Source organism: Scardinius erythrophthalmus (genome assembly GCF_964197995.2).
Source record: "Scardinius erythrophthalmus genome assembly, chromosome: 4".
NCBI classification, from domain to species: Eukaryota; Metazoa; Chordata; class Actinopteri; order Cypriniformes; family Leuciscidae; genus Scardinius; species Scardinius erythrophthalmus.
In genome coordinates this window covers 58,024,434-58,096,522 of record NC_138224.1, presented here as the reverse complement: position 1 = coordinate 58,096,522, position 72,089 = coordinate 58,024,434, and the positions used below count along the sequence as shown (strand labels likewise).

The following is a 72,089-nucleotide window of genomic DNA, read 5'->3' as shown; positions in this document are numbered from 1 at the left end:
GGGGCATAGAACATCATTTTATTTTAATATTATGGTTTTGGGACGTAAAATGTATTTGGTGTTGTTCATATTTCAAGGTGAATAGCAAAATGTCCTGCGGTGTGACTGTAACATTGATGACTCATCAAATGTAAATATCAGTAAAATAAAGCAGATATGTTTGGAGCAGCTAATAAATGCCTTGGCATTATTTTGTATGTATTTACTTAACGAATTGTTCGAATTGTTTAATTTTTTTGCTTCATCGGATGGGGGTGAAACTTGGTGACTTTTCTTTTATTACCTATATGAACACACAAAAAAATCAAGGAGATGATTCTGATATGTTAAAGGGTCGTAAAAAAAAAAGTCACACTTAGCTTCCTCCCGCCCGAAAACGGGCGACATAGGAAATGAATGGGAAATACGAAAAAATAGGAAAACTCAGAGAAACTTTTGGTGGTACAAGCTACAGATCAGCCACTGTGCTGAAAAAAAGTGTACAGCAATGAAGGGGTGACACTCTAGAACATCAAGAGTGCAAATAAGACACCCTCCCCCCCACACACACACACCCACATACACAAACACACACACACACAGAGAGAAATGAACTGGTAAGACTGAAACAGCACATTTTGCCCCAAACTATATAAAAATGATATAATCATAATAACTCCAAAACTATAGCAAGGAGAGTCAAAAGGTCGGTATCGTTTGAAAGAACTCTTTTAAAAAATTTTGAAAATATAAATTACATTACATTTGGACATTGTCCCGCCAGGAAACGGTGGATAAAAGACAATATATATATATAATTTTTATTATGATTTTGCATATCTTTCATATTTGTCATGGAATAACTCAGGAAGGAAATAAGGTAGGAGGAAAATTCTTTTTTAGTTAAGTCCCCCTACATGTCAGCTGCATCTGGATAAAAAAATAATAATTTTTGGATAAAGGAATCAAAAATTACAGCATTTTGAAAAGAGATAGCCTTTTTGTACAGTCTTTCACACCCCCTCATGGGCAATTTTTTCTCCATGAAGAATATCTTGTCATAAAAGCAATAGATTATGTTAATTTTGGGCTCATTTTAATTGTAATAATATGCTGTAAAAAATGAAGTGCCATTTTCAATTATCTGAGAATGTTTCATGAGCTGTATGATGTTTTTGACACATTGCAGTACATTATTTTATAGATTATGAAAAAAAGAGAAATTCTATGTATCAGCAAATAACTCAGCAATACTTAAGAGTTTTTCAAAGTGGATACATTCACTGTAAAGTTCAGACTCTAAGCTTTCAAATGACATCAACTTTGTGTTTATCAAGGCAAGATTTTTGAAAAATATGGTAATAAATATTTTCGCAGCTAGGTGGCGCCTGCTGGCGGTACACTTGGTTTTAGAGGGATTACTCAGCACTCGTTAGGAATTAATACATTTAATTAGATGCATTAAAAAGCTGAGATTCTAAGCTTTAAAATGATATATAATGTGTGTTGTTCCATTCAGTGGTTGATTAGTAATAAATTGTTTTCTTTCCGAATGGGAATAAATCAAATAAATAAATAAAAAAGCTATAGGCCGCCTATGGGCGGTTATAGGACATGACACAAATTAATACATTTTGAAGCCACTAGGTGGCGCTCTTCTCACTTGAAATTTTTTTTTTTTAGGCCTGCACTCTATTTTGATGTGAAATGTTGCATTTATTGAAAAATAAAATAAAATAAAAAAAATAAAAATATATATATTAATTCTAATGGAAAAAATAGCTCATAAAAATTACATAATTAATGCAAAGTATCATAAAAAATTCTAAAAATTCTATATAATAATCAGAAAACATTATAGAACAAAACAATATTTGATTGGTTATCCTAGGACAAAGTTAAGTACAATTTTAAGGCTTCGCCCGTTTTCGGGCGGGAGGAAGCTAAGTGTGACCCAATTATGAAGAAGCCCAGAGGGTTAATTAACTTAAGTTTTCAAAATGCTAAAAAGAACTAAAATAATATTTACAGTACATTTAGTTTTGAAACACAAATGCTGTCCTGCAGTGTGACATAGGATATTAGATTTTTGTACTGGCAGTCCTTTAGTCAAGACCCCTACCAGGAAGTCCCCCAGATGTTTGGATGTGCTAAGGAGTTTAAAAGATGAGTGTTAATCGCTTATTAATTTGATATATTTCATCATTTCTGTCAGACCATGAACGTGTCCATTTTTGATAGTCCTGTGGTGTGACTGATCTAGTTCGAGAAAAAATTCAAATATCTTTAAAAAAGAATCATATTCAGGTTTAAAACAATGGACTTATTCAGTTCCTGTAATGCCCAAGGTCAATCTTATATAGCAATTACTCAAAATGGCTGCAAAAGTGAAAAAGTCCTGTGGTGTGACATAATTAAGTCAGATGTCTAGCTAGGTTCTAGACTGTTATCTTTGCAATATTAAACATAAATATAAATATATCTCTGTCTCACTCTATATATATTAAACAAATATTGCAAATATATGTATAATATAGGTATATTATATATAATATTAAACATAAATATATATCTGTCTTCATTATACATAATATACCTATATTATACATATATTAAACTTAAATATATATCTGTCTTTATTTGTTTGTTGTATGTGTATGTTAACAGTCACTGATCATTGTTTTTAAAGTCAGTTTTAGGCATGAGCAAAGAAAGGACAAGGAGGTACAGGGAAAGGTTAGCACAGGATGAAGTCAAATTTCTCTTGTTCACTGGAATCTTTGTTCAAAGAGCTGAACTGATGATTTTTACATGCTTTTAATTATTTTAGCATGATTTTAATGACTTTCTCCTGAAAAACAAGATATTTGTTTAGTCTTTTAAGTTAAAAATAGGAATGAATGGTCTTTATGACTGGGTCAGATTTGACGCCTCCAAAATGTTAATTATTCAGTATGTCTTGTTTACTATGTTTTTAGTTCAAATTCATACACTAAGTAATAAGATTGTACTGATATGTTGCATTTTCATTAATGTTCAAATAGAGATGCAAATTAATTTGTTTGTTACAAAAATATTCAATACATTTCACCATAAATGTTCATACAGTGTTTCATTTCGTCCTGTGGTGTGACGGGATGTCCTGTGGTGTGACGTCACTTCAAACACAATTAAATGACTTTTACTATGTTAACTAGCTTAAATGATTATATGCATTTGAAAACATTTCATAATATAACTATATAAAAAAATAATAAACATTTTCAAATATTTTTTCTCATTTTACACAATATTTCCACAGGAGAGAGTGGTAAAAGATGGCACAAGCAAAGAATATAATCAAAAAACAGCGGTGAAAAAAAATATATGCAGAATTTTAATGATCATTCTTTAAGAATGCTTGTTAAACTTGAAACATACCTGATTTGTTTTTGAAATTAATCATATTTCAATATTTGAATTTTATAGTAATGTCATGTCACACCGCAGGACATATTTTGCCTGGAGCTGTGAGAAAAGCTTAATAAATTACATAATTAGAAAAAAAAATCTGCTAACCTCTAACAATTTCAAAAACAACAGTATTTGAACTTTACAAATTCATACAATTCTCAAGCAATTTAGAACTTTGTTTTCAAAAATGCTGTTTCACCCTTATTTGTCATCTGCCCACATAAGAATGAAATGTTAAATGTTTGTTAACAGTCGCGGTGTGCGTAACTAGGCAACCACGTTCAAGTTCACGTTGCATGACGTCATCGAAGTATGTCCCAGAATGTGCATACTCTTTTGCTACACACTCAAAAGTATGTACTTTTTCATCACAAAAAAGGTACATACTTTAAGGTCGTAGTATAAGTAGGCGAATTGGGACTCAGCCATGCTTTGTGTGCCACATGGAATAAAGACGCCAGTACCATCTATTCTTTTTATCTTTATTTGTTGTCTCTGGAACAATACACCTACTTCCAAATAAACTGACAAGCAATTAATGTGAACTAAAATATACTTTAATGTAATATACATGTACACTATTATATAATTAAATACATTTGTAATCAAAAAAATTATAAAGTTGCAATTTATTTCAAATTTGACTTAAAAAAAATCTTAACCTAGTTAATCAACACATTCAATTTAAAACCCTCTACATTTACTGAGAAAATCTCTAAAATAAATATAAAAAACCTTTGATGCACAAGAAAACCCCAAGAAACACTATACATAATAAACAGTTACAACACTTTAAAGGTTTAGTTCACTTTAAAATGAAATTCTGTTGTTTCAAACCTGTATGAATTTATTTCTTCTGATATTTCGAATAATGTCAGTATAACCAGCCAGTTAACTGGAACCATTGACTTGCATAGTAGGAAAAAATAAATAAACATACTGACATTTTTCAAAATATCTTCCTTTACAACACTAAGATTCAACGGGTAATGCTTTGCAAAAAGGTATTATTAATTAACTACTTCAGTTAACATGAACTAATGAATAATACTTTAAGCATTTAGTCTTAATGTTAATTTCAACATTTAATAATGCATTATTACATTCAAAAGTTGTGTATTAAAATTAGTAAACCTGTTAAGCTGCAACCTCACTTTTGAAAAATCCCCAGAAATGACATACCCAAACTGAAACAGATACAGTTCATGAACCCTTTGTACTAAAAGCACAAGTATGGTCTCATTTGAAAGCTGACACCTGGCAGTTTATTGTAAATGCAGAATTAATTATTGTCATAATGAAAAAAATTGTTATAAATAGCTTCAAAGTTTTGTAAAGTTATTAGAAATTAATTTTAATGAAACATCCTCATGAAAATAAAATTGAAGTTGGCCCTGTAGCAATCTAGAAATGCACTACAGCTAAAGCCACATGTCTAAACATTTTATGTTTAAAATCTGAAGATAATAAGTCCAAAACTCTGTATTTAGTGAAATGTTTTTCAAGACCATGTCAGTTGACTTTATTTTGATTTGAGGCTAAAATGCTACTGATGTTTAGTCATCTTTTAAGTCATCCATTCAGTCTTATTGTCTCTATTGTTTTGTGGTGGAGACGAGCCCCATTCAGTCTCAGTCTCCCCCTGCACACATTCACACCTCTCCAGCCTGGTTATGGCTCTAAATATGCATTTCTTTTGTCTGCATTATAGTTACTAACGACTGGCTATTCACAGGCTATTCATTGGGTTTCAATCCCTAAATTATTTTCTCAAAGTTCACCTCACATTTTAAATAAAGAATAAAGAACATTCTTGAATAAAGAAACTTTCAGTAAGCATTCAAAAAATCATAAAAGTATAACTTCTAGGTGGCAGGTGCACCTAGGGCTAGCTAGCATGTTAGCTTAGCACACCATCAATACACGACAATTTATGAGATTAAAACCATGTTTGTGCTCCAAACTTACTTTATAACGCAAGTGGAGTATTTTAAATAATCTTCTGTGATCTAATTTGGCTTCAGATAAAAAAATCAGACAGAAAATATACTATTGTATACTGTTCTGCATAATGATAGTCTATATAGATTAGCATTACATTATAAATATAATCTATTATTATGAAAATACCTGGCATGGCTTGGAAAACACAGGTAACTCAAATATCATTGCAATCATGTTTATTATCTTCAAAACATCCGTATCTGCATGATACAGCGCGATCTCTTGCTAGCTTTGTGTGTATCTCTGGTATCAGTGACGTCCTGGAATGTCACATGATCATGGCTCTTCTTCATGTTCCATATATGGACAATTATTGTGCATATAGCGCCCTCAGGCTATTGGTATGAATTGAAAACACAGTATCAGAGTATGCAAGCGCTCATAATGATTACATCGACACATTTGGGTATAAATTCAATAAATATTATTCCTGTCTATAGAAATATGATGTGAATCTATGAGAATATATCAATATTTCTCCAAATCTGCACATTTTTGAGCTAAAGCCCTGAGGGACGTTGTTTTGTGTATCGCTGTCATGACGACAACACGGAGTTTTTTATGAATGAAAGCGGCTGACGCGCATAATTCATATTAAAGGTATCGACTCATTTTTTCGTTTCATAACTCCTGACACAAATTAAGACATAACTGTCGCTATAAGTTTCTCAGAATACAATAGTGGTCAAATACTGAAACTTGAGTCTTATATCTTTTTAATGATGTATAGTTTGTCGAAGTATAACATTAAATCTGATAGTAACTTTGAGCTATATATAAAAAAAACCGCTTCAGTGCGCCGACGCACTGGTGCAGCTTAACAGGTTAATACACTGTGAACTCACGTGAACAATGACTATAAATTGTATTATACCATGGTCTGGGTGGATACTCGATTCTGATTGGCTGCAGGGTGTCCGTTAAAAAGGGATAATGTACACCTAGGAAAGGCGTCCCGTCAGTTTGCCTGATGACAGTTCTGAATGACTGCGCTGGCTCAAACTCACTGGTCGACTGCTGCGGTCGGGTCGCTGTGGCCACGCCTGTATACGGGAGATATTAAATAGTGCGCTCGACTTAAGTAAAAACCCTCACGATTTTTACTCTAAAACACATTAAAGTATTATTAATTGATTAAATATTTCTTACTTTCGTAAGTAACCATGGTATAAGCGGGTTAATGCCCTTCGAGGTGTCCATTATCAGGTTTTAATGGACTTCGGCGGAGGCTTACGCTGCGCGTCGGACGGTTCACGCCTCGCCGTCGTCCATTAAAACCTGATAATGGACACCTCGTCGGGCATTAACCCTTACTTAACTAACTTTAACAAACTATATTTTAATTAACTAATATTAACAAAGATTATTACATGGCTTGGCTGAATTCCAATGTAGAATGCGGTCTGTTATTTCTCGATAACAGACCGCTGCGGAGTATAACAGACCGTTGCCATGAAAAACAGAGCGTTGCTATGGACGCGGAACGGACTATTTTCTTTGGCGGAAGCAATACAATCGTTTTTAAATCAATAAACTCCTTTTTAAATCAATAATTCGTGTCAAATTATTTATTTATTTTGTAGGTAGCCATGTAATAAGCGGGATAATGTATAGAGAGGCGGTCGTTATAGCGAATAACAAGCCCGACAGGCTGAACGAGACCCCGACGCGAAGCGGAGGTATAACAACCGCCTCTCTATACATTATCCCTTACTTAATAAATACTGTTTAAAAAAAAGCTCATTGTTAGAACTTGTTGGCCAATACATATTAAAGTGTTAGTGATCCTTGTTAATTTTAGCTCTTAACCCTTTACATAGCACCAACATTAAACAGGACAAAATGCTCCAGCCTTACAGTGAATATAAGTGTCTAAAAACAAAAACTGAAGAAATCCAAAGGCACAAAAACAAGAAAACCAAAATCATTTGTCACCAAATGTTCTGAAGTTGTTGGAAAGTGCTGTTTGTCAATGTCCCAGAAGCTCTCCGGAGTAATTTGTGGCTGTGGCTAAATAATATATTACTGTCAGATATAGACTAATACAGATACTCTAGTTCACCCGTTTGTCTTAATGTGAAGAGGTTATCAGGGTTCCCACTCTTTTCTTGAAATGATTTTCCAGGACATTTTCAAGACATTTTCAGCTGCTACAGTGCAAGTCAAGTTATCACAACTAAGGCTGGGCGATATACCGAAATTATCATATCGAGATATATTTTGAAACAGATGTGATATTGTACCTATACCGTTATATCTGTATTATAGTTGTGCAAAGATTGCTGTAAAACAGAAGTTATTCTCTACTTTAGTTCATACACTGGTATTTTACTTGCTGATATCAGTGCACATTTGCCACAGAACTCAAATGTCCGTAGTTTAGAAGTCCTTCCAGCGTACTGAGATGTCAAATTGCATACTTGCTACGCAAAATGCGTACATATTGGCAGGTTTGTGTCACGTGGGGCGCTGTGCTGGCTACATGCAGAAATTAAAGTAGACAGCTCCAGCCCAATATTACCAGAGCCCGTCTACGGAGAGCCTTGGCACTTCCTATTAGCCCCATTGTATCGATCTTGGTTGCAGTTCCACCAGAATTCCACTGGAGGTGATCGCGGGCGAGTGCAGACTGAATGGAAGTCAATGGAGCTAGACGGCTAAATTTGTCTCCCTCACCCGATTCCCGTTGAGAAATCTCAGATTTTATTGTAGGTTTTGCAAGTTCAACATGGGTTATAGGTCGAAAAATTGAATGAACGAGTACTCATGTCCTTTCGATTTCTTACAGGTTGAGTTGTTGTTGCCCATAACACGCTAGCATTCTGCTAATGAACACTGATTCGTCAGTGAAGGACTGATTACGACCAGAGATACCGCCTGATGGCATCGTGGCATCCGAAGCGGGACCAAGGAAGTCGATTCCTTGAGAAAAAAGAAAGTGCAGAGCGCGAACGCACCAAAGTGACTGAAGGATTGCCGTAAAGCAGTATCTCTGGTCGTACGATGTGTATGATGTCATTGACATTTTAAAAGACTTTTTAAACCAAATAAGTGACTCTAAAAAATCTAACACCCAGCAATGTGTAATAAACATTAAAATTACTAGACAAAAAATGATATCCTGAGAAAAGTGGATTTTGAGGGGTATAGAGCTGGTAAGTCCCGCCCCTTCCGCTAACCCCGCTGGACCTCTAGGTTGAAAAACCGTCAATGCAAGTGAATGGGAGAAAATAATTATTTTCTGGTCCCGTTTGAATTTTGCCATGAATGTGAACATATGTTGTCTGTGAATTAGGGCTGCACAATTAATCGAATTTCTAATCGCAATCACGATTATGGATGCCACGATTACGTAATCGTCCAAAGCTGCGATTACAAAAAAAAAAAAAAAAAAAAATTCTGCGTGCTTAAGAGGCGTGTTTAGATCATGTCACGTTGTGACAAACAGGCGAATCAACACTTTTAATAATAGTCTGTAGGCGTGTCCTTATCAACGATCTTGACTGTCCACTGTCACGTCTGTATCTCGTGTCATGTTAATTTCATGAACATGTCTACTGATAAAGAAACATCTGATTCCGATAACATGCAAAGTGTTGCTCAGAATCCACCATTAGAACCAAAAAGAAAAGCTACATCAGTGGTCTGGAATTATTTCGGATTCACTAGAGATGACGTCGAGCAGCGCGTTATACTGTGTAAGTTGTGTCGAACAACTGTTTCTGCACCATCAAGCAACACCACAAATTTATTCAACCATTTAAAATTCAACCACAGAGTGCAATATGAGGAGTGTGTCATCGTAAAAAAAAAAAAACACCAAGTGATGCGAGAACTGCAACACAGACACCCATCACGAAATCGTTGTACTGTGCTTCTCCTTACCCGGCAGGTTCCCAAAAGCAGATCGAGGTAACTGAAGCGATCGCGCATTTTATTGCAAAAGACATGGTACCGATTAATACTGTTTGCAGCGCGGGGTTAAAAAAACTCATAAGCACACTGGACAAGAGATATGTCATCCCCTCCCGCAATTATTTTTCTCAAGTTGCGCTACCTTCACTTTATGCAAAATGCCGCGAAAGCGTTGAATCAGATCTGCAGAAAATTGAGTTCTATTCCACCACGACTGATTTATGGTCCAGTAGAACTATGGAACCATATATGAGCTTAACAGTTCATTACATTGACGACGAGTTTCAACTCAAAAGCAGATGCTTGCAAACGTCCTATTTTCCGCAAGATCATACCGGGGATGCGATTGCTCAAGGATTGAAAGAGATGCTGGATGCCTGGAATTTAAAGGAGGAGCAACAAGTCTGTGTCACAACAGACAACGCCGCAAATATAGTGAACGCTGTTGCTATTAATAAGTGGAGCAGACTTCAGTGTTTTGGACACAGGCTGCACCTAGCAATTGGTGAGTAGCCTGCTATTACTTAATATTTTTTCATTTAGCTAAAAATGTAAACATAATATCATTATTATTTCATTGCAATATCATATGTCCTTGGCTAATAATATGTAGACCAGGGTTTTTAAAATCCATTCCTGGATTATAATGCATTGGTTCAGTGATTAAACAGTTTAGCATACAACTTCAGTGTTTTATATATATATATGTAAGGGATAATGTATAGAGAGGCGGTCGTTATAGCGAATAACAAGCCCGACAGGCTGAACGAGACCCCGACGCGAAGCGGAGGGGTCTTGACAGCCTGAAGGGGTTGTTATTCGCTATAACGACCGCCTCTCTATACATTATCCCGCTTATTACATGGCTACCTACAAAATAAATAATTAATTTGACACAAATTATTGATTTAAAAAGGAGTTTATAGTTTTAAAAACGATTGTATTGCTTCCGCCAAAGAAAATAGTCCGTTCCGCGTCCATAGCAACGCGCTGTTTTTCATGGCAACGGTCTGTTATAGCTCGCAGCGGTCTGTTATCGAGAAATAACAGACCGCATTCTACATTGGAATTCAGCCAAGCCATGTAATAAATAAATAAATAAATATATATATATATATATATATATATATATATCTACTGTAGTATTAATATAATGTTATAAATATAGATAAGTGAACTATATAGATAAGTTAACTATATAAACTATTACTATAAATGTGTTTACAACTATACTAATATAAATTGTAATATGTATGTTATTATATAATAATGTAATATGTAATTATACTGTAATTTTAAAATTTTGTCTGTTTAATTTGTAATTAAAAACTGTTTGTGTGTGTGTGTTTAGAACATTCTTTGAAAGATGGACGGATTGACCGTGCACTAGGTGTGTGCAAAAAGGTGGTAGGGTGCTTCTCCTACAGCTGGAGACGAAGGAGGGAGTTGTCCGAGGCCCGGAAAGAGCTCAAGTTACCTCAACACAAGCTCAAGACTGAGTGTCCGACAAGATGGGGCTCAAAACAAGCAATGATTGCCAGGGTATTGGAACAACAGAGTGCCATTTCTTTTGTTCTCTCTGCGGACAGAAAAGCTAGACACCTTGTCCCCACGTGGCAGGATGTAGAAGTCCTTGAGGCGGTCAACAACTCCCTTTCTCCACTTGCTGAATTCACGGATGCTCTTTCAGGAGAGCAATATGTAAGTGTGTCATATGTGAAGCCTGTTCTTCATTTGTTCAACAACAAAATCTTGGCAGAGAAAGACGGAGAAACAGAACTGTCAAAATGCATCAAGAAAAAGATCCTGGACTACTTGAATGAAAAATTTGATGATCCACTGACTCAAGAGTTGCTTGATATGGCTTCTGCAGTTGATCCCAGATTCAAGCTCAAGTATGTCAATGAAAACAGAGTTGAAGCTGTCAAGATTCGTTTGAGAACTGAAATGGCATCAGTATCTACAGTAAAGGTAATAATCTTGTTTCATTCTCAGTATTAATTTAAAATTAATAAATAGTCCTAACTATAACTAATAAAATATAATGTTGTATTCTAGTAAACTAAATTTTTGCCTTTGTTTAATTAAAAGCCTCCACCATCTGCAACTGTTAGAGAGGAAGTAGATGACCAAAATGCACCCATTGCACCAGCACTAAAGAAGACCAAAAAAACACTGGGCAGCTTCTTTAAAGTGGATGAGGACCAGAGGCCAGCATCGCCATCTCTCTCCAATGTCCAAGACATGACCATTACTGCTGAGCTACAGTCTTATTTTCTCTCTGCTGCTGTTGATAGTGAGGAGGATCGATTTATGGCTTCGTTCTAGGCCAAAATACTTGATAAGGCAATCTCAGTTTTTTTTCTTTCTATGGGTTATCTTGAGTTTTTCCATTGTTTTAATTTAAGTTTTAGTATAACAATTATACCATGCATATTTGTACTTTTTTTTATTTAAAGAAACCAAACCAATGTATCATTTACATTTGTGGCAATGAGAAAAGCAATAAAAGTTTTTCAGGAAGAGTATTTTCAGCTTGTTTTTTTTATTTTTATATAAAAATATGGCATGAAGTTGCTTTAAACATGGTATAAAGCTATTTAAAACATCAGTCAATGTAAATTATGATAATCGCAATTAATAATCGCAATTACAATTTCAAAGGAATAATCGACAATTATGATTTTTGTCATAATCGTGCAGCCCTACTGTGAATTTTTTATATAACTTTTCGTGTAAAGAATGCTAGAATTTAGCGGGTAGAAGTTTGATACGGTTAGACTTTGTGTGAGAGCACTTTGTGGACTACAACTCTTCGCTGCTTTCGACGCGTTTGAAACGTCAACACCACTAGCACACGGACACTAGGTCACGGATCCCGCTAAACATGGCTGTGTCTTTGGTGCACTTCATCGCCTTCTTTCAGGGAGAGAACAAAATCGTTGAGGTTGGTGAAAACCACGGGTAAGTCAACTTTATGGGGTGACGTCACATAGGCGACATGTAGTCTTTCTCGTTATGTCTTTTCCACAACTGCTAGCCGAAGAATCATACCATATACTGTCAAACTCGTAACATGAAAAATTATATAAAAAATTCACAGACAACATATGTTCAATTCATGGCACAATTCAAACGGGATCAGAAAATAATTATTTTCTCCCATTCACTTGCATTGACGGTTTTTTAACTTTGAGGTCCAGAGGGGTTTTACGGAAGGGGCGGGACTTACCAGCTCTATAGCTCCATAGACCTTTAGGTTTTCAATCCGATAAAGTGTTTACATGTTCTCTCGATCGGATTACAAAAGGGATAAACCACCCCTTTCAATCCAATCGAAATTTCATTCGGATCGAGCTCAATCGGATCGATTAAGGTGTTTACATGAAGGTTTTTTAGTCCGATTGAGCCGTCAATCCGATTATAAGTGTCCATGTAAACGCAGCTAGTGAGTCCTGCTGCGTGACAAGATCAAATTCCCCATGGATGTCCTTTTTTTTAATGTTTACATTTTTTTTTTTTTTTATCAGTGAGCAGAAACATTTTGACAGGAGGATAGAAAACAGTTAAAGACGAGTGGCAAGCCATAGGGGAGTCATCTACTGGAGTCATCATCATAATTCATAAATGGTGTTGATAAATAATGTTTTTGTGAACAACAATATAGTCTATTTCTTCTAAATGGCCTTTGGAATTTTAGAAAAGGGATACATTGTGTTTGTCTTCATAAAATGCTGTGTAGGACACTGTTTTGTAGCTGTGTGATGACCAATAGTGAACATACCTGTCAACCCTCCCGTTTTTCCCGGGATTCTCCCGTATTTTACATTGCTATCCCGCTATCATCCCGTTTAAATATTTTCCCGTATTTCTCTTTCTCTCTTAGGGATCAGTGTTTGGTGTAGGCAATCAGTACTGTGATTCACATGACCAATAAAATCTTTAGAATCGGCTGCAGGGCGGGATTTCCACTGAAGTAGTTGGGGGGAAAAATCGCGCGAAGAAGAGCAGCATCCGAGGAGAGATGGCATTAATACACGCAATTATGTCAAAATGTCCGTTTTGTCGAGTTTCCGAATAAGAGCAGTCTGAGCAGACTTAAATTAGCTTTTTAAAAAGTCGTAAATGAAAGCAAAGAGTTGTAAGAGAATGAGACGCGTGTGAGATCCGTCAGCGGCTGTTTTTAAAGAGACAGTATATAGCCAATAAAGCTTTCTGTCAGTAAAGTTAGTCAAAGAACAAAGGTAACAGAGAAAAGCACTCACTGCTCTTGACTAAAGATCTTTTTTTACTTTAATAAGGATTAATCTATGTACAATTTAAATTGTATGCAGTGCAAACTGTTTGAACTTCAATTTCAGTATATTTTTCCTACCTGTTAGACAAATATTTAAAATATACTGTTTTATGTTTTTCTACATTAATTTGGAGATTAATTGTGAAATTATTACATTATAAAATATGTTAAAAAGTAAGTTTTTTTAATGGCAATTAATCGTGATTAATGTAGTTAATTATTGCAATTGATAAAAATAAAGAAACCTGGTTAAGTCTTATTTATGTTTATTTCAATTGAATAGTATGCATTAATTATGTTAATATCTGCGCAATTAATGTCTATTTAGCCTGCCTCTTTTTGAAAACATTTGACTGAGAAAGTGCATCCGATCTTTATATTCATAACCTAATAAACCAAACACAATAACAATAACACTATAACCTTGTAACTGATTCAATTTGAATCGAATTAAACGCATTTCACAATCACCTCGTGTTACAGCGTTCACGAAATGGCGGACAGTCAGCATGAACGCTGTAACACGAGGTGATTGTGAAATGCGTTTAATTCGATTCAAATTGAATCAGTTACAAGGTTATAGTGTTCATTATGAGTTTACTTTAAAATTGTAACTGGAGTCAAATTGAATAGAATTAAACGCATTTCACAATCACCTCGTGTTACAGCGTTCACGAAATGGCGGACAGTCTGCATATCAACATATTCACAACCCCGACCGTCATTACTCAAAATATCTGCGGCATATACATTTGCATTACAGATCTCGTGTGCGTATTATCAAGTTGTTGTAACAATAATACCTGCAAAATAACAGGATAAATGTATGAGACAGGAGCCACTGTATCGCGTCGCAGCAAATCCTCCGCAGAGAGCAGATGTGAGGGCGCAGGCGCACACAGCTCCTGTATAAGAGTCCTCCTTCCAGCTTTCATAATAAGAGTCCCGCTTTCTCATAACAACAGACTATATTCTTACACTAATCCTGTAATGATTTACTTTAAAATCCCACACCTCTTACAATTCACATCAATAAAAATAAATTTCTGCTTAGTGTATAGGCTAATAACTTTACACAAAATCTGCACATTTAGGTATCATAAAAATATCAAGATATTTACTTGACTGATTATTTGCAGTATAAGGTCTCATCTGCAAACACCCAAACGTGGCGCTCCTTATGTGCTCTTCTTGTTTGGGTTGGGAAGTTTCCGTTTCCTCACGCATCGCGATTACAGAAACACAACAGCACATTTTTCAAACTTTTTTATTTTAACTGAATATGTATCAGATAACAAGCAGATATAACCCAGATAGCAGACCAACATTGAATCTACATTGAATCAATGTTAATGTATTAACCAAAAGATCATTGAATCAATGTTGAAATTTTCATTGATTTTTCATCAGGTTTGCACCCTGAAATAATGTTATTTCAACGATGAAAAATCAATGAATATGGTCATAAAATCAATATTATTTCAACCATAATTAAATCACTTATTTAACATTGAATCAACATAGAAACAATATAAAATCAATCTTGCTTTATGTACAGCAAGATTCTATGCTAGTTTATCATGCTTGTACTATGCTTGAATTTTTAAATGACTCCTTTCAGACAGAGACCATTTAGGGTTGCAATTAAATATGGTTTTTAATCAAAATGTCTTTCAAAGTAAACTACATCTTTTAATTTACAAGCAAATGTATGTATTTATGCCCCCAAAACTGAACAGGAAATATCATTCAGAAAGAAAAAGGCATTTCGTGGTGACAAAGACAAAAACAGCGCAGTAAGTTACTACAGTAAGAAAGAATGAAACATTACTCTGATAAATATTTCAAATTCAATTTTATTTAGCACATTTAGAACAGATCAAAAGTGCTTTACAGAATAACAACATTAAACGATATAGCATGCATTAAAAAATTAAAACAAGATAGCCTATAACATGCATTATATAAAAAAAGAAAGATATAACATGCATTATAAAATACAACAAAAATAAGAGCAACATAGCTGAGTAACCATAAAACAAAAGAACCAGAACAGAAATCAGAACTCAGATATAAATTAATAAAACCAACCAAAGAAAATATACTAAATAAAACAGGTAGGGTTTAAAATAATTAAAACGTAGGTAGAGAAGGGGCTGCTCTAATAGGTAAATGCTAGGCAAATGCACTTACCTCTACGCTTGGGTAGAATACCGTACCATAAATTGAACGAACTCAGGGGTTTCCACTACGAGCAATACCCCCTAGCCTTTCAGGGGCGTAACGGAGCCATTTTTGAACAGAACCTGAAAAAACAAACTCTGAGGCCTCCTTTTTCTCCGATTTTGCCTGCTGTTGTAAGGCATCTAAACAAAACAAAACACAATTAGAAAATATTTGGAAATGTGACTAATTATAAATTACAAAATGTACTACAAAATTAAGTGAAACTAATTTTGAAAAACACGCTGAATTCAAAATCAAGACTATTTAATGAAATTTAGTATAGACATTTTGTATATTTTAATTCGCTTTAAAGCACCTCCAGACATACAGGATGACTAAATGGAAAATCAATTAAAACGGTTTCGTTCCAATGAACTGCAGTAGCCAAGGCGACATCTAGTGTATACATCTATACCCGCCCGCGCCGTCAGATCATTTGGACGCGGCTGTGTTCAAGAGGTAACAACGATATAAATACTGTTCGTTTTCTCACACAAACCGCTCGTTTCGTGTCTTAGGCCATCAATGTGTACTTATGATGGGGAATTGTTTCATTTGGACGATGGGGAATTGTTTTAATTTGGACTCTGTGCTTGTGTTTTGATACAGTGACCATAGACCTGCATTATATGACTGACAGACAAGAATGGTTTGACCTAAAAATATTACAATTGAAACTACTGCGAAAAAAAGACGCCTACATCTTGGATGCCCTTGAGGTAAGTTAAAACATACCAACATTTAATTTCAAAGTGAACTATCCCTTTAACAGGGTTTAACAGTGTTAACAGTAAGCATTTCACTCACATTTTACATACACACACACACACACACACACACACACACACAAAAAAAAGTGTGCCAATTGTAAAATGTATATTTGGGAGTATGTGTAAATAAGAAGTAGGTTTTATTTGCAAATGATAAGTCATATAAAGTCTAAAATATCTTAAAATGGTATAACAAAAGCTTTAACAGTAAGAGGTCTTAATTTGCAGAATTTAATAGCCAATTTAATTTGATAAAACTGAGATGACCAACTGGGGCCCTGACTTACCAAACATGCACATCTTGAGCCTAGTGTCTTTAAAAGCAGTTTTTCTTTTTTGCTCATTTTTTATTTTCTTTCCAGCCCAGTTCATCTGAGAGACCAGCTCATTAGTTACACTACAGGCCAGCATCCTCTGATGCTCCTCCCACTACAGCAAAACGGCCAACCTATTAAGTCAGGAAAATATTTGCACAGAACATGGATATGTTACAAAAACAAAATCTCCTGTTAGAATTTCTTTTTTTTTTTAAATGTGCATTTTGTGTTGAATGCACAATATGTGTGTTGAATGAAACACACTTGCTTACCATTGCATGTCTGGCATCTTCACTTTGAAGAATCTGCTCAGCTGCTTCTAACTCATTCAAGTCTTTAAGAGGGAGTGAAAGAGGTAGTGGAGAATATATTGGCAGTTGCCGTCTCAGGAAACCCTGGACCTCTAGACGGAGGGCTTTAACTTCAGACACCAGCTCTGCCAGTGTTTCTGCCATTTTAGAATTTGCAATGTCTTGAAAGGGGGGAAAAAAAACACAATATGTCAACAACTGCTATGATATACAACCTTAATTTTCCATAACTCTTAGTACAGTCAGCTGGCAGCTGGTTTGAGCTGGTCCTGAGATAGAGCTAGTTGCTTAGGAGCAGCACTTCACCAGCCTAAACCAGCTCAAACCAGCTGCCGTGCTTCAAAACATACCTAACCAGCATATGCCGTCTTTTTCAACAGGATCCATTTACAAAAGCTAAGATTGTATTAACTTTAAGATATACATTTAGTAAATTCCTTAATTACTTGCCTTTAATTATCTGCCTTGGATCTGGAGATTCCATTCTCTGACCTATAATTAAAAAACAAACAAAAAATAAAATGAATAAGAATATTCAACACCTGTCGCAAAATTGGCAACACCAATTTCACAATTTGAAACACCAATTGGCAGAAATTAATTCTTACCATATGTGAGTGGACTTGGGAAATGTCCCTCTGATGGGCCTACAATAAGGGAAAAATGATGAGGGAAAACCATAGCCATTAGGTTTTGAACCAAACATTGTAATTTTGGTAATACAAAAGTAATACACTGCAAAAATTGACTGTCTAAATATAAGAAATAAATGCATGATTTAAGAAGATACAGACTTAAAACAAGTTAAATTATCTGCCAGTGCAGTAAGATAATTACACTTGGTAAGATTTCTTGAAATAAGAAAGAATATCTAGGCTTCAGAAAAGTGTAAAATCTCTTGAAAGAAGTAGTATAATACTTATTTTAAGCAGTGCATTTAGTCAAAAATAACTTAAAACTAGCTTGCAAATTCTTATTTTAATCGGTACATTTAGTCAAAAATAACTTAAAACTAGCTTGCAAATTCTTATTTTAATCGGTACATTTAGTCAAAAATAACTTAAAACTAGCTTGCAAATTCTTATTTTAATCGGTACATTTAGTCAAAAATAACTTAAAACTAGCTTGCAAATTCTTATTTTAATCGGTACATTTAGTCAAAAATAACTTAAAGCTAGCTTGCAAATTCTTATTTTAAGCGGTACATTTAGTCAAAAATAACTTAAAACTAGCTTGCAAATTCTTATTTTAAGCGTTTTCTTCTTTCTTAATTTGTGAGAAAAGGTCTTAAAACCAGAGCCACTAAACAAGAGAATTCTTCTTAATTTAAGAATTGTCAAAATTAGCTTTTCAGTCTTAAAATAAGACAAAGAATTTAAACTTAAAACAAATTACTTAAGAAAACAAAATCAAGACCATGCAGAATTGGTACAGCCAACAATTATTTATTCAATATTTTAAGTTTTTCTTTTAACACCATAGATATCAAAGGAAAAACATTACTTGCTCCTTCTCCAAACAGTGAAACTTCTCTTACAAAAAAAACAAAACAAAAGACAACAACAAAAATACTGTTTTGTTACAATATTTTACTGTATGTTCATTAAACACCGTGGGATAGTTACCCCAACAATGTAAATGTTGGCATCATTTACTCACCTTCAAGTTGTTCCAAACCTGTGTGAGTTTCATTCTTCTGTTAAACACAAAATAAGATTAATAAAGAAAGTTGGCAATCAGAGCTGATGGCACCCATTGACTTCGATTGTATTTACTATGATGATGTACTATTTACATCATCTCTCTGATCCAGGTTTGGAACAAGTTGAGGGTGAGTAAATGATGCCAACATTTTCATTTTTGGGGGAACCGTCAATTGAAAGAGATTGCCTGACACAGGAAAAAAGAAGATGGCACAGTACTGTAGTGCATTACATTCATGTTTAAGCATAAGGAACTGTCACTGGAACTGAAATAGAACTCCAGAACAATTTGTTGCAAAGATGGTTGAGAAAAAAAAAAAAAAAACATCAGTAAGTACTTTGTGTTTGTAAGTACATCAGTAAGTAGATGGTAGATACATCAGTTCGTTTTTATTTATTTTGTTGGTGTCTTATATATTGTATGTAGTTTCATATTGTTATCTACTATTTTTATCTTTTTTTTTTTTTTTTTACATTTTTGTGTGAAGCGCATTGTATTGCTGTTGAGTATGAAATGCGCTGTACAAATAAATTTGCCTTGCCTAGACAAGTACATCACCCCCCCCACCCCCCGGAAAATAAAATAAATAATTAAACTTACGTCTCCATTTGTTTCTTACATTCCATTAACACAGAACTATGGTTCACTCCCACCTCAGATGTTACTGGCAGTGTGAAAATGTTATTCTTAACACCTCTACTGCCCAATAAAATCCTTCCACTCTGCCATGGCTTTTTTGAATGATGCTGTGGCGTCTTGCTCATGGAGTGTATCCTGCAATATTTCGGTCTGAATGACAGAAAGGAGGGTTGCCACGCATCTGGGATAGGTAAGATGAAGGGTGTAGTAGTAAGCCATCAGATAAAAGAGAGCTTCACTGAGGTCTTCCTTTGCAAATGTGGTGATGGGAGTGGTTCCGATAGCGAGAAGACAGTTGGAACCATCAAAGATTAAAACTGGGCTGGAGAGTGATCTCTTCTGAAGGTAGATGGTGGGGTCTTCTGTTGGCTGAGGAAAAAAGAGAAATAAAAAACCTGACAAATTTCTTTAGGAAAAAAAAAAAAATAATAATAGTTGGATGTGACAAAATGTGAACAAACTCTCACCTGAAGGACATGAAGCAATGCCTCACTGGCATGTCCCATCTTCTTAGGTGGTGCAGTTGGAGAAGGAAAGAGTGTGGGGAGTGCCCGGAATAGCGCTATGGCATATTCCACTACAACAGAACAAATAAACTTTTACTTAACAATTATTTTTCCTAAACATTTTCCGATTTGCATTTTTTGTAAAATTTTGATTCTCAATTTTTTTGATTGTAAAAATTTGATTTTGATTCATGATTCTCCCCCAATTCTGAATAGACAACTAAAGAAAATACATACATTTAATAGAGGTTCTGACAAAATTATAATTGCTGCAGTCTAATTTTTAAATATTCAATTAATTTTAATTATAAAAATAAATAAAAAATATGTTTGAATGAATGATTCACTCATAAAGACTTTACTTATTTCATTACTGGATGAATCAGCGTTGTTTGAATCTCTTGAATGAATGATTCAATGACAAATACATTTTTAAACAGTCAGTATTTGTCGCCACCTACTGGCACAACGTGTTGGCGATGCAATCTTATGTGAAGTGTAAAAGTTACTTTCATTGGTTTGAACACTGCTGTAGACATCAGTGTTTATATCCGAAATATAAACTTTTAACTTCATACTTTTAATTATTTTAACACAGAAATAATGATACTTTGTTGTTGAAAAGAATGTATGTGAAGCCGTTTCATACATTGTCATGTATAGGTATGAAATGTTCACTTTGATTGTACTTATCAAAGGTTTAATAAACAGTGAACCACTGTCATTTAGGAATAAGATCACATGGGTGTTTTAATCGAGAACACATTCTTTTAACAATTAATCATGAACCTCTAATGGAATTTATAATACTAGGTTTATTCAAAGGGGTCATGCCTTTTTAATATTTTTTATTATTGTTGTCTGGTCAACTTATGACGTCAACTTATGATGTTCGCTTGGTTTTTACCAGTGTTTCCCACACATAGACTAATTTGTGGCGGTGCGCCACAGAATCAACACCGGCCGCCACATATTGCGTTTCGTTATAAAAAAAATATACAAAAAATACGCTATTTAAAACACGCAGCGTATTCATTCAGCTGCATTTCCTTTCCCTGCTCTCCCTCCGTCTCTCTGTTACTCACGCGTCTCTCTCACAACACAAGCGATGTTTTGTCTCGCCAAGACCTTATTTGATCGGTGAGTGATGTAGTAGATGACTGAAAGAACGAGCACAGAGAGAGGCTGTCTTGTTCTCTCTCACTCACTCGCGCATATTAATCAAAATCAATTGAGAATTGACACGATGGTAAAAGATCTGAAGACCGAAGTTTCACATGAAGCATTCGGGTATTTTTTTCCTGAAAGCGTTCCGTCCATTCAGCTGACATGAAAAACACTTTCAATAAACAAAACAAAACCGATCCAATGATTAAATGTTTTCTGTGTTGACAAATCTTGTGCGATGTCCATAACTGCCGGGATAAATCACACAATGCGTACAAGTCCGCTAATGACACGTCCGATTCGCGAACTAATGACTCCTTTGAACCGATTCAACCAAAACAATCTTGACTGTTTGCGGTAAATGCAGTTGGATTGTCGAGGTCAAAACTCTAAATAAGCTGTGAATCGAATAAACTTACTATAAATAATGTTGTCATTTTTTTACTCTTACACAGAATTTGGGGATTTTGTGAAGGTGTGAATAATTTGATTAATATTTAATATATTAAAGTTCTGTGTTACAGATTATTAACGGAGATTATTATTATTGAAGTAGGTGTTAATCTAATTCTGTGGAGGCGGGGTTTGATACCCTTTGACCTCATAGATCCCCACTTTTAAAAAGCTGTCGTTCGCTGTGCCTGGTGTCAATAAAAGCTTTTATTGGACTAACAAGGAAGTTTTCAGTTCTGAAACTTACAGGATATTCTCATAGTATGATGACCTAAAAGCTCAGGAAAAGCTCAGGAAAATTTGATTTCGCTGTTCATCACCCCTTTAATCAGGGTTACATTGGCAATATACACAATCATATTTACACCCATGTCTGAGCAAGAACACAGCAATACAGTGTACTAGAGACAGTAAAATGACTTGCCTCCATCCAGGGTCATGGGTGGCTTCATCACTTTCTTCCAAACGGCATAAAACTGCACCTTGGCGCAGAAGTCTTCCCATCGTTTCTTTAACCCATCTATGAATTTGCTGTTGCCCTTATCCAAGATCCGACACAGCTCATCCATCACCTATGCAAATATGTGTTAGAACCTGCAACAATGCTTGCTTTGTAAATGAGCCAAAATTACTTAATTGCATACATTACGAAGATCCTTGAAACATGGATAAGCATCCAGGATCTTTGTGTGCCTTTCTTCTTCTTTTAGGGTATCACTGTCAATGAAGGCTCGTCTTGCTTGAAACTCAAGGTCAAGGATTTGGGAAACAGCATCTTGGTTGGGTTTTGGCTTTTTATACATCTCCTGCAGAGTTTTATAATGCCTGGCCTGTGCTGTCAGGCTATCCCTGTCTGCTTAAATGGAGAATGGGTAAAATGGGTATTGGACACACAATTCTAAATAATTATATGGGTTTTAGATTAACATAAAAAATGTCTCATGAAATAGTCCGTTTTGGCTGAATAATGACTTTAAAAACAATTTGACAGTTAAAAGTGCAAAATATATTAAAATATGAAACAATCTTAACCCTCAACGCACACACAGTAAAAAAAAAAAAAAAAAAAATCACATTATATCAAGACTAGGGATGCAAATTATCGATTAATTAATTAATCATCAGTTGATTGACCTTTTCAATCGATTAACGATTAACTGATAAGCGGATATTTTCCTGAGAATGTAAATTTCTCACGGTATCAATAGTGTCTTTAACATAAAAAGCAAAATATTGCTTATATACTGAATAAAAATGCATGTTATATTGCTCAAGTGATGCTTTATTGTAACAGTTGGGATTACTGAAACAAATATACTGCACAAAACGCTATGTTCCTCACCAAATGAATGAGAATGTTTTTTTAATCTAAATAAAGGGCTAGTAGGATTGTAAAATGTTTCAATGTGATTGATCATTTAATTAAATTAATTATTTAATAATCAAATATAACGACTAATGAAAAGTGCCACCAATGCATCAGATGTGTGCTTGGAATATGTGAGTGTTGTGGACGTGCTATTCCTGGAACAACGCGCTGAAAATGGCAACTAAACCCAATGAATTCACAACGATTTAATAAAACAGTGTTCTCATGTAATGTAACATGTAATGTAATGTAGTATGTCCTAATCATAGTTATTATTAACCGTGCATTGCTGTTTGAGCTGCACGCTGAATGAATACCATTAAACTGAAGCACTTTGCTAGCGCGTTATTTAACTCAAAGAAACGTATATGAGATTAATCAGATATATACAAAATAAACATAATATTACAAATGATATCTGCACAAAATGAAGCGAATGCACAAGTGAACTTGAACTAAGTTACGTGCCATTCAGAATGACTGATGCTGTGGACGCGCTATTTCCATAGCAACGCGACTATGGCAACTAAACCCAAATAATTCAAAATATTTTATTACAATATTGTTCTCTTTATAATGTTATGTAATATGACAGTCCAATAGTCATTATTAGTCGTGTATTGCCGTTTGAGCTGCGCGCGCTGACACTGAAGAGGATCACCGTAAGCTTTACTACATTAATTCTTAACCAAATGCATCCTATATGAGAAAAATCAGATATAGATAGGCCTACACAAAATAAACACAACATTACAACTTACATTTGCACAAAACAAAAGGATGGGAATGCACACACAAACTTATAGTCATGATGATGGTGTAAAATGGTCCTAAACATAACTCCGGCGTGCTCGCTTTACATGTTTTGCGGTTGAGCCGCACACACGCGCATGAACCTGCTTAATCCATGATCAATAAGTTTAATCGATTAAATGTATTATCGACAATTAATCGATCGTCGATTAATCGTTTACATCCCTAATCAAGACCCAGTCAGAAAAGTAAAATATAAATATCTGTAATATAAAATATCATAAACAATCATTATATTGCCCAGCCTTGTTGCAATCAACTTACATGCAGTGTGGCTGTCATCAGAACTGCTCCCCGATGTTTCATGCAAGATAACGGTCGATCCACCACTTGAGACCGCATCATTATCTTCTCCATTGTCACTTGATGAGAAGTCAATCCTTTTCTTTGATTGGCCCCTCTCTGGTGTTGGTCCCTGTCTCTTCTGTGGGGATTTTACATTCTGCAGCCTCTTATGAAGATTTTTGTAAATACTCAGCTGTGGTAAATAAAATGTCACATTGAGCGAAACAAAGATGAGCGAAACAAATAAAAATGAAAACTTTGAACTTTGTCACAGATAAACAAGGTCAGACAAAAATAAATAAACAGACGCTAAGCCGTAAGTCCAATAAAAAAAATCTAGAACAAATTTACATCACTTACATGTTTCATAGTTTTGTCTTTATCTTGTAGCATGGGATAATACTCCACGATTCTTTTGGCCATTGCTGTGACTTCATACTTGCGAGGGTAGCGGACATCCTCTCCTAGCTGACTTGCTCTCAAAATGGAAATCATGCTGGTGACGGTGTTCCTCACCAGCCTGCATCTCAGCTCTTTGGACATGACACATTCCTGCTCTCTGCCAGTGCGCGCCATTTCAAAGTAATGCTTACGACCTTGCTCCAACTCACTGTCTGTATAAACCACATATTCTGGAGGACTGGGAAGCTGTAGGGTCTTCTTTGGGCTTTTCTTCTGCAATGGAGTGGATTCCTGAGGGCTGAATGGAGGGGTTGCTCTAAGTGCAGACACAGTTCTTGTTTCACTATGGCCAGCTTGGTCTGGTAAGGTGGGATTCTCATCCTAAAAATGCAGATGAAAAAAAAATTTGCCAGACAAACAACAGAGCCATTTAGAAACAACGTGTCTTGTGCTAGATATTATTTGACAAAGTAGGTAACCGCAGAGCCCGTCTACGGGGAGCCTTGGCACTTCCTGTTAGCCCCCATTGTATAGATCTTGGTTGCAGTTCCACTAGAATTCCACTGGAGGTGATCGCGGGCGAGTGCAGACTGAATGGGAGTCAATGGGGCTAGACGGCTTAAAGGAGAACTCCGGTCAATTTTAACATTGAGCTCATTTTATTGTACATTTGGAGTTCTGTCAATACAGAGAACAACGACAAAAATCGGTGTTGCCTACTCCGTGTTATCCTCTTTTTAAAATGTGCACCCTGTTGACTTCAATGGGGCAAGTACTAAACCTGCTTTTAGCCTCTTAACATCCTTGATGTGTCATTACATGTGCACAGGTCATGTGAGTGATTCCTTCGGAGTGAACACGAGTGGATCTGACTGCAGTAGATGTGAAAGATATGTATAAAAAATGATGTTATTTAACCCTTGTGCATCAATTTAAAAAAGTTACTCATAGGTCCAAAGAGGACAAAAATGTCCATGTCAAAAAACTGTCATAAAAAGTTGAAGCTTGGGAGCACAGATTTAACTTTGGTATCATTTTAAAGAATACCCTTGGCAGATTACTGCTGAAGTAAAAAAAAATTTATAAGTAAATAAAAAAAAAAAAGTTATATAGGTTCAAGTTTATGAAAATTATTTCTGAATATTTTTTTATATCAAATATATATTTTATGAAACAAGTTGAACTCTAAAACGGCTAGAAAATCAAAGCCATACATCTAAATAAGTTTCCCCAAACTTTCCCCATTGGATCCCAGCAAAACTCCACTGGTGAACAGTGATTGGCTTTGTCATTTGCAGTTGAGTTTTTCTCTCTCAATACTACAAACACACACATGCACTTTTTTTTTTTATAACACACATACCAACCACACTCTGACATCCATACCAACACACCCACACAATTATCATTGCATAATTTATCCAACTGGCTCTATAATAGCTCAAAATTAATGCAGTTAACATCAAAAAAAAAAAAAAAAAAAAAAAAAAAAACTTACTCATAGGTCCAAAAGGGACAAAAATGTCCATGTCAAAAAAGTCTCATAAAAATGTTATGCTTGGGAGCAAATACTTAAGTTTTAAAGAAGACCCTTGGCAGATTGTTATTGAAGTGAAAAAATTAAAAAAAGTGCAACCAAAAAAATGTTATAGAAGTTTAAGTTTATGAAAAATATTTATAAACATTATAATCAATGTTTTATATAAAATATAAATAAGTATTTTGTGTAACTAGTGCAACATTTTTTTTTTTCAAATGAAATAGGGGTGAAATAGTAAAATTACAATAAAAAATAGACACCTGTGCCAAAATTAATGCAGTTAACATTAAAAAAAAGAAAAAACTTACACATAGGTCCAAAAGGGACAAAAATGGCCAAGTCAAAAAACTCTCATAAAAATGTTATGCTTGGGAGCAAATACTTAGGTTTGGTCTCATTTTAAAGAAGACCCTTGGCAGATTGTTGTTGAAGTGAAAAAATTGGAAAAAAGTGCAACCAAAAAAATGTTATAGAAGTTTAAGTTTATGAAAAAATATTTATGAACATTATAATCCATATTTTATATAAAATGTGTATTTTATAAAACATTTGGAACTCTAAAACTGATATAAATTCAAAGCCATAAATCTAAACAGGTTGTGTTCCGAATTTGAGGATGATATCTCAAAAAATGAGCTTTCAGTAAGATTTTGTTTGGGCGCAGTACCAAACTTTCCCCATTGGATGCCAGCAAAACTCCACTGGTGAACACAGTGATTGGATTTTTGATTTGCAGTTGAGTTTTTCTCTCTCAAATATTACAAGCACACAAACAACCTTTTTATTTTATTACACACATACAAACCACACTTAGACATCCATACCAACACACCCACACAATTATCGTTGCATAATTTATCCAGTTGGCTCTATAATATGCCGAAGCAGAAAACAGGAATAAAGCGAGTATTTGCTTTATAGGCCTAACCTGAAAAAATGGCACCATCTGATAAAAAAAAATTGTAAAAATGTCAATTTTGAAGCCTTGCCAACAGAATGAAAGCCTATTAAAAAAGATTGCATCATTTTATAGTTAAACGTCACAGGGATTAAAAAATGCAGTTTTAATGGGTTTCAATGGGGACATTTTTGTCCTTAAGGCGCTAAGAGGAAGTATTTTGTGTAAATAGTGCAAAATAGATTTTTTAAAGTAAATGCTGATGAAATAGTAAAATTCCAATAAAAATACACACCTGTGACAAATTTTATGCAGTTAGCATTAACACAGGCAAAGTGATCAAAAAAACAAAACTGAAAAGGACAAAAATGTCCTCAAGGATGCACAAGGGTTAAGCCAGCGCTCATACCTGTTTACATCCTGTTTTCGGGTTGAAGTCCAAAGTAGTCGATTGCCGAGTTCACGCGCGTGATCATATGTACTAAACCTATGCGCGTGAACTCGGCAATCGACTACTTTGGACTTCAACCCGAAAACAGGATGTAAACAGGTATGAGCGCTGGCTTAAATAACATCATTTTTTAAACATATCTTTCACATCTACTGCAGTCAGATTCACCCGCGTTCACTCAGAAGGAATCACTCACATGACCTGTGCACATGTAATGACACATCAAGGATGTTAAGAGGCTAAAAGCAGGTTTAAAATATGCCCCATTGAAGTCAACAGGGTGCAAATTTTAAAAAGAGGATAACATGGTGTAGGCAACACAGATTTTTGTCGTTGTTCTCTGTATTGACAGCACTCCAAATTTACAAAAAAATGAGCTCAATGTTAAAATTGACCGGAGTTCTCCTTTAATGTGTCTTTCACCTGATTGCCGTTGAGCAATCTCAGATTTTATTGTAGGTTTTGCCAGTTCAACATGGGTTATAGGTCGAAAGTTGAATGAACGAGTACTTATGTCCTTTCGATTTCTTACAGGTTGAGTTGTTGTTGCCCATAACTGCTAATGAACGCTGATTGGTCAGTGAAGGACTGATTACGACCAGAGATACCGCTTGATGGCATCGTGTCATCCGAAGCGGGACCAGAAACAAACAAAACAAAAACTCTTCTAGCACGTGTGTTTACCTGTGTCAGCTGTGTTGTGTGTTTACCTGTGTCAGCTGTGTTGTTGATGCCACGAGTGAAAAGAAAGTGCAGAGCGCGAACGCACCAGAGTGAGTGAAGGATTGCCGTTAAGCAGTATCTCTGGTCGTACATGTGTATGACGTCATTGACACTTTAAAAGACGTTTTAAAGCAAATAAGGCCCCATTTACACTGCATGGTTCAAGTGACCCAAATCCGATTTTTTCCTCTCATGTGGCACAGATCGGATATGACCGGTGAACGTGTAAGCAGGAAAAAAACGCATGGATTCCGATTTTCTCAGATCGGATTCAGGCCTCATTCATATGTGGTAATAAATCGGATATGAATCGGATACGTGCATTTGCGTGTGCCATGTAAGCAGACAAATCGGATATTCCCCAGTAAATGCGAGTCACGTCATTAAAAAAGGGACGTCAACTCAGGTGGACACCACCAACTTTTACATGACTTATTATAGGCGCGATGGAGGTCGAAGGCTCAACACAGTGGAGTATTTTTTTCTACACCTTATGAGAGAAATGTTTTGCTGACCTTTGAAAATAGTGCGGAAAGCAAAACACTGCATAATTAGAGATGCGCAGATGAGCTCCAACGTCACCCGAACCCGCAGCCAAAAACAAATCATCCACCCGCACCAATAATTTTCTCTGATTTAAGTATCCGCACCCGATGCCGATGGTCAAAGTTATTATTCGTATGTGTTGTTACGCGTGAGGATAAATGGATGGTCATCATCTTCAACAGCGGACTCGAGGTGACGGTTGATGCGTGCATATAATACAATGATGAATGAGCGCTGCTTTTAAATGAACATTTCTTTAAAACAAAATTTATTTGACAGAATTTAATTTTCCTTATGGCATAAGCAGGCTTTACTCCCGAGTCACGACCCACCCAAAATTAATCAGAATGTTATTTTTTTTTAGCCTACTATCTGCGCATCACTATAATAATTTTGTCTGTTTCTGCATCCATTGCATATCGAGCTGTTTTACTTCATTTTCCGGGCCATAATGTCTACATTCGGTTGTTTTGGCAGTGTATAGTGTAAATACAAATATCGGATATGGGTCTCTTTTAAAAAATGATGTAAGCGGGTCGTCAAAAAAAACGGATATAGTCAGCAAATCGGAATCGGGCATCAAGACCTGCAGCGTAAACGCAGCCTAAGTGACTCTAAAAACTCTAACACCCAGCCATGTGTAATTTCTTTGCATCTCCTTTCGAATACAACATTCAAATTACTAGACAAAAAATTATATTCTGAGAAAAGTGGATTTTGAGGGGTATAGCGCCATAGACCTCCATTCATTCTGCACTCGTCCTGTGAGCGCCCCCGCATGGACAGAGATGTGTTACTGCAGCCAGTCCATAAACCGGAAGTAAGCAGAGAGTGCCAATTCTCTTCCTATTAGACTTTCTCTGGTAACAGTTACCTCTGGGCTAATAAGAGCCCACACTCGTTTCCTCCTGAGAAAGTGTTCTGGCCCAGGAAAAAGGTCTCTCAAATCATCACGACTGAGGGTTTGGAGCAGGGCCTCATCAATGTTGGCAGCTATAAAGACAACCCAATAGTTAATAAACCTTTAACTATATTTTTTTTTTTACCCATTGCATCTTATAAATTTACCAGCATTTAACTTGATAGGTCAATATTTGTGTCTTGTCACTTTATCTCTTGTCCATGTAAAACTGTAAAAACAATTTTTGAGATCACTGTCAGCATGTACAATAAGCTGACAATTTAAATGAAATTAATATAAATGGTCAGCTTATTGATCATGCGGACAGTGATCTCAAAATGTTTTTTGTTTTTTTTACTTTATATTAATTTAATATGTAGCTTTATAACACTTAAACATGACCTACCCTTTAAAGTCGATACTGAAACATCATCCAGTTCATCCATTATTGTACCTTTCTTGTAGTTCCTTTACCTGGCAGGCATGGAAAATATCACATAATAAGGTTTGTTATTGTTAATAAAGGTTAATATAAAGGTATAGCCATGGTTTATAGTGAATAAATGTATGTAGGTTATTTTTGTTAAAAAATAATTTATTCCTGTGATGCAAAGCTGAATTTTCAGCATCATTACTCCAGTCTTCAGTGTCACATGTGACATCCAGTCTATCACATGATCCTTTAGAAATCATTCTAATATTCTGATTTATTATGAGTGTTGGAAACAGTTCTGCTGCCTAATATATTTGATGAATCAAAGGTTAAAAAAAACTGCACTTATTCAAAATAAAAAATATTTTCTAATAATTTAAATCTCCTTTACTATCAATTTTTATCAATTCAACACATCCTTGCTGAATAAAAGTATTGATTTCAAAAAAAAAGGAAGAAAAAAAATGACTGACCAGCAGTGTATATTGTTGTTACAAAAGATTTATATATTTTTTTAAAATGCTTCTTTATTTTTATTGTTTTACTTTTTATTCATCAAAGTATCCTCAAAAAGTATCACAGGTTATGAAAAAATATTAAGCAGCAGAACTGTTTCCAACTTTGATAGAATGATTTCTAAAGGATCACGTGATAGACTGGAGTAATGATCCTGAAAATTCAGCTTTGATCACATAAATAAATGATAATTTAAGTATAATAAATTGAAAACCAATTATTTTAAATTGTAATAATATATCACAATATTACATTTTTTCTGTATTTTTGATCAAATAAATGCAGGCTTGATGAGCAGAAGAAACTTCTTTCAAAAACATTAAAAATAGTAATGTTTCCAAACTTTTGACCTGTACTGTATATATATATATATATATATATATATATATATATATATATATATATATATATATATATATAACTCGCATCATTATCTCTTACGCTGTAATGCCTCAAGCTGTCATACTGCACTAAAATTCACGACATGCAATGGAGAAAAATGTAAAACTGCTTACCTTTGTTCTCCCACTTCTTTTCCAAATGTCAGATGATGTTTCCGTAGCACTAAATTTTGTGTGGCATCACAAACAAGAGATAAAACACTAAAGTAAGCGAGCATCTGGATGTCAGACTATTTAAAATTCCGCCATTAGAAAAACTCGTAACTTGCGCATGAGACAAATAGGATATGCTAAACTAGCTGGCTAACGAGACCAAATTATTGCTGGGATCAGGCTGCAGCTTTAACAATCACAGTAACATAATAATTGCAAGAAAATTATGTTTTTTCTATAGTTTAAAATACTTTGTAATGAAAAATATATACCTCACCTCAGCAGAAAACAAAACAATGTGGCTGACTGACGTTTGCCGTCTCTTCCGAGCTAATTGACAGAAGATACCACATGAGTATTGAGGGGAAGTATGAAGTATGCGTACTTGTTAATTTTTTAAATACTAACTAGCTAGAAACTGAAAATACTACTATATACATACATTATTTGTGTATGTTTGAAATATAAAGTATAGGTGTTAATTGTTAAACCTGTTTTATATCATTTTAATTGCATTACTTTATAAGTCTCCCCCTCCAATTCCTGATATGGTAATTACCGAACAAAAGCGCGCCAGAATCAAGTTCCGGTTTTCTGATGCTGATGAAGGTGTGACTGTTTCTGATCGTTGGACTGTTTCTTTGCTCTGCTTATCGTTTACAAGTATAATTATATATTAACAAGACTTGATTTTTTTCCTGCATTAGCGGCGGATATTCGCCATCAGCATTCGTCTGCACGCACTTTTTCAACACCATGGCCTGTTGGAGGTGTGTGATTTGCTTCGTTTTTGTTGCCTTAACGTTGAAGTCTCTGTTAAGCCATATTAACACAGCACATAGTCGCAACGCAGATTTCCGTGTTATATGCGGAATTGACGGGTGTACCGAAGAATACAGAGTATTCAATTCCTTCTACTACCATATCAGACGCACACATGCTTTGTATCTTAAGACTGGGCGCCCAAACCCTGGATGGATGACATCTAACGTTACATCTGAGCCATCGAGAGTTGGAGGTGAACATTTTGATATACCAGTTTTTTTGGACTGTACTACTCAAACAAGTGTGATGCAAAGGACCAGCAGTGAAGTCAACAACACACCTGCCACCACAAATGAAATCTCACAACAGGAACTTAATGAGGATCTCCCTATTCAGCGTCCTGATCATCAGGTAAGATGTGATGTCGAATCTTCCAGTGGCGTAGTCTATAGTTATGTTACCCACTAGGAAAGGCCAAGGATTTCAGTATACACTTAAAAAAGCGTGAGGATACGTAACAACTTCGTTTTGTGATAGGACTTTCACACTTTCATTCATAAATTCACCCGTCTGTGTTTGCGAAGTGACGCGGATCGAATCGCGGAATCCAGTCACAAATGGAGCTTGCTTTAAAGCAGAATGTCACTCACGGCTGTACAATGAATAAAATCTCGATATGGATTAGTGTCTGTGAATTAAAGCTCAAAGAGATTGCAATTGTTATATGCGTCTCTGGGAATGAACGCTGTAATGTTACCACACACACACACACACACACACACACACACATACATACTGAAGCACGCGTGATGTTCGTGGTGTTTTCAGCATTTCACTGTGTGAGGACCACAGTCTATGGTGAGGACTTGTAGAGCAGGCTATACATGTGAACTTCATCGCAGTGAGTCTCTTCACGAGTATTTCGCCATTTCATTTAATAAAACTATCGTCATTCATTCGTATCATACACACAGTAAGCTAATGTCTTTACGACAACCTGTCAAAATAAAAGTTCGGTCATTAGAAATTATGAAAGAAATTGCACAGTAAAATGCTCTTATTAATAATAATAATAATAATAATAATAATGGACGTCTATTAACGTTATTTTAAAAAGGAATATCACACAAGTTTTCATACATGTTTTAATTTAAACAGTAAATTTCTAAAAGTAAATTTTGTTTTTGTGCCTATAATGTTTTTATTTTATTTTTTTATAAAATGCTTCAGGGACCATATTCATATAACATCTAAGGCTAAAGGTAGCTCTTAACTGGCTGAGTTAGATGGTGATTAACACTAAACAGTAGAAAATCAGTCCAGTTTGCCCAGCTGTAAATGTCATTGGCTTGGATCACTGTATATACTCACTGCAAAAAGCTAGACTACACCACTGATGCCTTCCATGATAATGTAAGATGGCTATAGAACACTTTGTAAACTAGTCTTACTGTGTGTTTATGTCCACAGGAAGGAACTACATTAAGTGAAAATCTAACGAGACGTGCAGCTGCATTTACCGTTAATGTCCGGGAAAAATGCCACCTGTCACAGGTATTCTACTGCATGTCATTAATATTATGTAATATTATGTAAAATGTATAACATTTTTAATTGTATTTTAAAGGGATAGGCCATCCACAAATGAAGAAATATCTGTCATTTATTTTCTAGACCTATAGACCCTTTTACAGCCCACGTGATCAAATAGTTGCGCGTGCATTTTGGCAACGGAAGTGGTGTTTTTCCCCACTGGCTCTAACGCGTTGGCACCTCCGAAAGTTTATCAAAATGGTTTCCCAGCATCAAAATGTCTGGTTGTTGCGTTTACGGTTGCACTAATCGATATTCCACCAAGGGGCTTAAGTTTTATAGGATTCCGACAGGATCACGGCCATTTCAGAATAGTGGCTGCAGGCGATTAAACGTGTTGATTGGAGTGAGGACATAATAAAAAATGTTCGCGTCTGTTGTTTAATCCGCTCGCGTAGCTTGACATGCTGCTGATTCTCGCCATACTTCCGTTGCCAATATGCGCGCGCATACGTCGTCATTGTGTACAGTAGTGTTGTCACGGTACCAAAATTTCAGTATTCGGTACCGATACCAGTGAAAATCCACGGTTCTCTGTACCAATTTCGGTACCAAAGCTTAATTTAGATTAAATTTACATAATTATATTAAAGTGTATATCACAGTTACAAAGATGGAAACTGTAGTATTAAAAACACTTTACAATAAGATTCCAGTTGTTAGATAACATTAGATAAAATGACCTAACAAAAAAACAATAGTTATATACTGTCGCAATTATTCTCCTTTAGGGGTTAATTTTAAAATACATTTTTAAAATCAAAAGTTAACATTATTTCTGTTAACATTATTTAATGCACAATGAATGAAGTGAACAAACATGACCAATCAAGTGTTTGTATTAAATAACATTCACAAACATTAATTAATGTTGTAAAAATATATTGTTCACTCAATGTGTTATGTTAGATAATGCATTAAGTAATGTTAATGAATGGTATCTTATTGTAGCATTACCAAACTATACAGGAGATACAATATGTTTTATTTGACTTGACTATACTTTTATTTAATCCAAAACTGCATTCATATTTAACTTTTAAAGGGCTTTTTAAACCTGCTAAGAGTTCCTCGTCGTCATGGAGAGCGCAGATCGCACAAGCGTTTGTACTCCCGTGGCGTCTGTCGTTGCTATGCATCCATGAACACAGGCGCACATGGAAAAACGAGCGCGCCGCTTCTATTATGAGCGCGCTTGCCGCGCGCCATTTGAAATAACGTATCTGCACGCGCAAAAACATCAGCACCACAACAGCAGCAGCACCGCCGATCGGCATCAGCGCTTTTATAAAGAGGACGCAACCGCACGCGCTTCGGGCATGCACGCGCATCAAGTACCGGGTTTGAGAAAACCTGGTACCGTGACGTTTAAAAAAAAATAGTACCGACTTGGTACCGAAGTACCGGGTCTTTTGACAACACTAGTGTACAGTAAAAGGTAGGGATGGGCATCGTTAAGAAATTATCGATATCGATGCCATTGTCGAGTCGATGCGATTCCTTATCGATTCCCATATAGATTCCTGTACCATTTGCTGCACACTTACAGGGTGGCTTTGAGAGTTGTTGCCTTTGAATGTCTAATTTAAAGTGGTTTTAGAGAATGAAAACCAAGTGTGCAATATCAATACAGAAGTTGAATGCTTTGACATTTCTAAAAAAAAGTAAACATTTCTAAAACAAAGCTTTGTATTGTAAACACACTTAGTCGTGTGTGCTAAAGTATAAAAGAGTAAACAACGCATCATGGTTTACATTTTAACTTTAACTTTTATTGTTTTCACAAAAACTTCAATTAATCATTAAACATTTAAAAATTTCTAGCAGTTCTTGTTCAGAAAAACAAGCATGTCTGCTTTTTCTGGGAGGATCCTTGATCTCTCCAGGCTGATCATTGGTTACTTACATCTAGCATTAATGTTTTGATATAATTAACCTACCATTGTTTGTGGAGCGCAGGCTGTCAAATATAGTGCACTCCTGGTATTTAATGCCATGGATGTTATTTAAATGTTTGAGCATATTTGTTGTGCTCCCCCCTGAGATGCTGACACGCATAAATGATGACAGTTATATGAAATATGCGTCCGAGGTTTTGCGTTCCCAAACGTACATTATCGGAAACCTAAACAAACAGCACATGAGGAGACTGCAGTGTGGAGCAGCGTTTACTATGAACGGAGCTGATCTGACTGCACGCATATAAATAATTAAAGCCTCGATCGTGCTTCTCTGTAAAAAAAAAACAGCGCATATATTTTTTGCGCATATCACAGCCTTTACGATTTCATGATAGCACTCTGCTATTTTATGATTGTAACTTGTTTTAAATAGATCGCGTAGCCTTAGAAAACGGTGTAATAATGCGGTTCATGGATTCGATCTAAACAGCTATGAAAATGTGAACTTGGAATATAAATCTGACGGCACGCACTTATCACTTATTGTTTACTTCTGTTGGCGGTAAAGAAGATCAAAACAGACTAGCGCGCGAGCCGACAGCATCACCACCACTACCATCTCTTTCTCTCTCTCTCATCAGAGATGACGTTTCACAGCCAAATCAAATAAACAATCGGAGGAGAGCCCTTCTAGCCAATCAGAGGTGAAAAAGGTGGTACCTTCTCCTACCATCCTGGGGAAAAAAAATATTGCACGCGGGAATGGCGCTTTTGGGGGATTTAAAAATCCAGTCACATACTGTGACGTCGTGCCGCGACGCGGGAATGGACGGAACGGAACGTTCGGAATCGTTAGTGGAATCGTTAACGTGTGGACGTGTACGATTCCGATGGATCGGAATGTTTGGAACCGGTTCCAAACCGGAACCTGGAACCGATTCCCAAGCCTAGTAAAAGGGTCTATATAACTGTCTGTCATCTGCAGAGCAGAACACGAAATAATATATTTATTTACTTTCATAGTATAGAAAAGACTATGGAAGTCAATGGAAACTCAAAACTGTTTGGTTACCAACATTCTTTAAAATATCATTTTTTGTGTCCTACAAGTTATACCACTTTGGTACCACATGAGGGTGAATAATGAGATTTCTAATTTTGGGTTGACTATCGCAGGGCTCTAGACTGCGACCAAAATGTTCTCAAAAATTTTGATAATGTGTTAGTTAAAATTTCACACGGTCGCATTGGTGCCAGTGCATGATGGTCAGGTTGTTTTGGTACCTGGCCGGCACATGTACTCCATTAACCAGTCAGGCTCGATTCGCCCCTTCCTACTAGAGCTTAGATTCTCTGCCCGAACTTAACCCGATATTTCCTCCCACTGTCCTCGGCTAACCCTAACCCAAATAGAGAGTCTGCAGGCCTTTAGTTTCGTCACTTGCATTGCACGTGAACTGGAGCGCATCTCATCATAAATTAACCGAAACTCAGTGTATGCCTTACAGTCATGAGAAATATATCTAAATAAAGCTTGAAATGTCTTTAAATGAAACAATTCAAAACGAAAAGAAATGGGCTACTCTCTGATTATGTAATTCATGATGTGCATTTCTCTCTAGGCGCGTTCAGTATGGAGATGGCGATCGTCAACTTCATCTTTGCAGCCGACACTGACAGAAAACACTAGTTTATTAATAAAAACCAATGCACTCGTGTCACTGGATTTACAAATGCTTCTTGCTTGTTGCACGCACACATGTCGAAATAACGAGATATTATGTTGAAATAACATTATTTATAATAATAAATCTTTAATAATATTTGATTGAATGTTGTGCTCGTTCTATTTAATAAAATTTATACTTTAATTGTAAAATAAAATAATTGAATAAGTAAAGAATTAAGTGGCCAATTTTTGCTCATTTATTATCAGTATATAATATATCTAGCACCCCCTCAGCACCTGCATTAATTATCTGGCGCCACCCCTGGTTAAAACGGCCTACATATTAAAAATGGACGGGTTTAAATCGGGCTCGGGTACAACGTGCACAGGCTCGGGTAGGGGTGGGCTTGTTTTTTTGGGGGGCCCGATCTAAGCTCTACTTCCTACCTGCGCTTTCTGTGCCTTCATCAGCTATGTACAGCTATGAAGCGGTCTTTAGACTAGTATATTAAAATGCAAAAAGACTTATGAATCCTGCATATTCTGCATGTCTCTGTGTGAATGAATGGCTCAGACGCGGTTTCATTTTCCACAGACGCTTGCAGTGTTTTTAGCCAACTTCATCTCCAGAGCCGCTCTAAGAGTTGCTTCATAAGCATTTCACCATTTCATTTGAGATGAACTATCCTCATATCATAGCCTAAACAACACACGGCAACCCGTCAAAACAAAATTTCAGATTAAATTTACGTAACTTTAAATTATGTTTTATGCCTTCAATTGATTGCCAGATAGCCTGCACCACACAACATTTCTAAAAAACAAAACAAACAAAAAACATTAAGAATTAAGAATGATTATGTGTTATGTATTTTTTTTAATGAATTCAATTATTTAGACATGCTTTTTTAATTTTATTAAACCATTAAAATGGAATCCAGAAAACTGAAAACAGAATTTGGTAAAAAATAAAACAGAATTTAAAGGGGGACACATTTCATAGGGCCACAAAATTAAAATTTTTGTTAAACTATAAACTTTTAATATTTTTAAATTGTATGTTTCATGATTTCAATACAATAATTTTATTTACCAATTAAAATGTAGTCCTTAAAAATTCAAACGGGAAAAAACACGGTATCCAGAAAAATTTACACGGAAAAAAGATTTCATAGGGCCCTATATAATAATATTTTGGTAATGTTTTATTTTAATCTTTACATTAATGCAAAACCAGCATATACAAATGAGGATGGTTCATCAACATGCAAGGTCATTATTATTACATTTTTATTTTTTTTAAAGGGTGTGACCAGATTATAATTTGGTGTGACCAACTGAGAAAATTAGTTGCACCAGTGGGAAGAACGAGTCTAGAGCCTTGTATCAATTTAACATCCCTTTCCAATGCATCAAAATTAATCAAATTTTAATATTAATGATTAATAAAAACTTTTTTTTTTAAAGGTGCAATCTGTGTTGGTGACCAATCACAGCAAAATACATCAGTTCTATCACAAAATTTACAAAATCATGTATGTGTTAGTGTATACAAAACTAAAACATATATAATGTTTATAATAGCATATTATAAACATGTTATCAAGGCTACAATTGTTTATCGTATTTCAGTATTTACAGTGGATAATAATCACATACTTAAGCTTTATTTATTAAATTTTTGTACCTAATCTATAATGTCATCTTGACAACAATAAACACTAAATGGTTTTGTGACATTGAGGTGTTTTTTTTGTGTGTTTCAGAGGAACGTCAACAGTATTGTCTCTGGAGTCCAGCAGTATCAAACTTCTCTTCTGAATACATTGAGGGAAAGAATGAAGAGGATCTTCGAAAGACATTCGGATAGTGTGGAGCAGCTGCAAGAGGAGGCACTGGCCACATTTGATCATTTTCAGGATCCTTTCTCCACTATGGCCACAACATACCTGCAGGATAGCACCATTCAGGAGCTTTTTAACCCAGTTAAACCAGAGGAGATAGTGATGTCTCAAAGGGTTTGTAGAGTTAAGAAAGGACAATCAATGGTTCTTGCGATCAGAAACAAAAGTTTTTACTATATTCCCCTAATTAAGAGCCTTGAACAGTTCTTGTCCAATTCCAGAGTTTTGGATATGATCAGCACCACACCACAGAACTGCCACAAAGATGATTTTTTGTATGATATTGCTGATGGGAGTCTTTTCAAATCCCACCCACTGTTCTCAGTAAAACCTTCTGCTTTGCAGTTGATTTTGTACAGTGATGAAATAGAGATCTGCAATCCCCTGGGGTCACACACTTCTGTACATAAATTATTGATGGTTTATTATACTTTAGGAAATATAGACCCCAAGTTTAGGTCAAAGCTTGCTGCAATCCGACTCCTTGCTATAGCAAAAGCTAAGGATATCGATGAATGTGGCGTAGATGTTGTGTTGCAAAGAATTACTGAAGACTTACAGCGGCTTTATAATGGTGTCAAAATCCAAACACAGAATGGTGAAATGGATATATTTGGTGCTGTAGTTTTAATATGTGGTGACACACTTGCACAACACGAGCTTGCTGGTTTCAAGGAAGGAGTTGGTTTTGCCTACAGCAAGTGTAGGCATTGCGAATGTACCTTTGAAGAAATGCAAAGGAATTTTGAAGAAAAAAGTTTCACCAAAAGGACACTGGAAAAACACCTTAGACAGTGCCTTGAAATAGAAAGGGCTAGCACAGAATTCTTGAAATCAGCTCTCAAAACCACCTATGGAATTAATAGAAGAAGCAAGTTGATTGATTTTCCAGCCTTTGACCTTATTGAGCAGACTCCACAGGACATAATGCACATCATTCTTGAGGGTGTTGCACCCATGGAAATCAAATGCGTCTTGAAATACCTTGTTCTTTCTGGACAGATGGAATTGGACATGTTCAATTCAGCCATGCAGAGTTTTCCTTATTCATCAATAGACATACGGGACAAACCATGTCCAATCAGTGTCAATACTTTGGCATCTAATGATAACAAACTTAAACAGACTTCTGGTCAAATGCTAATATTGTTGAAGATCATGCCGTTTCTGTTAAACGGTATAGAAAAGAATGAATATGTTCAGTTTGTTTTGGACTTAATTGAGATAGTTCAGATACTTTTTGCTCCTATTTTATCTGTGCAAACTGTATTAAGACTGAAAACAATGATAGAACTGCATCTGATAAAGTTTAAGCAACTTTTTCCTGAGAATAATGTAATTCCTAAGCAACATTACATGCTACATCTCCCTGCTCAAATTCTTTCTCTAGGCCCTTTGATAAGGCATATGTGCATGAGATTTGAGTCAAAACACTGTTTTTTCAAGCATTGGTCATCAAAATTGAACTACAAAAATGTCTGCAAGTCACTTGCAAACCGTAATCAACTTTTTGAAAGTTGTCAAAATGAACTTGGTACTGAGCATCCTATTTTTGTACATGAGAAGGAATTGGGACCTGTTTCAGAAGTGACAAATATGGAGTACATTACAGCAAAGATTAGAGATTTTTTGGGGATTGATGGCATTCAACATGCAGTTGCAGTGAAGTGGCTTATTCTTAATGGTAACAAGTACATCAAAGAAAAGTCTCTGATAATAATTTGTGCAAATGGGAAAGTGCCTGTCTTTGGACTTATAAAGAACATTTATGTTGTAAACTGTTCACTGTATTGTTTTGAATATCAGCTTTATGAGACTCTGGATTTGAATAGAGATCTACTAGCGTATGAAGTTTCTGTACCTAATCTAGCTCAGGCAACAGAGTTTATAGATGCTGAAAAGCTAATCGACCATACATCTTATTATCTAATCAGTCTCAAAAACAGTGCATATGTTTTGACAAAATATAACCTTGATGATGTTATTGCTCTTAAAACTGGGTAATTAAATATACTGGATGAGGTTTGGAAGGAGTGTGGTGACTTGACGCTGATTCTTATTATTTTTTACTGAGTTGTAAATGTGTTGATGTTGACATAAAACCAGTACTTGCAATAAATAATGTTAATTAAGAAGTCCTGTGTGTGATTGAGCATTTTTTTACTAGGCAACCTTAAAACAAGTTCTTAAAACTAAAAAAAAGTCTTAAAATACACAAGGCTGGCCTCAAACGATGTCTCTTACATTAATTGAGCTTGATTTGCAGGTAAACTAACTAACTTTAAGATTTACTAACCAAGTAAGAAAAAAAAGATTAATAATCTTAAAACCATCTGAATAATCTTACACAATTTGATCTTATATAGTATTTTATTCTTAAAACAAGATCAATAAGATTTTACAGCTAGATATAAGATTGCAAATCTTTGCAAGATCGGGAGTTTTTGCAGTGTAAAACAGTAATATAAAAGTAACTAATCTATAATAGACAGATACAGGCAAAATTATCTCAAAAAGTCTGTAGATGTTCTTTTTAACTTACCAAAGTCACTCTGGTTTTCATACAGTGGGTCTAAATACAACAACAAATAATGGTTCTACAATATGCTGCTTATGTATGTGCATTCAACATTGTTTTTGCAAAAAGTTAACATTATACATACTATAGTAATCTCCCATGCTGTGTGAAGGTGCTGCTGAAAAGCACACAGAGTTGATCAAAATAAGAATACCAGAAGCCTACTTTTGTAAAAGCTGAACAATGACATTTCTTGTTTATCCCTGTAAAGCTACAATCTGTATTGTATAAAGCTCAATATTAATAAAGGTGAGTTGATTACACAGCTATACATACAATTTCTTCCATTTTGTTGCATCTCACTGAAGGGCCAACAATCAACTTGCTCATCTGCTGAAAGGAGACATGTTAAGTGACACAAGGTCAGGTATTTATTAGCAATATTGCTTAATATTTGTTTAGTCAAGACAAATGTATATGTAAAAGCAGTAAAGCACATTTAAAAACAACAGTGCTGTAGGCTTAGGGTTGCCAACTTTCTGAAATGGAAATAAGGAACAGTGAGCGGGGGGGGTTCTTCTGGTGAATACATTATAGCATATTATAATACAACTTATTAGGCATATATTTATATAATAGCAAAGTAGGCCTAATCAATATACAAGACTGAACCACACAGATGTGAAATATAAAGGCTATCATGATCATTTTGCCAACAATGAACCATGGATTTGTTTAGTTTATAATACGTTTTATTTTTAACTTAAACAAATAAAACATATAACATTCAAAACTCATCGGCTTAGACTGCATTTGAAGAAAAATAAAAAGTTTTCTGTAGCCTTGTGCGAACTTATTAAATAGAATTAGACTTCTAGAATGTTCTTTCCAGTGCAAAAAATAATATTTTTAATTTAATTAGACAACATTTTAAGGAAGTGTAGTACAAATATCTTTATATAATTCACTGATTCTTGAGAGTCGGGACAAAACATGTCCCACATAGAAAAGTCTAATTTATAGCAACATTTAAGAAATTCATCATGATTGACATACTTACAAAGTTAAATCTAAAGGAATTCTATATACCTATCTGATTTTTAGAATAAACTTTTTATCTTTTTGGGGAAAATTTGTTTAAATGTATGGTCTGTGGTTAGAAGGTCCATGTTATTGCACTTGTCCTCAGCAAGATGTCACAATATTAACCATCCCAAAAAACTTTAAAAAAGCTCTACAATTGTGAAAACATATATATCAAATAAAAAATAAGGGGTATAAATATATAAAACAATGCATGAAGTGAACATCAAACAATATTTTCCATAAAAATCTGCCTATTAAAGTTGTGTCCTCAGTTTCTGTCAACTCCGTCAGATTTTTTCATAAAGCTCTTTAAATCAGGAAATAGCATGGTCAGCTATATCCCTGAGGACCCCTTTTCATCTCCCTGCCTGTGGTGAATGCAGCACTACCACACATGCTCTGGTAGATTTTACATTTTTTTATATTTTAGACAAACAATGTCAATATTCCTATGGTCACAGCTGCAGCATGTCAATACCATCTTTCTGTTAAGATACTTTTTTTTAAACCATAGTGGATTGAATTTAAGCATTTTAGTGAGGTTATTGGGACAGCTAGCAACTGAGGAAAAACTACCTATCTGCAGTGTACAATACATGTTTTGGCAGGAAAATACATGCCCTTACGTCAACTCCGTCAGACGTCAACTCCGTCAGGTTCTATGTCTGACGGAGTTGACCTGTAAGCTGACGGAGTTGACAAATCCACCAATAACCTCTTAATGTGCGAATATAATATTATTTGTGAATATAGTGAAGGGTTAAACTGTTATTTCAGGGTTTTATTTACACAGAAATGCTTATACATAGCATGCATTATATTATTTAACCATACGCATCTGACTTGTAGATAATGGGCAGGCAGTGGTCTACTTATTATTGTGTAACGTGTAACTTTGCCAGCACTTTAATATATATATTTATATATGTAGAGACAGAGATAGAGAAATGAGAAGCCAGTGTAGGGCTGGGCGATATGGCCCAAAAAAATTATCACAATCTTTTTTTTATATCAGTCGATATCGATAATTATCACGATAAATGTCTTTCAAGTTTAAAGGCAGATTCTTGCTCCTAAGTGAAAGTTGTAGAAAACAGAGCGTTAATTGTGGTTTTAAACTACTCTTTATTGTCAGAACATATCATGACAAACAGGTGAACATTTCACAAATCTGAGGTAAAACATTCAAGCATTTTCCGTCAACACCGTCAGTTTTTCCGTCAACACCGTCAGATCTTCGTCAACAGCGTTGGATGTTTGTATGTTTTTGTTAATTTTTTTGGGGAAAAAAATATTCTTCCTTCAGTTTATGTTGTTTTTGTAATAAAGGACCATCTGATCTACATCCTCTTATGTTTTATTTATTTAAGGAATTTGTTTTTGCAATATTGAAATTAAAATCAAAGTTTGAAAATGCAAATATTTAGAAATCTGAGTTTTCAGAATAGTGTGAAATCACAACTTAAGTTTATATATTGTATTTTTTTACATATCAGAGTAACTAAACACTATTACAATATACTTCAGAACTTTAGATTCTTGTTGGATTTGAAAAATTAAAATTGTATACTTTTTAGTGTGTCTGACGGAGTTGACACAAATCCAGTTCTGAAGGGAAACATGTTTATTTGTTAAAAATGTGTTTTTATTTAGAACCTGTTCCTTTACATGGTTAAATAGCTAAGACCTTTCTCTGCAGAAACATATAACTCTAATTGACATAGTGTGTAATTAAAAAAAAAGTTTTTTAAAACGTGTTTTGTCCCGACTCTCAAGAATCAGTGAATTATACTTCAATTATGGTTAACTTTCTTTCTAGTGCAAAACAATACATAAAAAAACAGCTAATAAAGAAAATATAAAATATTGCACTCAAATACTGCATTCAAGCAATACAACACCGTATGTATATTTTTGTGCTCTTTTCTTTTTCGCCGGCTGCTCGGAGGAAGTCATTTTGACATTTCCCGCTGTTGTCACTTGTCGTCATCGTTGCTACGATACGTGACTCACAATGACTGAAACGTCCAATTAAAAGGGCATTCTTTGATGATGTTCCAAGATGTTAAAAACGCTACGCTGATCATAGACAAACAGGGGGAGAAATTAGTAGCCTATCTACCGCACCGTCGGGTTTTTTTTCTTGTCTTCGTTCACAGTCTGACATTAGAAGCTATGTGTCTGTCATGGATTTGCACTGAATTGATTCTCAAAAATACGGAACAAAGTGCGTTCTGTATCAGTTCAATACGGAACAAGACTTTTATGTGTCAAATACAGGACGATTCAGTATTATATGGAACGGTTGGCAACCCTATGTAGGCTACAAGCAAAACAGCAGAAACCATATCAAGCATGCGATCGGGTTGAGACTTGGGATTGTGAGCCGATTGTATCGTTACCAAGCGGCAACCTCCCCGTCTCTCTCTTGAAACCAACACGGAAGTGAGTTAAACTGCAATTCGTTGACTGGCCGCTTGGGCTGGCTGCAGAAGTGAGTCAAATCTGTATCTCCCTCATGTTAAAATTACCAACTTTACAGCAGAAAAAAATATGTTTACAGCCTGGTTCTCTCTGTGGCTTTGGTCTATACAGCTAATTTTGCCCTTCATAACAACTGTGAGGGGGGTGAATTATTTTATAACTCGTCCGTTTAGTTGATTAATATTTAAATTTAAGGGTGTGGCCAAGCCACTTGAGTGACAGATGGATTGCCGCTGTCAGTGCTAGCCGTTTGTCTGCTGTTACTAGCCGTCACTTCACCTCAGCAAATGTTAGCTGCTGAACTTGCCATCTCTGCAGTGTTTGAGCTTTTTTTCGGGATTATTTCATACAATTTAATACTTGGGTACAAAGCCCACGTCTTTGGATTCCGTCGTTATCGTTCGAGAGAACAACCAGCGCTGTATTTCAGTTGTTTTCCTCCGTGAACCTGCACTAATGGATGTCTGACAATTTCGTTGCTTTTTTGGGGGTTTTCAAATTTAAAACGTCAATAAATGTTCGTTCGTTCTGCTCTCACGGAACAGATGGATTATAAAATGTACTGTCAGATGAAATCATGCGGGCGTCGGCGCTTTCTCCGTCCATGCAATAAATGCACATGAATGAGCGCGGATTTTCTAGCGCATTTACTTGCACTTCAAAGGCAATTCTATGGTTTAACCCATTTGAGAGACGGCCAAAATCAGAATTTAAAATGGACTGAATAAGCTCTCTACGAACTTGAGCGATGCCGCGCTGACGGACCATGAAAGAGTGACGGACATGTACCGTTATGCACATAAATCACTGTCACACACAAACACTCTCGAAGTAATACACAGTCTCACTTGTAGCCATGTCTTTAACTAACTGTTAGGTGATTTCAGATAGCCAGGCCAGGCTCCTCAGCTCCACTCACGCCCCGCCTGTTTGCCTATTTTCTGTTATCCGGGAGTGACGCAAGGCCAAGATGGCGACGGCCGGCTCCGCCCACTTTAGGCTTCAAAAATGCTCTTCAGAAACCTACGGGTGACGTCACGGACACTACGTCCATATTTTTTTACAGTCTATGATCGTTACACCCCTAGTAGTTGCACCTGCGGGTATTTTGCTCAAACGGGTGCGGGTCAGGTCGGACACGGGTGAAACTAAACACAATCACGTGCAAACGTAAAAAATGCACATTTTTAGGAACACATCTACAAAAATATGCCTGTATTTCAAGTTAATAAAATAATTTAAAATCCACATCAGTATATTTGTGGCCACGCCCTCCCAGGAGTCTCTATACCTAGTTTCACTTTTATAAAGTCATCATAACCGCGCGCGCGCGATCTGCTTGCAGTCGTCGAGATGGATGCTGAGGAGTTGAAGAAAGAATAGCTAGTGGAGATTGTAAAGTTGTCGACAAAACTGAAGAAAACATTATTGTGAACGGCTTATTTGCTGCATGCATTTTCGTGTTGGATAGCCGCAAATGTGGAACTTCATCGCAGAGGAAGCACGCAGAAACTGTGGTAATAACAAACCAAGCAGTTCTGTCGAAAAGTATTTTTCAAATTTAACACTGTTAAGTATGTGTGGTGTGCAGGGCGCGTTTGAACCCAACATTGTCAGATGTAGGCTAGACGAAATTGGGTGGCAGATATTAGTGTTGTAGCCGCGTCTGTTCGACTGGTAAAATGTTATAAGGCTACTCAGATTTGTGGTAACGTTAGCCATGTTCTTCATGGACCGGCCTTTCTACAGCTTAGGCTGACGTTGTCCTTGTGTTAATGGTCGTGTGATAACTTCTGTATGACCTGGCAATAAACAATAACATTTTTGTGTGTCTATAATGTGATAGTTTAAACTGTTTTATTTCGGGTGCGGGTTTAAATTAGTGCTGCTTTCGGAAAACGAGTCGGATGCGGTTTTAAGCACTGTGACTGCGGGTATGGGCGGGTGCGGATTTACAAAATCGGACTCTGTTGTGTGACATTGATTCTTAATTTCCCACGAAGCTGATCGCGGTTACGTGTCAGTTAAACTTTTCATCTCCAATCCTGTCTGTATTTGTGAGAATTGGTGCTGTCCTGAGTTGAAAGATATAGCCTACTTTACGGCTTTATTATCAAGTAAATAGGTGTGTGTTCGTGTCGACCGCTGTCCATTTCCTAAGGTTCTGAAATGCAAACATTTATTTATTTATTTTTTAAAGGGCGTGCGCCCATGAGCACCCACGGAGGAAAACATAAATCGGCGCCTATTGCTTACATATAATGTAGCACTCCACATCTTGGTAAAGGATACCAAAATGAGTAACTGAATAGATGGTGATCTATAATGTTTTACATAAAGATCATATGCACTTTTTATCTATGTTATCTAACAATAGAATCTTATTGTAAAACGATGTTAATACTACAATTTTTTAACAGTGCATATACTTTAATATATGTAAATTTAATCGAAATTAAGCTTTTGTACCAAAATTGGTACAGAGAGAACCATGGATTTTCACTGGTATTGGTACCAAATACTGAAATTTTGGTACTGTGACAACATTAAGTAGTACACTTTAGTAGTAGTACTCATTCTAAGTCAAGTTCATCGTTTTAGATATCGGTAAAGTACCAGTGGGTAAAAGTTGATGAACACTGGGCTCATGGTGATGCACATCTTTCTCCAGGCTGAGGGAAGCTTTCACCTCAGAATGAAGAGGGCCACATTGGGCACCAACAGCAGAGAGTCCCTGAACTTTAGAGTCATCACAGTGAAAAAAACACAAAATGCGATAATTAGAAGAGTTGATTAATTTAGTCAAGGCAGTCAAGATTTTTGCTTTACCATTTACTTGTTTTGCCTCAAAATAAACAAGCACAAACGGAAGTGTTATTTTAATGTACACAGGACACATTACTATGAATCAATCTCATCCTGAAGTTACAATAGTTAGCCTACTGTTTCTTAAGGATTTCCCCATTCCACTGCTCGCACCAACAATTCCATGTCCTGTTGTAGAGGAAGGAGTTCATTATTGGAAGGAAGGAGTTAATTAGTGAACTATTAGTCGGTTAGTTGCAGAAAAAAAAACACCCTTGTGGCGAAGTCACGAAGTCCGTGAGTGACATATCGTTAATGACGGTTCTTTGTGGTAATGACAGTGTTTCGGGCCAACAAATTCAATCATCCATACCTCAAATAAATAAAAATATAATACATGCAATTAGTGGCCAATGGCTTAAATGAACAACTACTAGTTGACTAAAAATAATTTCTCTACTGCAGCTCTACTGATTTCATAAATACACGAGACACCCAGAATTTAAAATCAATCATGTTACACTAGCATTTTCAAATTTCCTATATTCCTATATTGCAGGGTAAGTGGATCTGAATATACAGACTACAATAACCATAAATAAATAAATAAACAAACAGGATACCTGGTATCTCAATTCTTGGAGCGTGAGCAAATTTCTTCCTTTTAACCTCAGTGCCTTCCTCCTCCGAGTCAACATCCTGACTATATATAGGGTTTGGTCTGAAACAAAGAATCAGACAGCATGATGGGCAGAATCGTAAATACAATTTGATCACCTTCTTTATTATTTGTCCATTTAAATAACATTACTTCGACTTTCGTCTTTGTCGACCATCGAACTCCTCATCAGACTGAATATCAGTTGTGTCACAGTTCTCTTTTAAATATCTCTGCAGGCTTCGTTGGGCTTCGTCATAAGTATCTGAAAGCATTCAAAAGACACCCTTTAAAGGAATAGCTCACTTTAAAATGAAAATTCTGTCATCATATACTCACCCTCATGTTGTTCCAAACCTGTATGAATTTATTTCTTCTGCTGAACAGAAAGGAAGATATTTAGAAGAATGTCAGTAACCAGGCAGTTTCTGGGTCCCATTGACTTCCATATAGCCTAGTAGGAAAAAAATATACTATGGAAGTCAATGGGACCCAGAAACTGTCTGGTTACTGACATTCTTCTAAATATCTTCCTTTCTGTTCAGCAGAAGAAAGAAGAAACACCTTCAAACTGTACCTCTCTTTAACTCCTGCAACTGCTTCTACTACTACTAAAAGTAGTATTTTACTACTATATATATATTTTATATTATCTATGTTTGTTCGTTGGTATTTATGTTGGCTCGTTGAATGTATATAGGCCTATTGTTATATTGGAATAATTCTGTAGTGCTAGGGACCTGTCAACTTGTGTAAAAGTTGAATGAGAACAAAAATGAACAAAAATCGTATGGGTTTGGAATGAAATGCGGGTGAGCAATTAATGAGAATTTTGGGTGAACTATCCTGCTGAAATTCTGCATCAACAGGTTGTTTACTTACCACGACTAATTAAACGTCTCACTGGCTCATAAAAAATCCATCCGTCACCTGGCTGGAGGTAATTTTTTACTGCAGCATGAATTTTGGATCTCTTTTTAGTGGAGAATGGTGGCCATGATAATTTGTCACCATGAAGCCAGTTTTGGGGGACTATTTCAGTGCCACCATTTTTAAATTGAGCAATGCACCATTGCTGCTTGTTTTCCATTTTGATACCTTGAGAAAAGAAAGCAAAGATGGCAAATGAAAAGATAGAAGGTAAAATCCAAGAATGTACTGCACTCAATGTAGCCTACTCTAACTGTCCAACTCATCCACACCATAAACCATATTTTCCATAAGTGTTGTAAAATATTTATCATAAATGTTTTTTACTCAGTACATGAACAACAATTCTGGAAAATATGATTTATTAAAATAAAAATGCCAACGATTGTAAATTTACCATATTAACAACATAAAAGACCAATAATCACAAATGACAAAATAACAGGGTATTACCAACAGGAAAGCAACAATAAACCTCTACCTCACTTCATATGAAGCATAGGCATTGCAATGAAGCCATTTTTATCAGGATAGAGGACACATTTATTTTGGATGTGCCAGTCTGCTTACACCAAGATTGTCATGCATCTGCCAGACCTTGTAACACCCAATAAATGAAGACATGCAGGGATATGAAAAGTATGACTCCTGATTTTTGAAATTTTGATGCAGGACAAATATCTGTTCTTCCACCTTAACTATATTTTTAACAAGAGCAATTGCATCTCCGACCTGTATGCAGTTATCTCCTTCCTGTGTGGATAATGTAAATTTATATGTAGTGACTTTTTTGTATTGTTCAGCTAAGCTAAACTGAGGAGGCAATGGGCCATCAAAATGGGGGCTATGTAAAGTGCACTCTTTGAATGGGACTGGGATGTGCACACATGGGATTTCAGATATTCTTTTTACTACCTGCTGCAATGGTAAATGTGGCTTACGTAACATATGCTTGATCTGTCCTAGATAATTCTCAAAAGGAAAACCAGACACATTATCCAGAGGCCCAAAACGCCTGTACTCATCTGCAAGGTGTATTACTTGGTGTATGGTGAACACACTTTCATTCCTGCCATAAAGCTCTCCAAAATGGTTCACAAAGGAGACAAGCATTTTATGAGACAAGTCAACCATGGCATCAGAGGTGCCAGGAGAGAGAAGAAAACACATCCCAACGGAAAACAACATGAAATTACCATACAGCTCACTTGGAATGCTGTTTCTGAGTACAATGGGCCCTGTATACAACATGAATGTGCGAAGCTCAGTGGCTTTCCATCGATCAATCTCTGTCAGTGACCTGGGCTTACGGTTAAATTCAACAGGTGTGTAGGGACGGAGCATCATAAGTTTTGTTGAAATTTCATTTATGGTTTGAGTGGATAATCGTGTGGCCAGTGAACGTCCTCTTGTCCATATATACAGTAGCTTCCTAGTCACACCTAAACAGCAAAGGTGCATATAGTCTAATGGAAACATTGAGACCATTTTTACAATGCCACTTAAAGGAGAAAGCTTCTGTCTTAAGTGATGTTCATCATCAAGCATTGCATCAAAGTCTTCATCAGTTCGTGGTTTTGAATTTGTTTCAGGGTATGTCATCTTGTTTTTCCACTCCCCTACTTGGCAGCATTTGTCACACCCAGCATAACCATTGTGAGCCTTAGTATTCTTAACAAATGCACGAGCAGGTGCATCACACACAAATGAAGAGACAATGACTTGAAACTTTCTACCGTTGTAAATTATGCCATTAGTCAGCAAGTGTGTCAAATCTTTAACAAAAATGCTTAAGTATTCAAACACACTTTTTGGCTTGCTAATTCCACAAAACAGACCAACAATAAACGGGGACATACTGTAATCACAACTGATTAAAGCTAGAATTGGCCAAAACTGAACCTTGGAGCTTCTAAAAAGAGGAAGCCCGTCAATATTGAATTGAAGCTTTAGTGAATGCAAATTTGCTGGCAAGGTCAAACACTTCAAACGGGACAGCAGTCCCTTTGCCAAGCCAAAGTGGTAGTATTCTCCTCCCTCCATTTTGGTAGTAGGCACATCAACTTGACTCCTAAGGACTGTGCTTGCATCTTTTGGGAGTTGGGGTGAAAAACCCTCAGAATACTCAGAAGTGCTGTTAACGAAACAAGTGACACAGAGAAAGTTGTGGCCCAATATCTCAAACTCCGTAAGAGAAAATCATCTGTTGGAGTATCATTGCCTTCACTTTCACAATCATCATCTGAATTTGTTTGGGTAGCGCATGTATGCATTTGGGTAGTGTTTGTATGCAATGCATGTATCGACACATGCACAGGTCCAAGGGCTCGATGTTTGCAAGCACACATGCATATGTGTACATGAACATAATGAACATGTTCATATTTTACTTATTATTTCCAAAGTTATTCATAAATGCCTACTCTCAGATAAATGAGGCCTACGATTAATCAGATGCAAACAGAAATATAAAACCAGTCCTAATTGAAAGAAAACAAGTTGACAAAAAGATTGAATCCAATATTGGGTGATAATATAGTTTTTAGTAAACCTAAAAACAAAAATTCTGTTAGCCTAATTAAGAAATTATTGTCTGTTCTTTCTCTTTTCTGCATTTCACCTCTGCTGTAGCTTCTGTCCTTTTAATAAACCTGTGATTGTATAATAATATTGTTGGCTCTGTGACAAATGGTTTGTTGTGTTCTTAGATCCTTCCATGCAGATGCCCTGCACCGTAGCAGAGTTGAGCTGATCATCATCTCTAAGGCGCTATCACCCATATGACTAGTGAGTAAAACCAAGCCAAAGACACATTTCCACTTGTGGACAATAAAGGAACTAAACTAAAACTTCAAACATACACTAATGTTGTTGGTAAAAAAAAAAAAAGATGTGTTTTGAAAGAAGTCTCTTATGCTCACCAAGACTGCATTTATTTAATTAAAAATACAGTAAAAACAATAATATTGTGAAATAATATTAAAACATTTAAATAACTGTTTTCTATGGAGAAGCATCACATGATCCTTCAGAAATCATTCTAATATGATGATTTGATGAAACATTAATGATTATTATCAGTGTTGAAATCAGTTGTGCTGCTTCATATTTTTCATTTTCAGGATTATTTGATGAATAGAAAGGAAAAAAAGCATTTGTTTGAAACAACAATCTTTACTCTCTCTGGTCAATTTAATGCATCCTTGCTGAATAAAAATATGAATATCTTTAAAAAAATATATATTCTATTGCACCCAAACTTTTCAATAGTAGTGTAAACTACCATTTATATATGTTGGGTCTATTTAACAATTAATCCTGGAGAGAGAAAAAAGAAGATGGATTAAACTGTTACATTGGTTTACACAGAAATATTAATCAGCACAACTGTTTTCAACATTGATAATACTCAGAAATGTTTAGGACGTTTGCATTGTGAGAATGTATAGTATTCAAATATAAAAATGCTGACTCGTTAGGTCATGTTTTCTCATCAAAATCAGACAATTTCCTATTAATTCAATAGAATGTAAGGGAATAACTCTAGAATAACCTTCCTGATAATGTTCGGGGCCCAGAAACATGATCCTAATTTAAATCTAGATTAAAGACACATCTCTGTAGCCAAGCATTCAATTTACACATCTCATAATCTTGCACTACAGATAATATGTGATGAAATAGTAAAAAGTGCACATGATCATCTTTTGTCTGAGATATGAACAGCAGCTATGCTAATCTTGCTCCTGTTGCTTCCCTGTGTCTATCTCAGGATGCTCAGCAAGTTCACTAGAGATTACAGCAGCTCCAGTGTGGATCCAGCCTCACTTGTGAAGTCTTCTAATGACACCAACACTCACCAAGACTTCAGATGATGGCAACTACAGATGGACACAAAACTGCCAGATATTATCCTTATATTGCATTGGCCCGGTTTCACACATAGGGCTTAGATTAAGCCAGGATTAGGCCTTAGTTAAATTGGGATATTTAAGTAGCTTTTTAAAAATGTACTTTATGTACAATGGCACTGAAATATTTTAAGATATGTCAGTGCAAGTTGCGTCCAGTTAAAGGAGAACTCCGGTCAATTTTAACATTGAGCTCATTTTTTTGTAAATTTGGAGTGCTGTCAATACAGAGAACAACGACAAAAATCGGTGTTGCCTACACCGTGTTATCCTCTTTTTAAAATTTGCACCCTGTTGACTTCAATGGGGCAAGTACTAAACCTGCTTTTAGCCTCTTAACATCCTTGATGTGTCACATGACCTGTGCACTTGTAATGACACATCAAGGATGTTAAGAGGCTAAAAGCAGGTTTAGTACTTGCCCCATTGAAGTCAACAGGGTGCAAATTTTAAAAATAGAATAACACGGTGTAGGCAACACCGATTTTTGTCGTTGTTCTCTGTATTGACAGCACTCCAAATTTACAAAAAAATTACAAAATTAAAATTGACCAGAGTTCTCCTTTAAGACAGTTCAAACATGCATTTTAGTCTGGGACTATCTTAAGCCTTTTCTGTGAAACCGAGATAGGTAAGGGAAGGTTTGCATGACAGTTTTGCTGACAAATAAACAGGAATATCTCAGTACACGTAACTCAGAAAAAGAGTAAACATTGTTCTAACATATTACCAACATTGTAAGAATAGTGGGTTGAAAATCTGCAAACTTACCCTTTAAAAATGTTGAAGGATCGCAATTAGGACTTTAAACTCATGACTTGTATTATCTTATGGACTATACTTTGTTGCCAGAAGATGCTCTCCCAGTGAGTAGCTGTCGCCTTTGGCTGATTAATGGATTCTTGCGATTGTATAACCTGCTATGAAACGATTTGTATTGTGAAAAGCACTATATGGTTTTACTATGGTACAACTGTACCAACCATGTTATTATTTTTTCAAACCATGGTTCAACTAGTAATATTGCTGTAAAATGATGGTAATCATGACTATAACCATGTTTTTAAACCTTGGTTGTTGTGAAACCATGGTTAATTTTGTTAGCAACTATGGTTTTACTGCAAATGTTGTGGTAAAACCATGGTTAATTTTCATAAGGGTGCAAATTATCCTATAAATGTACTTGACTAATAGTCACATTGGATAAAATAATCTGATAAATGTAATGCAAATGTATCCATTTCATCTGTTCACTGAAAGTGTGTTTAATAAAAAATAAATTTGCAACTGCTATTGAGACTGGTGTACATTGCTTATTTTTTATTTAGGCAATTGGTTGATGGAAAAATTTATTAAAATTAAGATACAATTTATACAAAACGAAATTCACTTTTTAAAAAAGGCTTTCTACAAAACAAACTTAATGAAGAAAATTAAGTTTAATCATGTCTGACTCACTCTCTGGGTGTTTCTCAATATGCGTTCTTCAGCGATCTTGCGTCCTTGTGTTCTCGTTTTACGTCATCATAACCGTCGAAGTTCAGACCCAATTCTCAAGAACGCAAGTACAGAGGACGCATGAAAGAACCCGGATGTGTTCTTGATACCGAGGATGCATCGAATGCAGACTTGAGCTAGTACTCGCCTGGTGTCCCAGAAGTCATTGCGGCCGGTTCCGAGTTCGTTCTTCCAAGGAAGCTTGGCAAGACCGGTCTCCACGAGAACACAAGTCCGTTCTCTGCGTTCTTGGAATTGAGAAACAGCCTCTGTCTCCCGATGCATCCTATTATGGTGTTCACTTTTCATAATCAACATAGATGGAAAAATAACATAATATTTGAACAAATATTAAACTGAATGCTCTTATTTAATGGCTACAACAAATATAGGCCTACATACTCTCTATTTGTACAATTTTTACAAGTTTATACAAAGTTAATTTTCGAATTAATTTTCAAATGATTGAAAACAAACATACCACTTAAAAAAATATAGTACTGCGGTTTTTCCTAAACAAGAAGCACTTTATCTGCGTAGTAGAGGGTCCGTTTGGAAACAGCTCCCATTCATAAAATCCTTCAGTTTTCGCGTGTTGTTTGTGCACCTGACAATGGTACACGTTGAGCCACAAGAAGCCATTGCTTAATCTGTCAGCATTACTACTTGTCAGTAATCAGTTTCACCCGTTTGTACCGCGACGCGAGCATCCCTTGTGTGCTAGCTTCATTAAGCGTTAGGCTAAACCGGAACTGAGATACCGTCAACAGGAAGTATTGAGTGTCATGGCGACGCCCAATAAGACTCGCGGAATTGTGAAACTTTTTTTTTTTTTGGCGCCTTTTTTGACTTAAAGGTTAGTTCGCCCTAGAATGAAAATTAACAGTTTACCCACTGTTGGTTTTACCCACGATGACGTTTGGTAAAAGACAGATTGAAATTCAATAAGTTATATTATTAGGGAAAATCCCGGCCGTTGGTTTGTGTTCATGTTACTAAATTTAACATAGCAGTTCATTCCGACTCACCCAGGAAAAGCAAACAAGTTGTAAGAAATACAGATAAATAAAAATGAGAATGAAAGATTAGAGATTTAAGATTAACTTACCTCTAAAAATCACTCTCTCGTTGCCTGAATGCTTCGTCCGTCTGTCTGTTTCGCGGTTGAAATCTGTTAATATGCCGCCCTTGAAATCTGTTATGCAGCGCGCTTTGATCTGATTGGCGGTTTGGCAACCAATGATAGGATTGTCTAGGCAACCAGTGGAGAGATTTAAGATGACCAAAAATCAACATTGATTCAATGTTTGTCTTTTCAACACTGAAAAACATTGAATTATCAACATTGATTGAATATTATTTTAACATTGAATTTTCAACATTGTTCCAATATTATTTTAGCATTGATTTTTCAACATTGATCCAATATTATTTAGCATCGAAATTTCAACCTCAACCAAAATGATGATTCTGATGTAATTTCAACATTTAATCAATGTCACCTTGCTATCTGGGAAAGGACAGAACAAATAGAACTTCTACAGGAATTACATTATATCAAGTATATGTAAACCTTCACATATACAAATAAATAAATTAAAAATAAATACATACACAGAGGAAACATCAGTGGTTTTGTCAAAAATATCAACATAATATTTCAAGAATCTGTCACTTTACTTGTTTTTAATCAACCTTAGAGACTAGAGAAAAAAATTCCAAACAAAATAAAAAAAAATGTACTTAATGTAATTAATTAAAGTACTAATCCTGATCGATTGCTCCTGTCTGCCTCGCTGCCTGCTGTGAGTGTGTTTGTTTGATTCGGTGCGATAAGCTCCGTCTTAGCCATATATTTCTTTGTTTTGAACCATCATTTTACTACCATTTCTAGTTGTTTATACTACTACATTTTACCCAACATCTCAGATTAACCTGACATCGCTAGCTTTTGTTATTAGTACTACTAGCACAAAACGCTAGTAATTCGCTAGCCTGTTAACGCGCCACCCGTGCGCTCAGCTATTTTATTTATTTATTTTTCTCTCGCGCGTCCGCGCCTTTGAGTTCATAAAAAGCTCAGGTGAGTAAGAATCACTCAACAAACACGGTGAGTAATGTCTTGTCCTGTTATTGTCACTTGCACTTCATGTCACATGTTTAGTATAGGCTTCTCTGTCGACAATATAGGATTTATATGTGATAAATGTAAGGAGACAGTTAGGTTGACAGAGAAGATTTCAGAATTAGAAACACGCATCCAAACTTTAATTGAGGATAGTAAGAGTGCTAGTGCTTTAGATGTTTTGGATGTGCATAGAATAGTGCACACTTTACATGAGTCGGTTCTGGCTGAAGTAGAGCCCGTGCAGCCGGGCAAATGGGTGACAGTGAGGGATCGCTCTAGTCGCGGATCTAAAAACCACTCTTCCGTTCCGATTACCATAACAAATCGATTTGCCCCGCTCAGTGAAACACCCACTGAGAATGATTGTGCCCTAGTTATTGGCGATTCTATTACACGGAACGTGAAAATAGAGACACCAACCACCATAGTCACATGTTTGCCGGGAGCCAGAGCGCCTGACATCGAAGCAAATTTAAAAGTGCTGGCTAATGCTAATCGTAAATTCTCTAAGATCATTATTCATGTCGGCACTAATGATGTTCGACTCCGCCAGTCGGAGATCACCAAAATTAATATTAAAGAGGTGTGTGAACTTGCAAGTACGATGTCAAGGACTGTAATTTGCTCTGGCCCCCTTCCTGTTCGCAGGAGTGATGAGATAGTTAGTAGATTGTGTTCGCTTAACGGTTGGCTGTCTCGGTGGTGTCCGCTTAATAATATAGAATTCATAGACAATTGGAAAAGTTTTTGGGGCAGACCTGACCTGTTGAAAAGAGATGGTATTCATCCCTCCTGGGATGGTGCTGCTCTTCTCTCTAGTAATATGGCTCATAGTCTTAGAGCTCAAACATGACAATCTGGGGCTCAGGTCAGGAAGCAGACAGACTGGCTAAACCGACCATCTGCTAGCGGCCTCGCGTCACCAAGGTCAGATAAATCCCATCACATAGAGCCTCTTTCACCTAGATATCATCATATAGAGACTGTGTCTGTTCCCCGAATTTGGAAATCCAAAAAAAACGTTTAAACCCAACTAAGGTTAAAAATTTAATTGATGTTCAACAAATAAAAAACAGCTATATTACAGATGAGCAAATGCTAAAGCTTGGGTTGCTGAATATTTGATCGCTTACTTCAAAAGCACTCGTTGTTAACGATATGATTTCAGATAATAACCTAGATGTGCTGTGTCTGACAGAAACCTGGTTAAAACCAAACGATTATATTACTTTAAATGAGTCCACTCCGCAAGATTACTGTTATAAACATGAGCCTCGTCTGAAACGCAAAGGGGGTGGTGTTGCTGTAATCTATAGTAATAGTTTCAAAACCACTAAGAAATCAAGTTTTAAATATAATTCTTTTGAAGCATTGGTGCTTAATGTAAAAATATATAGTGTAAACGATAAATCACGTTTGAGATTTGTGCTGGCTACTGTATACAGGCCACCAGGGCACCATACAGACTTTATCAAAGAATTTGCGGACTTTCTATCAGAATTAATATTGACTGCAGATAAAGTACTAATTGTTGGTGATTTTAATATACACATCGATAATGAAAAAAAGATGTAAATTCAATTGGAGTTAGACAACACGTGTCAGGACCTACTCATCGTCGTAATCATACTCTAGATCTAATATTATCACACGGAATAGATGTTGATGCCATTGAAATTCTGCAGCAGAGCGATGACATCTCAGATCATTATCTAGTCTCGTGTAATTTGCATTTAGCCAAGGCTGCAAAGCCGACTCCGTGTTTCAAATATGTGAGACCTATCACTTCTGCTACTAAAGATTGCTTTATTAATAATCTTCCTGATCAGTTTCATCATCTCAGCATCTCAGATAGCTTAGAAGAACTAGATATTACAACAGAAACGTTTAACTCTCTCTTTTCCAGCACTTTAGACACAGTTGCTCCGTTGCGCTTAAAGAAGATTAAAGAAAATAGTCCAACGCCGTGGTACAACGAGCACACTCGGGCCCTTAAGAGAGCAGCCAGAAAAATGGAGCGCAACTGGAAGAAAACAAAACTAGAGGTATTTCGCATTTCATGGAAAGAGAGCTCAATTACTTACAGAGAGGCTTTAAAAGCTGCTAGATCTGCTTATTTTTCAACCCTATTAGAAGAAAATAAACATAATCCTAGGAATTTATTTGAAACGGTGGCTAAACTAACAAAAAATAAAGCTTCAAGCACCGAAGTTTCCAAGCAACACAGCAGTAATGACTTTATGAACTTCTTCACTTATAAGATTGATAATATCAGGGACAAAATTATAACTATGCAACCGTCTACTACAGTATCGCATCAGGCAGTGCATTGTAGTCTCCCTGAGGAAAAATTTGATTCATTCGTTGCTATAGGAGAGGAAGAATTTACTAAACTCATTAAATCATCTAAATCTACAACATGTATGTTAGACCCTATACCGACTAAGCTACTGAAAGAAATACTTCCAGAGGTCATAGATCCTCTTCTTAATATCATTAATTCGTCTTTGTCTCTAGGATACGTACCAAAAAACTTTAAGCTGGCTATGATTAAACCGCTTGTTAAAAAAACGCAACTTGATCCTTCAGAATTAGTCAATTACAGGCCGATCTCGAATCTACCTTTTCTGTCAAAGATACTAGAAAAGGCAGTATCCTCACAACTGTGTTCCTTTCTTGAAAGAAATGATATCTGCAAGGATTTCCAGTCAGGATTTAGACCGTACCATAGTACCGAAACAGCTCTCGTTAGAGTCACAAATGATTTGCTCTTATCATCCGATCGTGGTTGTATCTCGCTATTAGTGTTACTCGATCTTAGTGCTGCATTTGACACCATCGACCACAACGTTCTTTTAAATAGATTAGAACATTATGTTGGAATTACGGGAAATGCACTAGCATGGTTTAAATCATACTTATCTGACCGTTATCAGTTTGTAGCAGTAAATGATGAGATGTCTCATCGATCACAAGTTCAGTATGGCGTACCACAAGGCTCAGTACTAGGACCGCTGCTGTTCACTCTGTGCATGCTACCCTCACACACACACACACACACACACACACACACACACACACACACACACTCACTCTGTACATGCTACCCTTAGGAGATATCATTAGGAAACATGGCATTAGCTTTCACTGTTATGCCGATGATACTCAGCTCTATATTTCTTCAAAACCTAACGAAACTAATCAATTCACAAAATTAACGGAATGCATAGCGGATATAAAAAATTGGATGACTTGTAATTTCCTACTTCTAAATTCTGAAAAAACAGAGTTTCTAATTATTGGACAAAAAACTTCCTCACGTAATAACCTAGAATACTGTCTAACACTCGATGGCTGCTCTGTTAAGTCTTCGTCGTCGGTTAGGAACCTGGGTGTGCTCTTTGATACCAATCTTTCATTTGAAAGTCACGTGTCTAGTATCTGTAAAACTGCATTTTTCCATCTTAAAAATATATCTAAATTACGTCATATGCTCTCATTGACAAATGCGGAACAATTAGTTCATGCGTTCATGACCTCAAGGCTAGATTATTGTAATGCTCTACTAGGTGGTTGCCCTGCACGCTTAATAAACAAACTACAGCTGGTTCAAAACGCAGCAGCTCGAGTTCTTACCAGAACCAGGAAGTATGACCATATTAGCCCAGTTCTGTCAAAACTGCATTGGCTCCCTATTAAACATCGCATAAATTTTAAAATATTGCTGATCTCTTACAAAGCACTGAATGGTTTAGCTCCGCAGTACTTGAGCGAGCTCTTAACGCATTATAGTCCTTCACGTCTATTACGATCTCAAAATTCCGGCCAGTTGATAATACCTAGAATATCAAAATCGACTGCTGGCGGTAGATCCTTTTCCTATTTAGCACCAAAACTCTGGAACAGTCTTCCTACCATTGTCCGGGAAGCAGACACACTCTGTCAGTTCAAAGCTAGACTAAAGACACATCTCTTTGACCTAGCTTTCACATAATACATTATAGACTTCTATAATTTAATGTTATGCTGCATAGATTAGGTCAGCCGGAACCGGGAACACTTCCCAAAAATCCTGATGTACTCGTTACATCATGAGAAGAATGGCATCTACGCTAATTTTAGTGTCTGTGTTTATCCCGAGGTTTTCCTGCAGCCTGCCGGATCCAGGCCGTATCCAGATCTGACGAAGGACCGTCGCCTGGACCGATGACAACGCAGTGCTGAAGTGCCAACTAGTCTCTCCCTATGGAGGATCCCACTACCACTCTACAGATAAGGCGTTGTCGGGAAAATTCGTCTCGCGGTCCTACCCCAAAGCAACAAATAAAATAAAATTCCTTATCAAAATTTATAAGGAAAGACAAGTATTTTGTTTAGGCTTGGCTTGTAGGGAATTCCAAACCTGCGTATATTCTAACGCACATAACTATAGAACCCATTCTAAATGCGCATGTGACCGCCATCAGCGTTTCTCACAGGTTCGCGTTTAAAGTCTGTGTAGAGAGAATGGTGTCGTCTTAGCGGCCCCTAATTTAATAACAAATGATCATTGCGACGGAACCAAATCAATTAAAACTAACTTTAGATGGAAATAACTTAACTCTGCTGTAAAGCCGAAACAATCTCTGTTACCTTAAATTATACGCTTATCTCTGTAAAGCTGCTTTGAGACAATCATTGTTAAAAGCGCTATATAAATGAAGATGACTTGACTTGACTACTAGCTTTATCTTCTTTATAGTAACAGATTATATCCTTTAATTGAAAGGATTTGGAAGAAGGTGCTTGAAAATATGAAGATATAACCTATTCCAGAAGTTTTGAGTTTTTTCGCATTGGAAAAATAAATGGATCATTGTTTCATCCTTATTCCCACAGTGCGAGCGCGAGCTCACTAGCCGATGCGTTTACTCTGATCGGTTTCGGTCACGAAATCCAGTGAGAAGCGCTTGAATTCAGCGAGGAACACAAATGTAAAGGCATTTGTGATGAAGCAGCGCTGACAAACAGGAGAAACACTGAGCGCAACGATACAGTCAGAAGGCTTTTCCGTCAACAAATTCCCATCATTTACCATGGGCGTTTACTGTGACGTTAGCCTAGTAATATTAAATGCACCATGAATTGTGGATTATACATATTGAATTGTATTATATTATTAATGTAGACAATGTATTAAAGGACTACTGGAAAATAATTACAGTATTTAATAATGTATTTAGGCTACTGTTTTTCATACAAATAATACCATAGAAACCATAAAGTTACATTTTGCCATGATGGTGAGGTTCTGTAGGCTATGACTGGTTTCATCTGTGGTTATCAAGATCTAAATGCATGATACTGGATGACCAATGGTTAAGTTTAATAAAACACAGAATCAGAAAAGTCAGAATATTAAATTTTACCAAAAAAAAAAAAAAAAAAAATGAGCACATGCAGAAACTAAGAAATTGTCCAATAAATATATTTATTTTGTTTGAATGTTCTACCTCAGATTTGTGAAATGTTCACCTGTTTGGCAAGTGTTTGTCATGTTATGTTCTGACAATAAAGAGTAGTTTAAAACCACAGTTAACGCTCTGATTTCTACAACTTTCACTTAGGAGCAAAAATCTGACTTTAAACTTGAAAGAAATAAAGATTTGACTTAAAAATATATTAAAAGAATTATCGGGATTTTTTTTTTTTTTTTTTGCCATATCGCCCAGCCCTAATGGAAAGGTGATTTATGAAGTAGTGTTGTCACAATACCAAAATTGTGACTTCGATACGATACCAGACTAAAATACCTCAATACCAATACTGAATCGATACCATGGGGAAAAAAACTAAAGCAGTAGAGGTAATTGAATAATATGACAGAACTTACAATTCATTGTTTTATAAATTCATTAAAAAAATCTTCTTTTGGACCATTCCTTCCCCTTAAAATAAAATAATAATAATAATTGCATGCCATTGACATTATCAATCATGTTAACATTTGCTAACATTTAACAATTCTGGTTGGGATGACCAAAATCTTATTTCATGAAACGAGTTATTTAATATTTTTTTAATATTTAATAATATTTAATATTAAATGTAATTTTATAATTACAATATAGATATTTAATTTAATTGCATTTTTGCTATATGAAGGCAATATAATGATTTATTCTTACAGAGGACATGGACACAGAGGAGATGCACACTATTACATTTCAAGTGCTAGATGTTGATGCTGCTATGAGGCAAGTGTTGAGTTTCATTCAACTGCAACACCAACTCCCTTTCATTAAGCTCTCATACTTACCTGTTTTAAAGAAATCGAAACAAATCAGCGTACTTTACGGTGGCCGTGAGGGCCTCTCGGCTACCCGTAGTACTTACTATAACGAACTAACAGACGTAAATTGTCTTATTTTTTCTTGTAAAACTAGTTCTCAGTCCTTTGGGAGACTGCCCGATGTTTATGTCCTCCCATCATTCCCTAAAGAGCTTCAAGCAAAGCTGGATGCCAAAGAGGAGGTCCAGAGAGTTCCACAATACAGGAACAAAATAATAAGAGTATTGCATGAGACTGTATGTACGCTTCCATTGTAAGTCCTGAGACCTAATACACATGTATAAGGACGAAGCATGGGACTAGCTTTGTTCATCCAAAGTGAGAGGTTTTGTTGAAGAGTAATTTGGATTTTTTTTATTGAAATAAGCATACCTGGCACATGTCGCTGAAAAGCAAATTCAAGACCGAACGTGCTCCGCTTGTCCAAAATGATGAAGTGAAACGGATCACAGAGAAGTTTGCCCATGGAACGAAGTCCAAGCTACCTGAAGCTGAGAGTGCAAACACCTCTCTGAGAACCAAGCCACGATCAGTGAGTTGGATTCAAAGGCACAAACTGTATCCATCTAGATTCATCATCAATCACCCCATCAAGGTCGGTGAGAAATCTTGGAGTAACGCTTGATGACCAGCTGACCTTCACAGATCACATTTCAAAGACAGCTCGATCATGCAGGTTTGCACTGCACAACATCAGGAAGATCAGGCCTTTCCTAACTGAGCATGCAACAGAACTTCTCGTCCAGGCCCTGGTCATTTCTAGGCTTGACTACTGCAATGCTCTTCTGGCAGGACTTCCAGCATGTGCAACCAAACCCCTACAGTTGATCCAGAATGCTGCAGCTCGTCTTGTCTTCAACGAGCCAAAGAGGGCCCACGTCACTCCTCTGTTCAGCTCACTTCACTGGCTACCTCTCGCTGCTCGCATCAAGTTCAAGGCATTGACGCTTGCTTACAGATCTATCACAGGCTCAGCTCCCTCCTACTTTCACTCACTCCTACGAGTCTACATCCCTGCCAGAAGCCTACGATCGGCCAACGAGCGACGTCTCGTGGTTCCATCCCAGAAAGCCACAAAATCACTTTCCAGAACATTCTCATTCACAGTTCCATGCTGGTGGAACGCTCTCCCCACCCTCATCCGGAATGCAGAATCCCTGACAACATTCAAAAGACAGCTGAAAACCCATCTCTTCCGGGAGCACTTAACCGCATAAAAAAAAAAAAAAAGAAAAAAAAGAAAAATGATGTTCCTTTCCCTTCGAAACATCACTTATCAGGCTTATGCTGCTCTGAATAATGACTGAACTTCGTATTTTGAGCACTCCTTGCGTTGTTGTTGTTTTTGCCTCTTCATGATGACTCGCTTAATTTAGTCCTAATCTGTAAGTCGCTTTGGATAAAAGTGTCTGCTAAATGATTAAATGTAAATGTAGGGGTACGTCTTTGTACCCATTAATATGGTACAAGTTTGTTCCCCTTGGGGGTACTGCCCCAGTGACAAGCATGTGTACCTTTTTTTTTTGTCTTCTCTGTACCTTTATTTCTGAGAGTGCAGCAAGAAGAGCCTGCTGATGACATTTAGAAAGTGCAACTGGCAAGCTGTTACATTTCAATATAAAGGGGAGGCCACCAATTGTGGTAAAGATATGATTTGGGATAAAAAACATATAGAATTAGGATTTAAGCATTTTTTTTATCCAATTTATCCGAAAGGTGTTAACTATCACTAAACTCTTTATCGAGTCTTTATACTCTGTTTTTTTTTTTTTTTTGCTTGTGAGGTTTGTTTTTTACGGAAGCCCTGAACCGCAAGGTGAGAAAAAAAATAAAGAAAACTTATCTCGTTATTTCGACATAATAAGTCGTTATTTCGACATAATAAATCGTTATTTCGACATAATATCTCGTTATTTCGACTTAAGTCGTTATTTCGACATAATAAGTCGTTATTTCGACATAAGTCATTATTTCGACATAAATATCTCGTTATTTCGACATAATATCTCGTTATTACAACATAATAAGTCGTTATTTCGACATAATATCTCGTTATTTCGACTTAAGTCGTTATTTCGACATAATAAGTCGTTATTTCGACATAAATATCTCGTTATTTCGACATAATATCTCGTTATTACAACATAATAAGTCGTTATTTCGACATAATATCTCGTTATTTCGACATAAATATCTCGTTATTTCGACATAATAAGGGGATATTCTAATATGCATTAAGCTACATTTAGCGTTCTTATAATGAGTTTCTATGGGAGGAAAATGCTTAACGTCAAATTAAATGCTTTGCGTTCATATTCTGGACTTATCTGATTTTTGTAGTAGCCTATACTTTATTATGATTTTAGTATCATATTCATATTCTGGACTTATCTGATTTTTTTTGTAGTAGCCTATACTTTATTATGATTTTAGTATCATATTGATTAAGAAATGCACGCACAATTATCCTTGAACTTGATAAATGTTGCAGATATTTTAGGCTACCCATAAACAAATTGCTTTCAAATGTGCAAAATTCAGAATTCAACGAATGTGCAGCAATTTGTACAAATAGAGACATTTTTGTGTATTAAATTATAATTTGGCGTCCATTTATTGACGTCTAAGTCGATCTCATTTGAGTGTATTCGGCAATTTGCTTAACGTGGAATTAAACGCGTATATTCTGAGCTCATCAGATTTTGTTGTACATATACTTTATTAGTATGATTATTTACTGTGTTTGGTCTGTTAGTAGGCTAAATATGTTAAAGGGTTAGTTCACCCAAAAATTAAAATTCTGTCAGTAATTACTCACCCTCATGTTGTTCCAACCGCGTAAGACCTTCGTTCATCTTCGGAACACAAATTAAAAAAATTGTCCCTGCACTAAAGCCTGAGTATGGAAAAGAAGAATGGGAGGCAGTAGGTCGAATTCTACTTAAAGGATACCAGGATCATGGATTCTTTCCAACTTTTTGACGCTCTCGGTCGCTCTCAATGCTTTCTCCGGTCCGCTGTCAATCCTAAAATGTCCAGTGGACACGCACCGTTATAGGCGAGCCTGGCGAGGACACTAGTGGTGCGTGTCAGCATAGCTATCTAGTGGTAGGGATTTAAACAACATAAACGTGAACCACCGTCTTACGGCCTTAACATGAATATTTTTGGACGTTATAAAAAAAAAATCGATATTGCGTTTTTGAAAATCGATACAGTATTGTAAAATAAAATATCGCGATACTCAAGTATTGATTTTTTCTTACACCCCTACTAACGACACTCAGTGTTGAAGTAATCGCTGAGAAATACCACTAACGACACTCAGTGTTGAGGTAATCGCTGAGAAATACCACTAATGACACTCAGTGTTGAGGTAATCGCTGAGAAATACCACTAACGACACTCAGTGTTGAGGTAATCGCTGAGAAATACCACTAACGACACTCAGTGTTGAAGTAATCGCTGAGAAATACCACTAACGACACTCAGTGTTGAGGTAATCGCTGAGAAATACCACTAACGACATTCTGCGTTGAGGTAATCGCTGAGAAATACCACTAACGACATTCTGCGTTGAGGTAATCGCTGAGAAATACCTCTAACGACACTCAGTGTTGAGGTAATCGCTGAGAAATACCACTAACGACACTCAGTGTTGAGGTAATCGCTGAGAAATACCACTAACGACACTCAGTGTTGAGGTAATCGCTGAGAAATACCACTAACGACATTCTGCGTTGAGGTAATCGCTGAGAAATACCTCTAACGACACTCAGTGTTGAGGTAATCGCTGAGAAATACCACTAACGACACTCAGTGTTGAGGTAATCGCTGAGAAATACCACTAACGACACTCAGTGTTGAGGTAATCGCTGAGAAATACCACTAACGACACTCAGTGTTGAGGAAATCGCTGAGAAATACCACTAACGACACTCAGTGTTGAGGTAATCGCTGAGAAATACCACTAACGACACTCAGTGTTGAGGTAATCGCTGAGAAATACCACTAACGACACTCAGTGTTGAGGTAATCGCTGAGAAATACCACTAACGACACTCAGTGTTGAGGTTATCGCTGAGAAATACCACTAACGATAATCAGCGTTGAGGTAATCGCTGAGAAATACCACTACCGACACTCAGTGTTGAGGTAATCGCTGAGAAATACCACTAACAATACTCAGTGTTGAAGTAATCGCTGAGAAATACCACTAACGACACTCAGTGTTGAGGTAATCGCTGAGAAATACCACTAACGACACTCAGTGTTGAAGTAATCGCTGAGAAATACCACTACCGACACTCAGTGTTGAGGTAATCGCTGAGAAATACCACTAACGACACTCAGTGTTGAGGTAATCGCTGAGAAATACCACTAACGACACTCAGCGTTGAGGTTATCGCTGAGAAATACCACTAACGATAATCAGCGTTGAGGTAATCGCTGAGAAATACCACTACCGACACTCAGTGTTGAGGTAATCGCTGAGAAATACCACTAACAATACTCAGTGTTGAAGTAATCGCTGAGAAATACCACTAACGACACTCAGTGTTGAGGTAATCGCTGAGAAATACCACTAACGACACTCAGTGTTGAAGTAATCGCTGAGAAATACCACTACCGACACTCAGTGTTGAGGTAATCGCTGAGAAATGCCACTAACGACACTCAGTGTTGAGGTAATCGCTGAGAAATACCACTAACGACACTCAGTGTTGAGGTAATCGCTGAGAAATACCACTAACGACACTCAGTGTTGAGGTAGGCTAATCACTGAGAAATACCACTAACGACACTCAGTGTTGAGGTAATCGCTGAGAAATACCACTAACGACACTCTGTGTTGAAGTAATCGCTGAGAAATACCACTAACGACACTCAGTGTTGAGGTAATCGCTGAGAAATACCTCTAACGACACTCAGTGTTGAAGTAATCGCTGAGAAATACCACTAACGACACTCAGTGTTGAGGTAATCGCTGAGAAATACCACTAACGACACTCAGTGTTGAGGTAATCGCTGAGAAATACCACTAACGACACTCAGTGTTGAGGAAATCGCTGAGAAATACCACTAACGACACTCAGTGTTGAGGTAATCGCTGAGAAATACCTCTAACGACACTCAGTGTTGAAGTAATCGCTGAGAAATACCACTAACGACACTCAGTGTTGAGGAAATCGCTGAGAAATACCACTAACGACACTCAGTGTTGAGGTAATCGCTGAGAAATACCACTAACGACACTCAGTGTTGAGGTAATCGCTGAGAAATACCTCTAACGACACTCAGTGTTGAAGTAATCGCTGAGAAATACCACTAACGACACTCAGTGTTGAGGTAATCGCTGAGAAATACCACTAACGACACTCAGTGTTGAAGTAATCGCTGAGAAATACCACTAACGACACTCAGTGTTGAGGTAATCGCTGAGAAATACCTCTAACGATAATCAGCGTTGAAGTAATCGCTGAGAAATACCACTAACGACACTCAGTGTTGAGGTAATCGCTGAGAAATACCACTAACGACACTCAGTGTTGAAGTAATCGCTGAGAAATACCACTAACGACATTCAGCGTTGAGGTAATCGCTGAGAAATACCACTAACGACACTCAGTGTTGAAGTAATCGCTGAGAAATACCACTAACGACACTCAGTGTTGAGGTAATCGCTGAGAAATACCACTAACGACACTCAGTGTTGAGGTAATCGCTGAGAAATACCACTAACGACATTCAGTGTTGAGGTAATCGCTGAGAAATACCACTAACGACACTCAGTGTTGAGGTAATCGCTGAGAAATACCACTAACGACACTCAGTGTTGAGGTAATCGCTGAGAAATACCACTAACGACACTCAGGGCCCTATTTTAACGATCTGAAACGCAAGTGTCAAAGCGCAAAGCGCAAGTAACTTTGTGGGCGGGTCTTGGCGCTGTTGCTATTTTCCCGGCGGGATAAATTACACTTGCGCCAGGCGCAAATCTAAAAAGGGTTGGTCTGAAGTAGCTTCATTACTCATAGGTGTGGTTTGGGCGTAACGTGAAATAAACCAATCAAAGCGTCATCTCACATTCCCTTTAAGAGCAGGTGCGCAAGTTTCATGACGGATTGCTATTATTATGGCGGATTTACCAGGCGCACGCCTGGAGCGGTTCACAGCCGAGGACACTGATGTTCTTGTAAGAGCAGTGAAAGACAGAGAAGTTATGTTGTATGGGGATGGGAGAAACCCACCCAAATCAGCATCGGTTAAACAGGCGTGGGAGGAAATAGCCACAATTGTTTCATCAGCTGGCATCCCCAGGACGTCGCACCAGTGCCGCAAGCGCTACAATGACATCAGAAGACGGGGGAAATCCAAGCTTGCCAGCATCAATCGGGCACGCCGTGTAACGGGAGGTGGATCTGCCTCTACTCAGGACCTGACGCCAGCAGAGGACATCGCTGCGTCCACCCTCACCGCTGAAAGCGTTGAAGGATTTGGGGGCTTTGAAATCGGCACCCAACCAGAAACGCAAGCAGTCCAACCCCAAGGTACACAAGTTCACATACATTAAGGTTTCTTATGAAAATATTTTATTCGTTATTTACATGAAAAAAAAAATGTAATGCAGCCACACAATAAATAAAAACAATGTAACAGCTTCGCAGGAAGACCCTGGCCTCGCGAGCCGTGCGCACGGGCCATCTGAGGAGGGAACAGCGCAACCATCAAGGTCCAGACCCACTACACGCCGTGGCAGCATCGCTAGACCGGAGGACCACCCATTCCTGCAGCTCCAACAAACCGGATTTGAAATGCTGGAGCGGGAGCTGTCTGGGATGCGGCAAAGTTTGAATGATCATCTTGACCGGATGGCGATGTTACTGCGGCCTCTCGGGTGCATCTCCTCAAGCCTGGAGAGGATTGCTGCAGCCATGGAGCGTGGCCCTTCAAGCGCACCACCACCTCCGGTTGTGCCTCTTCCTCCTCCTGTTGTGCCTCTTCCTCCTTCCCCCACTCCATCTCCGTCCACTCGTTCCACCAGGTGCACATCGCGCAATGCCATTCCCGGACCCTCAGGTGTCCAATCCCGCCGTGGCGCGCGTCGCAAAACTACCAGAGGAGGGAAAAATAAATAAAGTTTTTCTGTTTAAATATTTTTAACCTCATTTTCCTTTTTTTTTTATCAATTACTGTTTGCTATTGATTTTTCTTTTTGACAAAATATAAAGAAATGTCACGAATAAATACTTTTGAATGTTTTGGACTCGTTCTCTCTGAATCACGAGTATGGTTATATTGTTGCAATCTAGTATAACATAGACCGAGATAACTTTGCTTACCTCACTATAGACGATGCAGCAGCTCTTCTGCCAAATAAGCTCTCCTCTCCCGTGCTGCTGCTGGGGCATTTGGGTTAAGTGGCATCGGCACATGCAGTTCACCATCACGTCTCCTTAAGTCCTCTAATATTTCCTCATCTATGTCAACAACACAACCTTGATTTATGGAAATGTTGTGTAAAACACAACACGCCACAAAGAATGCTGCGACTTTTTGAGGACTGTACTGTAAAGTGCCACCTGATCTATCCAAACACCTGAAGCGCATTTTCAGCATGCCGAACGTTCGTTCAATTACACAGCGTGTTTGTGTGTGTTTTCGATTAAAGTGCATTTCACTCATTGTTGCTGGCATCAAAAATGGTGTCATCAGCCATGTCTTTAACGGATACCCGTTGTCCCCTAACAGCCACCCATCCAACGGGGGATTCCCCTCGAAGATGGCAGGAATGGCAGAGTTTGCCAGTATGAATGAGTCGTGGCTCGAGCCAGGATAATTCGCAAAGACATGGGTGATTTTACTATAAGCATCGCAAATGACTTGTACGTTGATTGAATAGGTTCCCTTGCGGTTGATGTATACAAGTGCGTTTTCTGATGGGGCACGTAGCTGCACATGGGTGCAGTCTATAACAACAAGGACACCAGGGAACCCATACTTCGCACAAAATGCCTGCTTTGCTCTTTCCTGGCTGTCAGGTGTGACGGGGAATTTGATGTATTCCCCAGCATGTCGGACTAGACCTGATGTAACTGCATGTATAGCCGAACTTATGGCAGATTGTGAAATGCCTCCAATGGAGCTAAGGGGGTGCTGGAACGACCCAGATGCATAGAAATACAATGCCGCTGTAACCTTTACTGCAACGGGGAAGGCATAGGGACAGGGTGCATCAGTCCCCAGCTCATCTGCCAGGAGATGGCAGATGTCTGTCACAGCCTGGCGGGTCAGACGTAGCTTACGTACGCATTCCTCCTCACTGAGGGAGAGATAAGTCTGTCTGGGCCGGTATACCCTCTCCCTCCGGCGTCTAATTCTTTGTCCCAAGACATACTCCATCTCACTGTGCAAAAGAAAAAAATATGAGCAAGCTCAACTTAACTGGTAAGTTGAAGACTAAGGTTTTTAATGTAGGCTACTTACATTATGGTAAAGGTGATTTCACAGTCTTCCGATTTTTTTTTCCTGGTTCTTGACGGACAAACCAATTTGTCAGATGTCCTTATATACATATATGTCTTGCCACTATTGGGCAAACAGGTCTGATCCTTAATTACTACAATTAGCCTGAAAAATGTGTAAGCTACATTTATGCCTATTTTTTCACATCTTCGTGCACACCACAATGATTTCCGTCATCTCATGTGTTAATATTTTTTATTGTAACAATTTA

General features: G+C 36.7%; 2 protein-coding genes across 2 annotated transcripts; one reads left to right on the top strand and one right to left on the bottom strand.

Moving 5' to 3' along the window:
* Nucleotides 1–19,672: 19,672 nt before the first annotated feature.
* On the bottom strand, nt 19,673–32,504 carry LOC308690152 (uncharacterized protein; the record flags this gene model as incomplete). The annotated part of the gene is made up of 9 exons (XM_081364456.1): nt 31,134–32,504; nt 30,076–30,143; nt 29,643–29,761; nt 24,569–24,991; nt 24,188–24,401; nt 22,386–22,594; nt 22,166–22,313; nt 20,083–20,192; nt 19,673–19,984 (listed from the first exon to the last, which is right to left on the bottom strand). The coding sequence occupies exons 2-9, from the start codon at nt 30,113–30,115 to the stop codon at nt 19,673–19,675; spliced, it is 1,575 nt and encodes a 524-aa protein (XP_081220582.1). The 5' UTR covers nt 30,116–30,143; nt 31,134–32,504.
* LOC308690148 (uncharacterized protein) lies at nt 31,721–69,926 on the top strand (the record flags this gene model as incomplete). Its single annotated transcript, XM_081364451.1, has 4 exons — nt 31,721–32,348; nt 33,408–33,491; nt 38,867–39,406; nt 69,627–69,926. Exons 1-4 carry the CDS (start codon nt 31,929–31,931, stop codon nt 69,924–69,926), a joined length of 1,344 nt encoding a protein of 447 aa, XP_081220577.1. The 5' UTR covers nt 31,721–31,928.
* Nucleotides 69,927–72,089: the final 2,163 nt, after the last annotated feature.